This window comes from Symsagittifera roscoffensis, chromosome 2 (assembly GCF_963678635.1).
Source record: "Symsagittifera roscoffensis chromosome 2, txSymRosc1.1, whole genome shotgun sequence".
Classification (NCBI taxonomy): domain Eukaryota; kingdom Metazoa; phylum Xenacoelomorpha; order Acoela; family Convolutidae; genus Symsagittifera; species Symsagittifera roscoffensis.
The window spans coordinates 67415914-67488002 of record NC_087063.1 but is presented as its reverse complement, the minus strand read 5'-3'; the positions used below and the strand labels follow the sequence as shown (position 1 = coordinate 67488002).

The following is a 72089-nucleotide window of genomic DNA, read 5'->3' as shown; positions in this document are numbered from 1 at the left end:
AGCAGGTGAAGCACTTCGAGAGGGAGGCAGTCAAACATGGCAGAATGCACCATAGGATGAAGACACAGCTGAACAAAATGGCCACAGCGTCTTCTCACGCACAGAACGAGGTATGTTGTCGACGATAACCTACGTCTGCTATGTTTTTCAGTTATGCTACTAAAGTTCAGTTGTATTGCTTGGCATTCTATGATTTATTTAGGCGCCAAAATAAGAAAATTTAGGCGCCCGAAAAATGTAGATAGTATTAGGGTAGCCATTCTAGAAGCTTGCAAACTCCCCCGCCGTTTTGCATTTAGCAATTTAAGCTGCTTACCTTTGGAAAAATAACTCTGAATTAGGTTGAAATAAACTAAAGCGATCCTATTGGTATCTAAAAACGATCAAAATTGGTAGCCTTCTAAGTTTCAGTAATTCTAAATAACCTGTATTTCTAATTCAAGTTATCTGTTGCAGGTTGCACATTTGGCAGTGAAGCACAATAATCTTTTACGAGAACGAGATGTCATGGCCCAAGAGCTGACCTTCTTCAAGTCGGAAACCCTGGGGATGGTGAACCCGGAACTGCAGTCGCATCTGGCAGCTTTGAAGCAACATCATTACTCGCCCTCTCACGAACTGCTGATGGAATACCCCGAATTGTTTCAGACACAAAACCCAGTAGAGAGCAAACTCATTGGCAAATACGTGAGTGGATTATTGATCACATTGCGTGAAAATTTAAAATTTCTGTCGCCTAGTAACTTTACTTATGGGTAAGATAGCTCAGTCGGCGTAGCGATTGGGAAACAGAAATTGGCTCGTCGACTTAAAGCTTATTTTGATGATACATTTCTTTTAAGGCGTTGTTCTTTTTAGTTTGGAGTCATGTAGTAGTTCGATACTGTCAAAAATGATAACATTAAATTTAATCATTTAACTTTGGTTATGTTTAGAATAATATTTAGTTAGCGTTCTGGATGTTCTTATAATTTCGAAGATCATTCAAAATTTATTCAACTTAAGTAGAAGTTTTGATTCACTTTGACGATGTTTATTTTTCTCCATTTCAGACTGAAGAAATGTTGGCAGAAACAGAAAGGCAAATTGCGGAAAATGTGTTCACGACTCACAATGAAGAAAAATCTCAAACTTAGCTTAAATCCTAAATTTTATTTACATCAAGCTGGAAGCTATTGTATAGTGTAAATTTGTACAGTATTTCACATGTGTCTTGTATATTTGAATTAAGTAACCTCCTTCGATTTGTTAGTTTTGTTCTCGAATACGCTGTGGAGAAAATTTTGATCAGCGTAGTGAAGATACATGATTAGGTCGTTATGATTTTTTACCAGGAAAAAAACTTTAAATTTGATCACTCCAAATTTGATCTTTGGCATTTTGGTTTTTAAATTCAGTTCATGTTTTTTTGTTAAAAGGAAGGAATACTCCACTATTGAACATTCTCTGAGCTACTGAAATTTGTATAGTTCAAAATTGTAAGTTGACTTCTAAAGTGGATTTTATTTTTCTGAAATCCCCGAGAAATTAATGATATATTTTCTAATTAGGCTAGTGAAACAACTATATATCATAAAATATTCTTGAATTTTGAAGAGCTTCAACGTGATATAAGTTTTTCTGATTTTCCTTGGTTTAAAAAAATAATTGGTTCTGATTTTTTTCATTATTTCGGTTGTTGTGGATTTAATAATGTCATTCGGGAAATATTTGTTTTCAATCCTTTTGGGAATTTGGTAAGCTATATATTTGAGATGAGCTGTTTTTAAATTCAGGGAACGTTTAATGTAGTTTTTTCAGGAAAGTTCATAAAGATTACACTCAGATATGGGTTTTTTCTGGTTTAAAATATTATATTTTGCCCTTGCGATTATCAAAGGTATTGCTATCGGGTACTAGACTTTTTTTTTACCGTACACAACTTTGTTGACAGATTGCAGTATGCATGCAGTACGCGAAAAGCATGCAGTATGTGTGTCTATTTGCGCTCATTGGTCTATTACTTCCACTGTGCATCCTTTCGTTATAACTGTTTTTCCAATTTCAAAATTTTTTTAAATGATGTTTCTTTGGGTTTTTTTAAGTTTCGCTTTCGCTTTATTTTTGTCGGCTTAGTTTCCGTTTTGTTTTGACTATCCAACTAGGTCGCTCATTTGAATATTAATTTTTCTGCACTATAGTTGCTTATAGTGTTCTGACTTACCCCTGCAATTTGTTTTTAATTTTTTTAACCTTGACATCGTACATATTTCTTTAATAGTTTTTTTTTCACTAAAAAATTTTATTTTGCCCAAATGTTTTCGGCTTTATTTGCATCGGCTTCGTGATCGCATTTCGAGTTGTGTCGATAGAAGCATTTTTTTCTGCCCACAGCTTAATGGATTGCACTAAATGCTAAGCATCTTAATAGAATTTAGTTCAAGTTTTTCATGACAACAATTTTTTTTTCAGCTTGATAGATTTCGGCTTATATTATATCGGCTTATCAGTCCCATATTGCGTCTTTTCACCAGCGAAAAAAGTGTGTAGGGTTAAGGTTTATTATATCTGCCTAGTTGTCTCATATTGTTTCATTTATGTGTTTTTGAGGATGAGGGGGACTTGTTAACTTTGCATAAAACTTAAGTGTTGTTGATTTTTTACAGGGTTTATGCCAAAGTATTTTCGGCTTCGTTACCGCTTGATAAATTATCTTCCGGTCCTAATATCACATAATAATAGTTTTTGCTTGAAAACTAGCCTTATAATTATAGATCTGGTTTTTTCGACATATCCGATTTTTTTTCTTGTTCTGTATTGCAATTGGTGCGAAGCTCAGCCTCTGGGTTTAAACTTTCATTCAAATTCATTTGCTAAGATTAAAGAAAAAAACGCTCTTAAATTTGTAATTAGGAATGGTACAAAAACTGCGAATGTTGATTTTTACAGTTGATTGCCAAGACATCTTTTATAGCGTTTTGTCTTGCGAAGTGCATCTTCGCACTAAATTAGACGTCGCAAATTTTGTGACATGGATTTTTACAAGGCTATTTTTTTCTGCTTGCTTACGAAATGTGCGTTGTCTCTGTGCTGATTGCTGAGGCAAGATCGTGAGTGTTCGTATATATTGCAGTTCGGTTGTTCGCTTAATGGTGGCTTAGGTTTTTTTAATGAGGCTGCTTAAATTCTGGCTATGCTGCCTACTTAAGACCTTGTGATCAAAGCGAATCTTGGAGAATTCTAACACCACCAAAACGCCTTATAATATGATATATAACTCGACCCCATTGGACGTTTCCTTTTGGTGCTGTTTATTTTTTGTCAAACATTTCAGAAAACTCCCAAGTTCAATTTTTTTCTGAAAATTTATCTGATCATAGTCTACTTAATGCAAATGACTTTTATGAAACTGAATTCTTATATCAGAAAATCAAATTTTTCTGTATGATCCTAAGAGCTGAAAAAGTTTCACTGGAATAAAACAAGACTGCTAGTCTTAGGGAGTAGTCCTGACAGTCCGATGATGCTTCAAAATCCAAAGAAACAGTCATGTTTATAAGAGATTTCAGGTTTTCCTTAAGAGATTTCAGAAGGTTTGGTCTAACTGAGGCCTTTCAGGAGCAGTACTCACATCGGTTGATTTGAATAAATCAATTTTTGTTTATTTTTGATCGTGCAAGCCAAGTGCGTTTTCTACCCTGTGAACAGTTTTCATAATTTAACTAATATTTGTGTTATATCTTTTGAAGTTTCTTAAAACTATACCGCCCAATCTCTTGTTGGTTAACTTATACAGCCTATTTAAAGTTGAATTGTTACGATGCTTATGTTAGCTAGCGGAGGTTAATGCAAAACTCATTAACTTTTTTTTAAATTTTTTTTTGCGTGAGCTCATTTTTTAGTTCGAACCGCCTCCTATTGTAGCAAAAATCTAATTATGACACAAAATGTATCTTCTTTGAATGATGTCAAGTAATTACTTCAGCAACATTATCTATTGCTGAGCAATCATGAATCAGCAATCTTGGGCTATAACTCATGTGTATAAGGGTATTATTGGAGAACTATTTAACCAACAAAACAATTCAGTTGAAGTTTTCTTCTACCATAAACGAAAGCCGTTGTTTGAGAGCCATGCAAAACGAAACTACTGGTAATGATTTCAACAAATGAAGGTGAAGAGTTTTTTTGGAGTGTTTTTTTTCACGTCTGATGGGGTTGATTATTTTTCATTTTCAATCTTTTTTTTTCGAAGTTTGAGCTGCAATGCATTGTTTTGAGAAACTTTCTTGCTATCGCGTTTAATGATATTTTGAAATGATTTCGCTTTTAAAACTATTTTGCGGCAACAATGAGTCATTGTGAATGGTATACAAATTTCGGTCAGTGAAAATACTTTTTCAATCTGTCATGGATTAAAACCATTTTTTGAATTAGAACTAGGGAACGCTTTTTGAGGCTTCCCGTGCTCTGTACTTGTTGCCTGAGGATAAGGCAACATTACACTTCCCAGAAAGCTTACCAAAAAGTGCATGTATTTATCACTTACGTAAAGAACGTGATAAATCGGCCGCACAATTTTGATCCAGCATCCAGCAGTTTATTTGCTTGCACTGGTTGAACAAATGTTTTTATCTATGGTATAATTATTTATGAGTTAATTGAGAGAATATTTTTAAAAATGAGAAAAGTAACGGTATCCAGATTCACAAGGCTAAATTTGCTGATTATTGCTTCTCGTCAGAAAAATTTAGCGAATCGATTGAGTAACAGTTTCATCACAGATGATTGCCGAATAATTTCCCAGAAAAATACTCTCATGTGTGTATGCAGAGGCGGATCTAAGATTTTCTTTTCAAGTTTTAAATCGAACAAATCGATTCTCCAAGCTCTGTCAAAACACTAAAAAGACCTCATTAAGACCGCTGACGAATTTTAAAAAAAAAATAACAACAATTCGTGTTTTTGCGGCTAGCGCCTCCAACTCAAATTTATTACCTATCATGGGCGCCAAAGGGGCATTTAGAAAACAGACTGCGTCGATTAAAAATGGACGTCGTCAAATTCTACCAAAGGGTCGAATCCCTGAGGAAGACTTCAGTTTTTTTAAACTCAATTTACGATATGGTTTCATTTCAGGGGCATTATTTTATACACCTCAACAAGAAAGTTTTTTTTGTAGTAGATCTAAAGCCATCTTCACAGATTAGATGAAAGCTTCCGCCTCATTTCTGTGGCCGAGCTGACACTGGTCTTCAGATGTCGGGTTTCTGGGCTGTAACTCAGCATGTGTTGCGCATATTTCCTTGTCACTATTGGTTCGCTATACTTTTTCATTCGTTTTTCTTTCGTATCTGCTTGTTCATTACAGTTCGTAGTCGAGTCCTGGCTATACTTGGAGTTTCGTGCCGACGATGTTCTAAATATGCCTCTTTGGAGCCGCACTCTTACTTCTGACAAAGTCCTTGGGACGTTGCTAGCATTGGTCAGCACAACAGCTTGTGTGACTGCTTTTTCAAATAGCGCAGTAATTTTCCAATTACATCTAGCTGAGGTAAGAATTTGATCATGTTTTGTAAATTTGTTTCCATATGATTTAATTGATCGCAACACCCCGTCGTGTGAGTGGAACTTCGGGACTACTTTGTCAGAGCTCGTCCTCGAGCTTGGTGGGAGGAGATCGGCTTTGTTGCCGACTATGAAGATGAAGAGCTCAAAACTGTTAGTCCTTGCAATTTCGAGAAGCACCGATCTAAAACAAAGCTTGACTAGCAGTAAATATTTTTATAGCAAATTGCATCGAATAGCATACAAAAGCAAACAAATAGCAAAGACACGCCGTAATTGACAAGAAGGGAACGCCTGCTCCGTTCCGCGTGCAGACCACACAAAAAGTCAAGATTTTCTGCTAGTCGAGCAGTCGACGTTGAGAGCATTAATAAGTTTCCAGATCGAAAGGCGCCAAGTTACAAAAGGAACAAAAGCAAGTAAGTCCGGGTGCTCAAAAAGATTTTCATGTTATCGGTTATCAAAAGTCGCCCGCAGTGTCTAAATAGTATTTGATGATGTTTTTGAGAGATAGCGAAACTGTAAATCAAATTAGTTCTCCGAATTCTTAGGCAAGATAAATATCATTTAAAAAAATTGTTTTACTGTTGTTAATTTCGAAATTTGAAAACTTGCAAAACTTTAATATTAAGCCGATATCCTTTCACTTCAAATTGTTTCTATCGCACGCAAAATTGCAGCATTAATCTATTTATCAATCAATAATCAATCGATAATCTAACTTACCGAAAAAACTGAATATATAGAAATGTGACTGGTTTGGATGCATCGTAGACGAGCATGAAGGACTTTGTGTTCACGTGTGTCCTGGCGATGACCCTGGAGGCCCACTTGTACAGGTCAGAAGCACTCAAGTCATCCTGGGCTGAGTTGGGCTCGAATACTCGCAGTTCGTACAGTTGGCATTTGAACAGCACGTTGGAGACGTACCATGTTCTTAACATCAATTAAACTTTCTCTGGTAGAATTTTAAACATATTCCAGAGCATTAAACACACTTTTTTTGAAAAAAATATCGATAATAACCCTGGAAATTGATTTAAAATCTTACCCAGACAAAAAGCCGATAATCTGACAAAAAAAAATTTTTTGATATAAAGTCGATAATACCTTTGAAAAAAAGCCACCAAGAATAAAAGTTTTGATTATAAAGCAAAATAAGAGTGCTTGCATCAGGGACAAATCATGACTGCTACGAATGTTTCGACTGTCCTTTAAGGTCGATAGAATAGTTTTGATTTTGAAAAATGATAAAAATTTTCAAAAAATATGGGGAAAAATGATATTTTATCATACTTTTTGGTTATCCTCCAAGACGCTATGCAAGAAGTACATAATGTTCCAGTCTGTTTGCAAAAAAATTTTATAGAAAAGCGTGAAAAATAATCATGAAGTGTTTGTGGGTGGGCACTTTCCCTCTGCTAAAAAGATTGGTAGACTGATTTGAAAAAAAAACTGAAAACTTTTGTGATAAATTTTTTCTACATGATAAATTTTACAAGATAAACTTTGCATGATAAGTCTAGTGAAGTTTTGAATATTGTGAGCTTTGCTGTGATAGAAGAAGTTTTGTTCATGTTTGAAAACTTACCGCAACGCGTTTCTCTCAATTGGGCGATTGAAGCTGGGCTCATCAAATGCTCTGATAATACTTGACTTTCCACAGCGGGGTGCTCCAACTATCGCTATGTCCAAGACCGGAGGCGCCATCCAGTCAATAAAAGACAAGTAAAAAGCATTAGCTGCGAGATTCGCCTCTTTTTGCAGGAATTGTTCAATCCATTAAAAAGAGTGAACGGACGTGTAGGCAATAACAACGCAGATAAATAATAAAAGTTTGTTTAAAAAAATCAGTAAATGTCAAAACAAAGGTAGGCGAAGGCCGTGCTTTTTGAAGTTAAGCAATCTAACCATTTAGTTTTGCGTCAATGGTAAGTTTGTGCGGCAATTAAACACCTAATTTTCCATTCCAATATTTTTCCTCAAGGAAGCTAGCTCAATCAAAAAGATTCAAATGCGGAATTAAAGACTAAAATGCAGACTAAAAATTGGGGCAATTATCCGAAGTTATTACTCCCAGTATTAGCAGAATTAACTAAGTCTATCCTTAGAGGAAACTGATTGTTCTCGGATTATTTTTGATTTTATTGTTTGAATATTTCCTTCAAAGGAGCTCAACATTTTTCTTTATAAAAACGTAGATCTATATTACCATTAGTCTGCTTTTACCTTGCCTATTATTCCAACGTGATTAAATATAAAAATCGGCCTAATGGGATTTGCCTTGATATATTTTAAAAAAAGATTTACTAGGAATTACGGTTAAAAGCGTCTTCAAAGTGAAAAGGTAACAGAATACAGTACTTAGGGTATTTTAGTGCTCACTATCTGTTGGTGGATTCATTTCTTGGTGGAATAATTACCGAAAACTGGTTTGACTTGTTTCCGTTTAAAGGTCAAGATAGTTGAGTATTTATGAATTCAACAATTATCGAGCTCTTGTCTCTTTGCTTCTCTCTCCTCAAGCACAGGATACAAAACAAACCTAAAACAGGGAAATAAGAATGTCAGTTTTTTCCAAGTGTTAATTAGTGAAAACGAAAGTGTTTGTAAGGAGCTCGTTTGAGTTGGATGGAAATGGAAGATAACCAGCTAAAATGTTTCCAATGAGCATGTTAAAAGAATGATTGGAAAGCTGAAATTAATCCTCTAGTTCTAAGTTATGGTTCTCAAACACCTAACTTTTTTCAAGACCAGAATTTTTCCAGGATAAAATTAAATTTTGATGGACACAAGATGAACTTAGCTAGTAATTTTTTAAGCTCCACTAAACAGAGCATAAAGAGGGAAAAGGAAGTCCTCGCTAATCTTATTCCAATTTATCACAAACGCTTTGTTAGAAGGTACCAGACAGATAACAATCAAAATTGCAGTGTTACGTCCGCGCTATAATGATAATGGTAATTGAATTGGCATGAATCAGTCAGTACAAGAAGAAAGAATTTACAAAAATTTAGGCAAAATGTTGGAAGCCGATGCAACTTTGAGAGGTCTCCGAAAACGAAACCTGTCAAGTGGAACCTCTATGGGCAAACAGTTTATCATTGTTTATCTTTATTATCATCTATCAGCAAGACAAAGTTAATTATTTCTAACCCAACTAGATATCTTCTTTCCTTATGGATGGTTGTTTTTGTATGTCGACTTCGTAGTCTTTTTCTTAATTACAATCCAAAATTGTGTCATTTGACTCTCCTTTAATTATAAAGCTATTGGATTCCTCAGAAAGAAAATTTCTCCATTTTAACGACATAACCAACAATTTAAGAATTTTTTTTGTATTTAATTTTCTTATGAAGCATAAGTGAGTGCTGATCTCTCAAGTTTTTATTTAAGAAAATAAATGAACATGAGTATCAATGGTGCTGTGCTGTTTTTAGCCAAAACGGCTTAGTTTTCAATCAGAAACTTTCCAGCAGTCAGGAGCTCTCTATTTGTGCGCGCGTTCTTTAGGATGACAGATTAAGTTTCAAAAATAAGTGATCTATCAGTAAACTGCTTCGAAAACAAGCACTCATTACGAGGCCAAACTATGCGCTGGATAGGCGCAAAATTCAATGTCTGTATACTCCTGGATTCCAGAGACAAGTCTTTAATATGTTTCAATTTCTGAAAGAAAAACTCTCACTGGGATTAATTTTTGCATTGAATTTTAAACAATACAAGTGCGCTTTAAAGGTAAAAGATGACCACTTTTAAGAGATTGAATTCTTTTGAGGTAAGTATATCGTTAAAAAGAGTAGGTGGTTTCTGTCCATCTAGCATACAAAGTTACGACCAAATAGTTGTCAATTATAAAAAAAATAATAATAAAAAAAATCAAATTGTTCCTGATTCCCAAAATGGCGCTAAAAACTCCAAAGGCTAATTATACTTGAGGAATACTAATTTTTACAAACTATTGTAAATTTCACTGCATAAATAAGCTTTGCTCGCTCGATTTTCTCGCTTGAAATTAGACAAAAAAAATTAAATCCTTTTTATCTCAACAGTGAGAAAATTATCAAAAATTTTTCAAAGTCCTTCAAATCTTGACTGAAAAGGCTTCAGTATGGTATATCACTCAACCCAGTCCAATGATTGATTTCAGCCAATCGGCAACACTTATTAAATTTATCTTTTATTAGAGTTCTTTTGTGAACAATATTTGCAAACTTTTTAAAACTAAATTAAAAACCAGCCTTTATATTTGTATTACGGCCAATTATTAGATGCCATTTGTTTTCATTTCTGAGAGAAGGTGAGTTTGAAACAGAGAATTATTTCAAACTCATCTGCCATTTTGACCAATCCATAAAACAGTTTTTCTGACAAATCTACAAAAATTGTGACTTTGCTTCCTAATGAAGCCTTAATAACTCCAACCTTTTTTGGCAATTTGGTTGAGTGATTACACAAGCAAAGCTTGTGTTATAGTATGAAATGTTTTTTTTTTCAATCTAAGTCGCAAATATTGTTGCGACTCAATTATTGTTGCGATAAAATGTGTTCATTTTGAAAGTGTTCATTTTGACCAATAACCAACTATTAAGTACAGCCAATGCTAAGTATTGTAACACAGACTATTATTATGTCCACTTTCGTAACAAAAGTAACGGAAAAATTGAGCTCGGGTGTTTTTTTCAGACAAATTTCGACCTTTAACTAGCCATTTTAGACGGAAATTTTTTTATATCATTCAAAATGTATTGTTGTTCTGAGCTTAAATTTGGAAAGATATTTCACCTGTGACCATTTTTTTGTTAAGTTATAGGGGTCTGAAAACTACCGTTTTGGCCAATTTGGGACAATTAACGCGTGATATATTTCGCGCTATTAACCCGTAAGCGAAGATTTTATCCGTCATAGAAATCGCTCCAAATTGGTTGAAGGAAGCTTATTTGCAATAATTAATTGTTACTAGGAGCGGCAAAATTTATCACTTTGAACTTAATATGGCGTGTGGATGGATGTTTTTCACAAAAAAACTCAAATTAAAAAAAACTCATTTTATTTTTATTACATTTAGATTTTTCATGTTATTGATGCTATATAGACTGCTCTATTGAGGCATATAAGTTGATGAATTTCTTTTTTTTTTCAAATTGACTGGGATTAATGCATCATGATTGGCTTGCGTCACTTAAGAGTTTTTGTAGACTCAAACTTTTGATCATTCAGTTTTTCCCAGTAGCGTTATTGGTCAAACTTTTGCTTGTGTATGCGAATTCCAACTTCGCCTGTGTGTAAAACCTTGGGATCCTCATGTATTGGTTTCAATTACCGGCGAGATTTTGTTTTTTACCTAAAAAATCTGAAATTCAAATTTTTACTTGATGAAAAACATTTTGTTCGACTAAAGTTTGTCTGCGTTTTTTCCGCCTTTTTTCCAAATTTTCCAATTTCTGAGTTTAAGAATTTTGATTAAGTATGATTTCTTTTTTTATTTCTTAAATAGATTCGATTTATGCAAGAAACAATGAATTCGTCGATTGAAGGGCAAATTTTGCATGTTTCAAAACCGGTAAGGTACAAAAAATTTATAGCTCACATTTTTTGCAACCAATTTGCTTTTTATTCGTTGGGCGTCTTCTCCGGTGTTTTGGCTTAATTGCTTGTCAGTTGCTTGCTGACTTTGAATGCTTTTTCAACATTGGTGATTGTGTTGTTGACATATTTTCCTCAAATTGAACAATAATCCAACAAATGATTTTAAAAATGAATTGTTATTCTCGGGAATTGTTACACATTTTTTCTTATATATGGTTGCCGTCTCTCGTTTTCTATTCACCAGCTTACAGAAGTATGTTTTTGTTATTTTGCAAGTGTTCAAACGGAGCTTTGCATTACTTGCGGTTTAACGCAAAAATAAAAAACACAAGAAGTCGGAACAGTAATGAAAAAAAAATTGAAACAACTAGACCTACCAAAATTATTTTTCGTATATCTTGATAGAAGTCCATTGTAGGCAAAAAAGCTTGAAGTTTGAAATTGAAAAATAAATCAGCAACGGAACAAAGCCGACAATCTTTGAGCAGACACAAAATGAGCAAAAAAAAAAGATTTTATAGTTTTTTTTATTTTCAAGTCTCTCTAGATACTACATTGAACAACACTTGCACTTGCAACTTCATGAAAGTTGATTACAGAAATAACAAAACCCGTGCTGCGGCAACTAAGCAGACAAACAAAAATCCGACAGTTCAACAATTACCCGAAAAAATTGAATTGCACACCTACTGAACAAAAGTACGGGCATGACTTGAACCTCTGGTCTTAGGGTGCAAAGTCAACGGCTTTACCTCTTAGCCAAGTGAGAATGAATGTGGAACTTGTTAGACAGCAAGTAAGAAAAACTATTAAGTTTTGTAGGAAAAGTTGTTTACGTGGGAAAATGTCTAGTTACCGATTACCAGACAATTTCTCTCGCAAGTGTAATAAAGCAAAAAAATACCACTTCAGAAGCCGAAATCATTATTTGTGGGAGGCAAAAAAAAAACATTATAACATTGTTGAATTTTTTCCAAGCAATTTCAAGGGCGCAAATAAAAAGCTCTCAAAAATGCTCCCAGCTTAACGCAAGAAAGTGGAGAATAGATTCCGTTAAACAAACTATTTGTGTTTTTTGTTACTGTTGTTTAAAACTGTGAGCTTTCATTGTCCAAATCAATTTCTATAGAATTCTGTTATTCAAAAATGGTCGAAAGTTTGGGGTAAAGAAACACTCAGTTTCTTTTTTAGTTTGTAAATGTCACTTTTGATGTTGGGATACCGTGAGCTACTTTTGTACTCGTATCTGATGGCTCCAGCCAATAATAATGCAGAGAAACGTTGCGGTTTTTGCGCTAGTTTTTTGACCTAGAACTATTGACCTTGTACAACTACCTTGTACAACTTTTGTCAAAAGTCTGTGACAGTACTTATTTGACTTTTTGAACAGTTATTAAACCCTAATTGTGTTAAATTATCGCTATTTTTTTCTCGTTATAGAGCAAAATTCATCGGTTAATTTTTTTCAGGAGCCGCTTAATAAATCAATTATTTACAGTCGTTCGTTACCCTTGTAAACATTTACATATATCTGTCTGAAAGAAATAACGTCTCAAAGGCGACCACTTGTCAAAGCTTGAGCACTAAGAAAAAGAGTACTCGAGTACTTCGAGACTAATGAACAAAATTTTAGACGCATCTTTAAACCCTTTTTGATTTTCATTTGTTATAGTTACACTTAAGTTTTTATTGAATTCGGCAATTTATGCAAAAAAAGTCCAATTCACTTCGACGTGTTGTCAAGTGTCTGGTTTAAAGAGTAAGTGAATCTACCTAAAAATGTTTGCTATTCAAAACTATTTCTGCTGCAAAAAAGCTATAAATTTTTTGAAAACTGTTTCAGGAATCTTAAATAAAGCTTGAGAAACAGCGTCAATTTATACAAAAAATAGTGCTCATGGATGTTCATTTGTCAAAAAAGACTATTTAATTTTTGAAAGCTTTTTCAGGAATCACACAAAAGGGTCGCGAAAATTCATTTATCAAATTACTTTAAACAGTAAAAATTATTTGAGCATCTGTACTCTGAACAGTCTGTGTAATTGTTTCCTGTTTTGCTCAAAAATTTAATTTTCCTTCGCTCAAATTATTTTCAACACTAGCCTTTAAATCAAAAAGATTGAAGTAAATAACAGACCCCATTTTGAAAATAAGAACCGAAAATGTTTCTGCTATTTTTTGTGACGTCGGATGTCCACTTATATGTAATGTAAATTTTGGCTACATTTATCAAATTGGGCTTAAATTTTGTTTCGGGGGTGTCTAAGGAATATTTTGCTACTCCTGCGTTACGCCACTAATTGCCTGGTTAGTCCTAAGCATTTTAGAAAAGAACATTAATCAGCTGTGTAGACAAAGAATTTTGTGAAAGGGCTGCCCTTAACTTCAAAAATTAAATGAAACTGGAAAAAAAAGTATCGTTTTGTGCGTATTATTTTCTTGAAAAAATTTGCTAACAAAAACAAACTTGGCAAAATGAGGTCAACGCAAACAAAATGAGAAATTTTAAGTGTGACATTTTTTCAGGACAAGTTTTCATTTAGGGCTGATAATTTTTGATGAATGACTTATTATCCAATTGATTAAAAAAAACAATTGCTTAGAACTTTTGTAGAAACTTTCAAGCCATCAATTCATGTGCAATGTGCACACCACATTTTTATTGCTAGCATTCGTTTTAGGGCTATTTCAGTTTTTACAATGTTTTAACGTAATACTATCTACATATTTTGGCTCTTTTTCAGTCCCCCCTTTGACTTTTTCTGAAATTCATTAAAGGTAAGTCAATCAAGAAATACTTTTCATGTTAAAAACTGCATTAAAATGTGTCAACGTGAACAGGTGAACAAAGTTTCACAATATTAATAACATGCAAAATGCCGTTTGAACAATTTTTGAAAAGTTATATTTAGCTATTTTACGAGGGGAAAAAGAAAACTGGAAAAGAGCCCATATTTTTAAATCTCTCTTGTGTCTTGAATAGAATTGGGTCCTTAAACGAGACAACTATGCTTTGCGCAAGAAAAAATTTGAAAAAATACCAAAATTTGTGGAATAAAAACAAGCAATTACATGAGGGAAAGATTGCCGCCGATGGATGCATTCATAAAAAAGGTTGCAGAAAACAAGGGATATGTAACAGCTACTCAAAGTCGTGTAGTTTATGTGATGTGTTAAGGCACTGGCGAAAAACCATTTTATCACAAAGAAACAAGTTTGATGATCTAGAGCAAGTGACTAAACCGAAACCAAAAATAGGCAGCGATGAAAGAAACCTAGTGAAACCATTTTATCTGGGAACAGGAAAAAAAGATTTTGATGTAGGAGATGATGATCGAGTAATTCGTCTATATGAATCTTTGTTACCAATGCAAAAAAAACAGTTGCTGAAAAAATGTTGAAAACGACCCACAATGGGGGACAAAAGGACAAGAATTAGAAAGAAAAAGAGTTTTCAGTTGAAAAACTGAGAAAGAGTTGAGTTAAAAACTCTTTAAAAGCTTTATTATCTCAGAAACTGAAAAATTGATGGATATTTGAGTAACAATGAAAACAGACCTTTCTTACTGAACACAAAAAATCATTCTTCCTTTTGTTCTGCTACGCGTAACTGTTCTTCACTGAATGGGAACCAAAACTTGGAAACAGCATCAAGACAAAAACATGGTGGAAGATTGAAAATTTTTGTTCGTGAGCGCGTAAAGCTTAAAATAATTGTAGAAACAGTTGATAATCCCGTCAAAAATCTTACAGTAATTATGGAGCTTCATAAAGAACAATTAGTACTTACCGTTTTTTAAAAAAAAGTTTAGTAAAACTACAGAATTATGATATTAAGTAAAGAGCTTTCTCAAGTATTAAAATATTTAATTTGCGGAGATTTAAAATTAGATATGTCAAAAACAATCAATATTCCTCAAAAACTGCTGAAGGTTTTAACAGTTACAACAATTAACTTGATTTCACCAAAACAATCTACAAGAAATTCACAAAACAACCAAATGGATATAGAACTTTTCTCAAGAAATTTTTCTGGTCAAATTGAAGTGGAAAAAAAAACAGGTTAAACCGGTCACGTTTCGATTGAAATCTATTCAGATGCTCTTTTGCTGTACGAAAAAAAGTAATGGTACAAGAAAGCCTCAAACTGTTCGATCATAACTACAAAGCGGTGCTGTGGTGCGGTGCTGTTTAAATGTGTTATTCTATGACGTCACTCTAATCTAGGCCGTTGTTCTTCTAGTGGTTCTCAAGGTCGCTATCGACCTGTCAACCCACGGTCTAATTTTATATATGCTTAAACGATCACTCTTATTCAATTTATGAAAGATTTAAGTTGAAGTATCTAATTGTCATGACATTGTTTACAACTTATCTATTATATAAAACAAGATGAATTAAGTCTTTTACAGATCTCTTATTCCTTAAGAAATCACATGGCGCAGCCAGCAGTTCCGGTCTCAGACGACCGGAATGACCTGTTAGGTGTTTCTGTATTCTGGCACAAACCAACAGCGGATCCACCCACTAGCTGGGATTCCTGGATAGGCCAGTTCAACTTGGCAATCACCTTGAGAGAAAGGTGTGATTCTCGTGAGTTATTAAAAACACCAGGTGTGGTACACGATAATTCTATTCCGAAACCAGAGGCGGTGGGGATAGATGAAGATGCAGTGGCAATAGCGAATCGTATTTCAAGAAATGCTGCAGCTGCCCGCAGAGTGGCTGAGATGAATGAGGAACGCCGGGCGAAAGGCCCCAGAGTAGCACCAGGTGTGTATTTTTACGAAGTCGAGCAACGAATTAAATCTCGTTTATTCTTTTCTCTTGGCTCAGAAGGAAGGAAAAGATTCCTCCAGAATTATCCGCATGCGGACCTCAGTGCAATATCGTTCCAAGAATTTCATGAATTTTCTGTTCTTCTCTTCAGAAAGGAGAAAAACTACATAATCGAACGGCTGCAAAATTATAATTCCGTGCATACTGACCGAAAAAATTTGGAAGCTTTCTATTTGCGACTTACGGGCCAAGCTGCCCTGTGCGGTTGGACGATTGATCAGGAGAAAGAAGTCGTGAGGGATATTTTTATTGCCAAAATGAGGTATAAGGATATTCATAGAGAACTCTGTATTCGTCTGGGGGCCACTCCTGAAGAAACATTGAAATCAGCGTTATTGCAAGAGAAATGAGCCCAAACTGCCACTGATCTACAAAAGCAATTCGGAAGTTCGTCTACGATGGGTAGTTTTTCCCATTCAGGATCCAGTTTGGGTCAGAATACAAGTATCAAACAGGAACCGACATTTTCCGTTCAAGGGAAGAAATTGTCGGATAGAATCAACCGAGCTCAAAATCATAAATCGGAAGGTAATGCTACCACGAAGAAAGCAAAATCATGTTTTTTCTGTGGAAATAGGTTTTCAGCAAATCATAAACAAAGCTGTTCGGCCAGAAATGTAGCTTGTCGGAATTTTAGTAAGAAGGGACATTATGCTGCAATTCCAAAAATGTAGCGAATGTAGATGTCGAATCAGATGAAACTGTAGAGGAAAATTGTAATTTCATCACGTCCGATAGTGAATCCGACTTTGCAGTTTTGTCGGTTGCGGTAGAAGAGTCGAAAATTTCTGTTGAGTAAAAGAAGAAATTGGAAGTGGTTAACGCTGCTATGGGCAAATTACGTTGTATCCAGATAACACTTCGTTGTGGAAAAACGTTCTTCAAAGCTAAGGTTGATACCGGAAGTCCTGCTTCCTTTGTAAATAAGAGGACAGCAGATTATATTGTGAAGTCAGTACCTTCAGCCAAAGTTTTTAGTAAACAGGAATCTCCAATAGACACGGTATATGTGGACTATAATAGGAAAAGAATTGAACTGATGGGAACACCGATAGTCGATGTATCGTCATTGGGTTGGCATGTGAAGTCTGCAAAACTCCTCATTTCGGAAAATCGTACGCGTTGTCTACTAGGTTTAGATTTGCAGTCCCAGTTGGGGTTGAGAACTATGCAAGTCAGACCGGAAAGGCCTTCGGTGGGAGAAATATCCCAGTCAAACACAAATGAGACGTCGGAATCTTGGAAATCACATTTTCAACAGAAGTATCAACACGTATTTTCTCGAATTGGTAGAGCCAAAAATCATCAAGTTTTCTCTACATTCAAGTCACCACTCGTTCCGATTCAAAAACAAGGAAGACGGGTTCCAGTGCACATTCAAGATAAAGTTGGCGTCGAAACTCAGAAGCTGATTTATGAAGGTCACATTGTCAAACTTAACAAATTTACAAGTGAAATTTTTACTTCTCTGGTAGTGATTACGGCTAAGAAGGATGGTTCTGTTAAATTAGCTATGGATGCAAAGCCCATGAATGATCAGATCCATAAAAACCAATATCAGATGCCGAATTTATTGAACTTGTTGGACTCAGCAGCACAGATCATCACGTCAGATAAAGTCGGCGATGTTTAGCTTACGTCATTGGATTTGAAATATGCATTTAGTCAGATCCCGCTTAGTGATGAAGTCAGTCGTCAGTGCAACTTTATTATAGTTTGTGGGGAACAAACCGGCACGTACCGGTTTAAAACTGGTTTCTACGGGCTAACAGATATGCCTTAAGAGTTCCAAAACGCTATGGATAGTACTCTTCAGGGTTTATCGGGAGTTTTCTGTTTCTTGGACGATATTCTTGTAGTTTCCAAAGGATCAGTCGTGGATCACAATTTTCTTGTGGATGAAGTTTTCGCCCGATTGGATGAAGAAGGTTTTGCCCTGAAGCTATCGAAAAGCGACTTCTCAATGAGTCAGCTGTCTTGGTTAGGTTATGAAGTCGATTCCGAAAGCCATAGGCCAAAACGTTCCAAAATTGATGCGGTATTAGCTCTTGAGCCTCCTAAGTAGTTAAAACAACTTCGGTCCTTTAGGGGCATTCTCAACCATTTACAACGATTTCTGCCAAATCTTCAGGTCTTTTCGGACCAACTCCGCCCTTCGTTGAAAGCGAGTAACAAAAGCAAGTTTGTGTGGGTGGAGGATCAACAATCGGCTTTCGTGAATATTTTGCAACTGATCGCGAATATCACATAGATGTTTCATTATGACCAAAATGGGAATACTCGAGTGAAATGTGATGCTAGTCATAGTGGCCTGGGAGCGGCCTTAGAGCAGGAAGTAGAAGGGGATGTTTGGGTTCCCGTTGCATTAGCCTCGCGTTTTCTCAATGACCAGGAAAAGAAGTATAGTACGAACGAATATGAGCTTCTTGCTATTGTGTGGTCATGTGAGCGTTTTCGCAATTATCTATTGGGTAATCATTTTGTTGTCCTCACTAATCACAAAGCTATTATTTCTGCTCTTAAGACCAATAGGGGTAACAAAACCCACCAATTACGTTTAACTAGATGGGCTGATAGATTATTGCATTTTGACTTCGATATTTTTAATATTTCCGGTTGTAAACTGGGAATAGTGGATTATTTATCACGTTTTCCAACTTTTGAGGCACCACGGCCGAGTATTTTCGACGAACAATATGTGGTTAAGTGTATTAGTCGATTTTTTGATGCCTGCGATTTCTTGGATGGTTGGGTTCGGGATTGTTCTCTATCAGACGGACTATCTGCTAGGTCGGGGGACAACCAAGTACCTACTTTATCTGCTTCAGTCAATTCAATCGAGTCAATTAGTTATTGTCAGCCTCGGGCTTTTTGTCCCGTTCAGGATAACATATTGGATTTAGCACCGTTTTCATACAACGATATTGGCATTCAGTCGGTTGAGGGCGTCAATAATTTGGACATCCAAGTTACTTCTCAGCGAACAAAATAGCTAGAGGACGACAGTTCTTTCAATTTTGGATATATCGATTTAATCAATTCAACTCAGTTGTTACTTCTCCGCTAGAGGGCGTCAAATTTAATTGTCAAAACTCTGTCCAATCAGCTTCGAGCTGGTTTAATTCCGTAATTGTCACAATCTCAGCATGTGTCCCAAATTATCTGCCAATCTGAACTTTAGTTTGGATATTCAGTACGGTAATTTGTGATTGGGGGATATTTTCTAATTTCATTGATCTCTTTGAGATTACTTCCTATTCCTGGATTTACTGGTGTATGTTCGTGTTATTTCGTGCTTTTCCTTTTCAGACTGTTGTGATGGACACTAATGCGATTGACAGCTTCGAACAATTGCTCAATCAAATTATTCCGTTAAGCCAACACTGGTTTTCTTCAGATCGTGCTCGGCCGCGGTTTTGCGCGGGGGCAATGCGCACAAAAAGACCGACTCCTCTGCAGCGTGGGGTGGCGTTGAAGGGCCAGTACGCCCGAATTCTTGCAAATTTCCGATCAAAGAGGCTCAGAAAGGCTGGAACAGTGGGTCGTACAATACAGCCACTTCACAGCTTGGAAATTTTGAAATCATCAGTTGTCGCCCCAGATCAAAAATCACTGTCAGGATTGGTGGGTATTCTGGACTCTGACGTTCTTTCGGAACTTACTGATGAAGACCCTAGTCTCCGACTGATGAAACGGGCGCTGATTAATCGCGACTATGAAGGATTTTGTCGTATTTATTCATACTTAAAATCTTTTTGGCATTGTGCAGCGGTATTTGATCGCTGTGTTGTCGTAGATATTAGGATTGCTATTCCCATTTGTCTTCGTAAACCTCTACTTGCTCATCTACACAGGTCGCATGCGGGTCAGCTTGCCATGGTGGATGCAGCTCAGTATATATGGTGGCCATGTATGCATCGAGATATTGTTCAACTGTACAAAGACTGTCTTCAGTGCACGAAATTTGGTAAGAACCTGAAAGCTAACGCTTCGTTTAATTCTACCAAACCTTTACCCCTTCTATCTGGTCCTAATGAAGAGCTCCAGCTCGACTATGTGGGTCCTCTACTCGATTCTGATGGTAACAATATTTATATCTTGGTCGCGATCGACAGGTATTCTAACTATCCGTCGGCTATGATTACACGTTCTACGGGGTTAAGGAAGATAATTAAGTTAGTATACCAAAATCAATCAAAACTGACCAGTATTCGGGTTTTGAAAACAAACTAGTTCAATCCTTTTGTGAAGATAAACATATTGCCCAATATTTTTGCCCGGCTGGTGATCATCGGGGCTGTGGTCTGGTGGAACGTTCCATCCAAACCATTAAGCGTCGTTTGTAGGCTTCTCGTTTGAGTCCTGATTTTGCAAATACACAAGATAGGCTTACGTCTAAAGTTGAGGATATTCGGGTCACTAAAAATTCTGTCACTGGGGTTTCACCTTTTGAACTACATTTTGGTCGTCCCCCAAATACGGAGTTATCTCTTGCGGCAGAACGATCCCTATGCGCGTTAATTTAGATAACCAACATTTGGAGCGCGATTTACTAACCACGGAGCAGCGTCGGGAGCAGTGCGATAGCCGACCTCGAATCAAGCTGGTTAAGAAAAGGCAGTCTAGCCCGGCAGTGTCACCTTACTTTGGGAGAACGACAGAGTCAGTTGCTAACACACCTCATTATCGTGCGCTGGAGAGTTTGGCCCATTCTGCGAATCAATGGTTGACATTGAAGAAATCTCTCTCGCACCAAGAGGGGGTCAAAGCCCTTAGGACACTGACAGAGCGGAATCAAGTACTTGCAGCTACACTTCGCTCTAATTTATCCGCGGGGACGCTCAGATTTTGGAACCAGATGCCGGCTGAACAAATTCGTCCGTCCCAACCAAAACGTAACTTGAATTATTTAGTTTTGAATGAACGAAGTAATAGTGAAATTTTTCGTAAGTTTCTTTATAGGAAATCTGGTCGGGAACTTTTTAAACCTTTTAAGGGTAAAATTGTGAGTTTTACTGGGTCTTCTTATATTACTGACAAAAGTAAAGTGATAAGAAGAAATCATCTTGCTGTACGCCTTAAGTCAACGCATCTAAGTTTTTCAGGCAAACAAGCAACGCCTATCAAGAAGGGGCAAAAGCGCCGCATTGTGTCTTCGTCGTCATTCACGTCGCCGGAAGATAATCGACCCTTGAAGCTCCAGGTCTAGGATTACAGCCAAAACTGTTTCTGTGCCCGCTCGTCCTCAACTTCCGACTATTTTATCTTCTTCGACGCCGACGCGTCACAAATCGTCATTGCCCAAATCGGGGAATAAATCAGTCTCGGAGGCCCCAGGAATTCAGGATATCCCTATCACTCAGGATTCTACACCGGTGATAGATTTGACGGCTTCTTCGTCTACCTCAGGAAATCAAGTAGCGGAGGTATCCATTAGTATTAAAGCAAGGACACCTTCTCCAACTAACGATAAACTTCTCCCATGCCCGGATCTGATACCAATCCCCTCCGATGATGAGTCGTCGGTTCCGAAATTGCAAGAGTGATCTTCATCCAGTTTGGCAACATCGGGCTTTAGTATGATACAGCATCGTGATGTATCGGGCTTTAGTTCGGATCCAGATGGGAATATATCTTCAGCTTCAAATTCATCTCGTGTATCATCTCGTCGCAAAAAGCAGACAACACTCTATGGCAGCCCGATCAGACATTCTGTGAATGTAGTTCACACTTCATTGTCGTCTCCGTCTACTCCAGTATCTCCGGATAGGAAAGTCCGCTTTGCCTTGGCTAGTCAGGAATCAAATTTTCAAGTGGGGCATTCCATGGTTGATTCTCCCAATGAGGCCGGGGGTTTTAGTAGAAAATTTACCCGATTTCCCAGTATCAACTCATCAGATAACCCTTTCCGACGTACCAAAAAATAAACTCTCTAGTCATTTAATTACTTTCGTCATTTAATCTTTCGTCATTTAAAACTCTCTAGTCATTTAATTTCTTTCGTCATTTAATCTCTCTCGTCATTTAAACTCATTTATCAGTACATTTATTTAACCTCATTTCAGTAAATTTATCAAAACTCCTATTAGTGCTATACTTGTTTCTATGGAGTTTTCTTTATCTGCAGTTCAGTTTACTGTTATAGTTGTTCTTTTGCAAAGAAAAAATCAAATATTCCAATTGAATTTTTTTCCCTAGAGGGGGAAATGTGGTGCGGTGCTGTTTAAATGTGTTATTCTATGTCGTCACTCTATTCCAGGCCGTTAATCTTCTAGTGGTTCTCAAGGTCGCTATCGACCTGTCAATCCACGGTCTAATTTTAAACAAGCTTAACGATCACTCTTGCTCAATTTATGAAAGATGTAAGTTGAAGTATCTTATTGTCATGACATTGTTTACAACTTATCTATTATATAAAACAAAATGAACTAAGTCTTGTACAGATCTCTTATTCCTTAAGAAATCACAGCGGTACGAAAAAAAGTAATGAAGCAGGAAAGCCTCAAACTGTTTGATCATAACTACGGAGTAATCAAGGAAATAGACAGAAATAGAGATCTTTAAGATAACGCCTCCCAGAAAATTTTTAAACAGCCAACAAAAAACAAAAGGTTCCACAGAAAGATTGAGTAACAAAAAAAATCAAACGTTTAAAAATTTAAAAAATCAATTGTACAAATTTTTTTTAATTTTCGAAATACACCAAAAAACGGAAAACAATCTCAGAAAATGAAAAGCGAAATAAAACTTGAAGCCATAAAATCCTCAGTATGAAATTGATGCTGAAGTCTTCAATAGTTCATTCGTAAACATTGGTAAAAATTTAGCATCCAAGTGTTCCAGGCCAATGCATCTCACTCATATATCAAGCAGGTGTAGGCGACAAAAAATCTCAGTGAAACAAATAGTGTAGAAGTGCATGAGATGCTCTAATCTTTAAAAAGGAGAATTTCGACTGATTATGAGGGCTTGAGTATTAATTTAACTAATAGAGCAATTCCGTCAATTTCAGAGATACTGGCTCATTTGAAGAATAATTGTTTCAGAGAACAAGTTTTTCCTTTGTCTGAAAAAAGTCAAAAAAGTTTTAAAAAGTTTCACAAGGGGGTTCAGAAAAAGATGGTACAAAAATTTAGACCCATCTCATAGCTTCCAGTTATTCAAAAATCTTTGAAAAAAATGAAAAAAAAATTGGTTTTTACAAAATTATTCTACTAAACCAGTTTGGTTATCAGAGCAAAAGGTCAAAAGAGCAAGAGGCCACAGCAGAATATACTAAAACATTTTTCACTGCTTTCAAAGGGCAGTCGGAACAAACAAGGCTTCACCCTGATACGATACGATACGACACTCCTGTTAATTTATTAATTTACTACTTCGTTTTGTTGTTCCGAATTGGGCGAAAAGCCTAGACTGTATATTTAGGATTAAAAAAGATGTGTAAATTGCTCAAATCTGTTTCTTGTTGCTTTGCAGCAGTTAATGAGCAAAGCAACAAGTTCAAGTTCTCTCTAATGGTTTTGTGGTACTGTGTAGTACTGTTGCCACAGTAACCTTGGAGAATTATTATTATTGATAATCTGTTATGTATTGTTATTATTTATTCAGGCCAATCTTGCACGCCTAATGCAACAGTCATTTGGACGGTTGCAAACTAAATGAAAGATCGATCAACATGATCTCTGAAACAAAACATCATTGACTAATAGTTCAAATTAAAGATATAACTCTTCTGTTTTCATTATCAAACTAAGAACGAAGCAGTAGATTATCACAAGGCGCAGCCAGCAGGATTTATGTCCCAAGATAATAGAACGGATATGGGAATCCCTGTATTTTAGACAACAGCGAATTCGGATCCTCCCTGGAATTTCAAAATATGGTTGGATCAATTCCTACTGGCAGTTACAGTTAAGGAGAGCGTGAATCCTGAATTATTGTTAGAAGAACCGAGGGAAATTTTGTTTGAGCCGTTATCACGGCCGGAGACACCACGAGAACAAGAAAATGCACAAGCGATTGCAGAAAGAGAAGCCAGAGACAAACTGGCACGGGACAAAATTTTTTTGGAAAATGAAGAAAGAAGAGCTAGAGGATTTTATAAAGAGGTACAGAAAAGAGTGGCCTATAGATTATTCTTAGCGTTGGGAACAAAAGAAAAAAAGAAATTTGTACAACAGAATCCGCGTGTGGAAGTTTCAAAGTTAGAATTTCGGGAAATGGTTGCCTCAGCAAAAGTATCATTTGATAAAACACATACTGTTACGTATGAACGTTATAAATTGTTTAATCGAGCGCAGCAAACAAGTGAAACATTAGAGGCATTTCATGAAGCATTAACTGCGCAGGCAGCCAAAGCGGAGTTAGGAACACTTGAAGATGAACTGGTTCGTGATTTATTCATATCGAAAATGACGAATGCGGTACTGCAGGATACATTAACGTTTGATACATTTTCACCAGGGGAAGTAGTGAAGAGATCATTGAAATTTGAACAAAGCAAACAGACAACTCAGGTATTTCAAAAATCAAACACAGCGACTGCAGGTGCAGGTCAGGTTCATGGAACAATGAAGATAAAACAAGAACCGATCATGAAAGTTGGTAACAAGAACGCAAATAGTAGGAGACAATTGAGCAATACGTACAAAAGAAGACCAACCCCTGACAGAAGAGAGGGGAGAAACTCTACGGATACAAAAACGTGTACTCGATGTGGTCGTTTATTAGGAGAAGGTCATTTAAAGAAATGTCCGGCCATGGGCAAAACATGTAAAACTTGTTCTAAACCAAATCATTTTGCAAAAATGTGTAGGTCACAACAAGTAAATGAAATTGCTGAAAAAACGTCTAGCTCAGATGAGGAGTGTAATTTGATTCAGTCTTTTGACTCATGCGATGAGTTCGAAGTAATGGAAACAGAATCGGAAATTTCGTCGATGGAGCAAATAGATGAATATATAAAACAGCAATCGAATCGAAAATTGAAAATTGGGGATAGCAGTAAAAACAAACAAAAGGTTGATATTCGCAGGAATCCTCGATCACAACAAATAAAGTCAATATATATCTTTGGTCAGAATTGATCATTAAAATTTATCAATATGACTATTGACACAGGTAGTCCAGTATCGTTCTTATTTGGGCGACAGCAAAACAAATTTTAGAGTCTTCTAAAAATACGAAGTTTATTCTACGGGAGAATCTAAATTTGAGCGCTCAATTTGTAGACTACAATAAACAGCCAATAAATGTCTTAGGAGCAATCGCCACAACCATCCGCTCGGCAGGGTGGGAAGTAATGGAGGCATCGTTTCTGATTACAGAACGACGCACAAGATGTATAATGGGGCTAGACTTACAGAGCAAAGTGGGGATACACACAACACAGAAGCTGGTACCAAAAGACAAGACGAGGTTTGATGTGCTACTGTGCGAACAGCCAGAAGGTTGGAAGGACAAATTTTGTAGTAAATTTAAAAACCTTTTTGTTCGTCACGGTTGCTCGAAAAATCATGTCGTCAGTACCAAGTTCAAATATCCACTTTGTCTTTTACAAGAAAAGGGGAGAAGGATTCCAATACACATACAGGAAAAGGTGCATGAGGAAATGGAAAAACAGTTAAAAGAAGGGCTTATAAAACGTCTGGACAAATGTACTAGCTATTGTTTTATAGCACCTATTCTAATCACAGTAAAAAAAGATCATTCCATAAAATTGGCTCTAGATGCAAAACCTAACAACCGGCAGTTGTTTAAAAACAAATATCAAATGCCTATTGTTGATGAGTTATTGGATGAGGTCAGTCAAATAGTAACAGCAAATATAAACGGTCTAATTTCTCAAAATTAGACTTGAAGTATGCGTACAGCCAATTAAAGTTGACTGCAGAGACAGCTAAGCAATGCAACTTTAACATCATAGGCGCGCAAGCCACTGGAACGTACAGGTTTCTTACTGGATTCTATGGCCTTGCGAACATGCCAGCAGAGTTTGAAAAGGCTATGGAGAGAACTCTAAATCGTGCAAAAAATACGTTCTGTTTCCTTGATGACATACTCATTGTATCTAAAGGGAGTGAACAAGAACACGAAAAATTGATTATGAACGTGTTGGAAAAACTAGACAGAGAAAATTCGGCATTAAAGCTGTCGAAATGCGAATTCTTTCAAAATGAGGTAAACTGGCTGGGGCACAAGTTATCGTTAGACGGTATTTCACCAAAAATAACAAAAACGGAAGCGATATTGAAGCTCAGGCCGCCAAAATTATTGAAACAACTGAGGTCATTTATAGGTAGTATAAACCATTTGCTAAAATCATTCCAAACGCGGCTAATTTAACTGAAAAACTTAGACCTTTTTTTGCGAGAAGAGAACGAGAAAAAGAAACCTAAAAGTGTCAAAATTCAGGTTAAAACATTCGAATGGGGGGAAGAACATTCGGAAATATTCGAATTGATAAAATTAGCGGTTGCGAAGATAACCAAAATCCACTATTACGACCCTAAGATGGCTAGTAGAGTAAAATGTGACGCTAGCCATAGTGGGTTAGGCGCAACGTTGGAACAACAAAAAGCCGAGGGGGAGTGGGTACCAATCGCATTTGCGTCGAGATATTTGAACATTCAAGAAAAGAAATACTCAACGAATGAGCTGGAACTGCTAGCAGTAGTATGATCTGTTGATCGACTTAACACTATTTGTTAGGGAAGGAATTCGTGATAGCCGCAGACCATGAAGCGTTGGTTTCCACTTTAGATGAAAATAGGTCAAACAAAACCTATCAATCTAAGCTGACTAGATGGGTAGACACATTATTACCCTATCAATTTAAGGTTGTTCAGATACCAGGAAAAGATATGGGCATAGTAGTTTATTTGTCTAGAGACGTTAACGGCAAACCGTGGCCAGAGTCCGTGTTGGATGAAAAATTTGTAGTCACATCGATAGAAAGCTTTCCTAAAGCTCTCCACTGTTTACACAGTCGATTGAGTGATCACGATGGGCTCGACCGGAACAAAAAATGTGTCAGAACAGAACACGTCATCTAACAGTTGCTATAGCAACCAAAATGGACAAAAACGAACAGAGCACGACCGGAACGAAAGCGAAACAAGTTCGCAATTGTTTAATCGAGAAAGTTGTGAAAAACCAGAAATCAGTTCATCTCAAAGTTGTCAGTCAATACAGTCGGTGAAAAAGTTAAAATAATTCAAGGAAATTTACCATATCGAGAGCGTTTGAAGAAGAATAAAGAAAGGAAAACAGACGAAGCATCGAACAGCGGAAAGGGGAGAAAAATGGTCAGAATACAGGAACGAAATAGCATTAATACGTTGAGGAATGAAGTCACGGAAACAACATTCCAAAGGACTAGAACGATACCGCGTACTCCAGCTAAATCAGATTCAGACAATTCGGACTCAGACAAAAAGCCACAGGTGGAATGGAAAGCAATGAACAGGCAACTACTTCTGGCGAACACCGGAAACAGCGGTCAATCAACGTCAACTGTTGCAACAGCACAACCAGCATTAGTTTCGCGGAGAGAGATGATAAACCCAGATCAATGACGGAGTTAGAAGCAACCTCTTCAATGCAGAGTCCAAGAACGCTATTGCAGAACACATCAAGGGATGAAGCATGAATAGGGCAAGTAGTTGAAGTGGATCTAACCGGAGATAGCATCGAGGACAGTGAATACAGTCCGGAAGTTAGTGTCGTCACACCTAAAAAAACCAAGAGGGTGTGACACAGATCCCAAAAAAAACGAACATCAACTGACGGAGCAGCTAAATGAGGAGAATGGCCCACTATCTCTCACGAATTTTTTCGACAAAAGTCTGCTTGCGGAACTTGTAACAGAAGATACTTGGATGGATCGACTAAGAAGAGTGGTGGAGCGTAATGACAGGCAAGGATTTGAATTAATGTGGCCCTACACTAACCCTCTGCAGCACCAGATGTCCGTGGTGGACGACTGTCTTCTGGTGGACAACCGATTAGCCGTACCGGACAAGCTGACACAAGCTGTGCTTCGTCGACTTCATCAATGTCATCCCGGCCAGGAGGCAATGTTAGAGGTGTCCAGCTATTTATGGTGGCAACACATGCACAAAGACATAGTCATCCTGGCCGAAGAGTGTAGAAGTTGCACTCGCTATGGTAAGAACGCTAATTATATAATTCCAAAAAATTCGGCTAAACCACTTCCACTGCTCGCGCAGCCGGGGCAAGAATTGCAGTTAGACTATGCGGGCCCACTTGAAGATCATAAGGGGAAGAAGATATATTTATTAGTTGCTTTTGATAGATACTTTAAGTTTCCGTCAGTTAAAGTCACGAAATCTACTGGGGGAAAATCAACAATAAAATTTCGTCGTACCTATATTGACCCACATGGGATACCGGATTCGATAAAAACGGATCAGTTTTCCGGGTTTTAAGAAAAGACGATGAAGAAATTTTGCACAGAAAAAAATATTACATAAAAATTCTGTCCGGTCGGTGATAATCGAGGATGCGGTTTGGTAGAGCGAATATTACAGACCATTAAACGAAGATTTGGTGTTATGCTGCTCGATGAAAACGTACAATCGATTAAACTTTGCTTAAGTACAATCATTAGGGATTTAAGATGGAATAAACAGAAAACAATAAAATTGTCACCATTTGAGGCACACTTCGGTCGATTGCCCAAAATTGAATTTAAAAATTTGAGAAAAAATTTCCTTAATGAGTCTGGTCGTTTAGATAAAGAACATCTGGAAAGATCTGCATTAACAACTTCCCAATTAAAAAGACGCATAGACCAGTCGAGGGATAACGTGAAGATCATTCGGAAAGGAGAGAATAGTCGTGATATCAGTCCATTGTTTCTAAGAAATAAGGCAGCAGCAAAAGAACGAGCAAGAGCTAAGGAGTTGAAGCAATTATTGGAGGCAAATGCGAGATGGAACGCCACTCGGAGAGACATATCGGGTAGTGAGCTGAGACGAGTCGTAGATGAGACCAGCACGATAAACCCTGAACTCAGAAAAGAATTGTTATGTTCATGGGAACGAGGGTTTATCGAAGATCAACAGAATGCAGAGACTGTCAATTGGTCAGAAATTTCCTTCGTAAACACGAGCAACGAAAAAGTGGAAAGGCTTTAACGATACCATTTAAAGGAAAAAATGTGGCTGAGACACCCTCGAATGTAAAGACAGCTGCTGGTGCATTTTATCGAAAAAGAGATATTGCGAAATCCAAAGTACCTGTGCAGTCTACTCTGAGCGGATCCGAGAAGAAAAAAAGTCCAACGGGGGAGGAGCCAAGAAGCAAACAGCAGAAGACAGTAGCTCAGACACTGACAGTGAATCAGCTGAGAAAAAAAGATATAAACGATCAGGGGCAGAGCGATAAAGTACCAAACGAAGATAGTAGAGCTTTGGATAAATTCCAAAATTCTCCGATTATAGTAACGTCGAAGGCGACGGAGACGGGCGGTGGTCTGAACTTAGGTGGGAAACGGAATAAGCCGAACAGAGCAGGACCATTGGTGCAGAATCAAAAGAGTAGTATGAGAAAATCTACATCACAAGAAAATCGTAAATTAAAAGCTGTCAAAACAGCAGCGAAGGAGCCTAAAGCTCGAGACACTGTCAACGCTGAGTTCACAGCCTCATCCACTCCAAAGAAAGTATCAGAGAGTAAACGCATTAATCGTCAGACGAGAGAAAAAGAAATTCTGGATACATTCCAGAACAAGGATATGACGCCAGAGGAATGGGATGACCTCGCAGAGCAGGTATTGACCAGAGGTGTTCAATACGAAGCTGAACGAATGCTCACTCAACAAGCGGGCTCAACCGCTATTTGTCCTCCTCCAGGTATCTCCGATGAGTCGGACAAGGAAGAAGAACAGACAACAGTGAGGCAGAGCAATAGACAGACGAAGAATCAGGGGTCAAAGAGATATGGCAGCCCAGTGTCTCATTCTTTAAAACTGATTACTTGCGAGGACGACATTACGGGTTTAAATCTGCCAGCCGTCGAGGCTTATAGGACAAGATTAGCGACGATTAAAACTGTTAACAGTGAAACAACGCCAGTAAACAAGACAATTGGTCTATTGGAGCGACATTTGTTCAAACGAAGATTTGGGGCCACATCGTTGGACATTTCTAAATCATGGAAAGCTGCGAGGAAAAATTGGGAGCCGGAAAAGATAACCAAGAAGCAGAAATAGAAGTTAAACAAAATCAAACATTGATATTAAACTGAGACTAAAACTCATATTGTTTTTTTTAAATTTTTATATGGTCGTATATAAAGTTTTGTTGTCCTCAGGGGATTGTGGTACTGTGTAGTACTGTTGCCCCAGTAACCTTGGAGAAATATTATTATTAATAATCTGTTATGTATTGTTATTATTTATTCAAGGCCAATCTTGCAGGCCTAATGCAACAGTCATTTGGACGGTTGCGAACTAAGTGAAAGATCGATCAACATGATCTATGAAAACAAAACATCATTGACTAAGAGTTCAAATTAAAGATATAACTCTTCTGTTTTCATTATCAAACTAAGAAAGAAGCAATAGATTATCACAGGCTTGAAAAAAGCCGCGTCCCACATCCTTGTCATTTGGCCAACTTCCCGTGTTTCCAATTTTTAGTTTTGGAAATCCGATTTTCGTGTATTTTAGAAATTAATTTTGGCACAATTATTGGATATTGGAATCTGTTGATAATGCCTGTGGGTTGATTTTCCGAACCGGCCAAGTTTACGTACCATTTGAATTATCGGCCAAATAATCGATCGCATTATTTAGCAGTGTTATAAAAAGCTTTTTATATTTTTAGACCTATACAGAAGTTTCTCGAGATCCTTTTTGATAAGAGCAACTGTAAGCGTCATTTTCATTAATTTGACATCTGACAAACTATAAAAAAGCGAATTACCTCGTTTTGAAATTAACGTTGTTGAGAAGTTAATGATTTAACTCATTTTTTCTGCCTTAACTAATCAAGGATTAATTTTTGGGACCTCGTTAACTACCCTGACTCCCAATTTCAGTACCCTGCCTCCCAATCGCCCTAACTACCACATTGAAGATCTTTTAAACTACCCCGCCTCCCAAATTGTTCTCAAAAAGTTCCCCCTCCTTAGGCAAAAGAAAGAACTCATTACAGGTATCATTTCTGCAAATGTTTATCCTTTGTTTTAGTTCATAATAAATTAGGTTGCTTCTCACTAGTTATCACAAGGGGTAAATACAGGGGCGCATCTAGGATTTTCTTGAAGGGGGGGGGCGGATTTTCGAAAAATTTTCGAAAATTTTACTCGAACTTTTATTAGATTTTTTTTTTCAAATTGATTTTCCAAGCTTTCTTATAACACTATAAAAATCCTATTTTGACCAAAAATTTTGCACAGCACGCAAACATTTGAAAAAAAAGCAGGTCAAAAAAGCCGTTTTAGCCACTTTTTTTGGAACTTTTTGACCAAAAAATTGAGTGGGCAAATAATTAAACAGACTCAATAATGAAGCTGATTATTGAGGACAAAGTAGGTAAAGATTCGAAACGGTCTGGAGACGTTTTGCTTTAAATGGTCTGCCTTTTCAAGGTCTCAAAAACCCTTGAGAGCAATCGATATAGCTTTAGATAGTAATAAACATCTATTTTAAATGCTTTTTAGTGTTAAGGTAACGGATTATTGAGCAAAAACTGCAAACTGTTCAGGCTTCAGCGGAATAAGTGCAAATCAAAAGTACAAGCAAGGCAAAACCACCGATACATAATTTTTTTTAATTTTCTGTTTCTATCGGAAAGGTTTGAGAAGAAATTATAGAAGCAGCTAATAATTTATTGCTAAAAGAGTACTTTGCTAGTTTTCTCTATGTGATTATTTCAAATGATGGAGCTTTTATCGGTAATCAATCAAGCGCAATATAAAAAGGTTCTAAAAACGGCAATATTAAAAAAGGAATCTGAATAATTTGCGTGTAGGTTGATTCACCGAATAGACCAACTTTACTTACCATTTGTGTGGCATGGAACTCCGATTAGCGAGCCATACAGTTGACCAAATAATTGAACAGTGTTATAAGGCCTTTTTCAATCCAAAATTACGTCCAGAATGTTTTTGATAAGAGTGAACTAAGACTGTTAGAGTCCAGTTTTATTAAATATATCGTCTGACAAATTATATAGAAACAAGAATAAAATTTTTTGAGGCGATAACTCTTTTTATGCCCTAAGCAAGAAAAAATTATGGACGTATTTGGACTTGGAAAACTTCTGCAAAAAAAAGATTGGGATGTAAAGTGGATTTGAGTACCGAAGTGAACAATTTGGGGAAAAAAATCGACAAAAGATCTCGGAGGAATTTTTTAAATTGTTTTCTAATTTTTTTCAAGGTTTCAATAACTGTTGAGAGCTATCTTGTTTTAAATTGTTTTCTAATGCTTTTAATTTACCTAAGTAAAGGGTTGCTGAGAAAAAAACCACAAATTGTTCTGGCTACAGTTTAAATAGTCAAAATAAAAAGCAAAAGAAAGAAAAAACAATATAGTTTTTTTCCTTGTCTTCAGTCGATGGTTTAAAAATAATCAAGAAGCAGCAAATATTTGCTCGCCTAAAAAGGCTAATATTATTATTTTTCTCTCCTTGATTGTTTCAAACGATGTTACTTCTATAGGTAATCATTCAAGCGCTTTAAAAGGAGGGTGTAATCACTATAAAAATAAATTGCTGGGTCGGGTCATCTAATAAAAAAATGGTTCTCAAGAAAGGTTGCAACAATAATTATGAAGATAGCTTATCAAAATGTTTCCTTTGTTTTTGTTTCATTTTCTAATTGTCACAGACAATTCATTTTACGAAACAACTTTTCAGCAAAACACAATTGCTCGTAACTGCTCCAAGCTCTAAGTTTTCCTGTAGTAATTTCAGGTGTTTCAAGAACGTTTTGTTCAATTTATTGACAAAATTTTCAAAAAAAAATTGATATAAAGTAAAATAGTATGCCTCAGTTCAATTAGAATAATTTTTGGGGCCAATTAAATTGTGTATGTTGCTACTAACAAACAGAACTGCTGTATTGCTCCTATCACTAATCCCAAATTTGAAATTCTCAAACCTTATGACTCTCAGAAAAAAAATAGCCGGTGACATATATAATGATTTGATATTTTCGAATGGTATGAAAAAATCCCCAAAAAAAATTTGATAATTCAATATTCAAAAATGGTCTGGTTGAAAAAACCCAATCTAATCATTAAAGTTTCTCTTTTTGAAAGTCTGAAAGTAAATTTAATCACCAGGAAAATTAACCAAAAAATTGTAATCATTTTGTGTAATCAAAAATTAAAACGAAAATCAAATACCAAACAAGGATAGCCGGTTGTTGTGCAAGTAGCACAAAATGATCCGACCATTTTCTAAGAATGATCCTACCATTTTTTTTCAAGTTTTTTTTCTTCTTCAAATTAGTGTTGTTTTTGTGCGTGGTGTGATGGAAGGATCACACCGCGCAGGTTTTTTGGTCAATTTTTTCAATGTTTTTTATTGAAACGCGATAGCTTGTATAACAAACAGTCCTTTCACAAGTTTCTCTCCCGCTTCCCAGTGCTTCTAAATTAATTAAGAATATTGGCGAACAGATCAAAATTGACAATTAGGTAACAAGCTGCTACATAACAATTCCAGTGCAGTTACATTTACACTAACCATAACTAAAAGTTTAACTGTATAACAGATAGGACAGTCGCCACGGTTAGTCATAATTTTTGCAATTTGGATGCTGCAAGGTTTTCCGTGCGAGGCCAAACTGTGTAGTTTGTGACTTGTAAGCTGATTCGGCAACAAGGACGCTCTGTTTGTTCTTCTTTTCTTTTTCAGTTTTCTTTGATTGTTCTGAGAGAGTTGAAGAAGACTGAAGACTTTCTCCGATGTTTGAAGACTTTCTCCGAATTCCAGAAGTCCACAGACATCAAACAGTGAGCCTATTTACAGCACAAAAAAGCCTCGTAATGTTTATGAATATAAAAAGCCACTGCGTTCCGAATTCTGGTTCTGAATTTTTGTTTTCTGATTATATTTCATGCTAGGTCCAAAAGCTCTTCATTACTCAAATATGTTCAACAAACGGTTGCGTGTCACAGAGCCCCATTCCCGGATAGCCAGAAAAGTAAGTCGGAAAAGTATGGTCAATCTTTTGTTAGAGATCTTTCTCAACCTAATTCATATCTTTTTGCCTGTTGCTTTACGTTTTTACTGGGTTTGTCATTTTTTCTTCATTATTTTTTTTGAGATTTAATAGTTATCAATTGAGAACAAAAAATGAATGTCTCTGGTGTGCTTAGATTTTAGATTTTGGACTAATCTAATTCATGTGTTGCAATTTTTTTTTTAATTTTTCAGAAATATATTGATTATGCGCAAATTTAGAGTTTTTCGTCTGAATACAAAATGACAAAAAGTATAACTTCAACTGAGTCTTTATTGAACGTAACGTTCTACTTTTAATCTGACCATTTGAAAAAAAGTAGGAACTTTGTATTCGGGTGTGTTTTAATTTTTTTCTTTTTGTTTTCCGCTCAAAATCAGGTACCACAAATTTTTATTGGAATGGTTCGAGTGATATATCATATTGTAGCCCTTTCAATCGTTATTCCAACAACGTTAAAAAATTTTTAAATTTTTCTCACAGTGTCGAGAAAAACCGGTTTGAAATTTTTGATTTTGGTCTAATTTTGAACTAAAATGGTGTGAGTGTGTAGGCTTAAAATAGCTTATTTAAGCCTGCTTTAGGCTGTGAAACTCTAGTTTTACTCAAATAATAGTAGTTTTTAGAGTTTTTAGCGCCATTTTGTAAACAGTGTTTTGAAATTTATTCGAAAAGATTTCACAATTTTTTTTTCGTTTTTAAGTCAATTTTCTTCGAAAACTATTTATCAAATGGCCTTTTTGCTATGACTATCAAATATGCTAAAGTCCTTTTCTTCATTCAGATCTACATAATCTATATATATAATCTATATTTTTTAAGCTCATTTTAGCCGTTAGTTTTTCGGAAACAAAGTTGGGTAATGTCAAGAAACAGGATCAATGAATCCACCCAGCTGAATCGATACGATACGTGCCTTTCAATAAGGCTAAAATACGCCACTCCAAGAAACTCTGTGCGGTGTCGAGGACACCTAAATCTCGAGACACTTTGGCCCAACTCTTGGACAAAGGCCGCAGTCAGCGTTTGAAGAGAAAAACCCGAGAACAGGCGGTGGTTCAGGTTGGGGTCCACGCAATCAACTGGTGCAAGCCTCTCATCACTCGGACAGGAGGAGAGTGTTTGACCTCCGTGGCTTATTTGTTATCGATCTGCTCGCCAAACGCACGGGCGCATACCCGTTCTCTCGATAACGGAACAACTTCGCAGTGCGATACTTATTTGAAACGTAGTGAGTACTTGCGAGAAATTCTCAGAGTGCACATGTTTATTTTGAATTCATCCTAGAAAAAATGAGCATTTTTCTGATCCATTGCATACGCGTTTTGCAGGAACAACCAAACACAAATCAACATCGATTTACAAATTGTTCAAAAACATTCAACCTACACCTCCTGTATTTAAACAAAAGAAAACATTTTAAAATTCGCCCCATGATATGGCATCTAATGAAGAATATCCACCCTTTTAAACAACGCATCACAACAAGGCCGTTTTGAGCCCTGAAGAACTTTTTAATCGAAAACTTTACAAAAAATATCTGTGAGGTACAATTATAGCAATTCGATATAAGAAAACTGTGTTTTGCTCACACTTTTGACACATATATGTTCATAGTAGTACAGTATTTCACCGGTGCTCAAATAACGGGTACTAAAGCAAAATGCGGTACCGTAGGAAACCTATAACTGCAAACAATGATACCGTGCACATCTCAATTGTGGCTTCAAATCCTGACCATATTTTTTGAAATTTTATACGCCTGTGATGCACTATTGGTAATTAAATTAGTTCGTTGGAAAACACCAATTATTTTGTAAAAGTTGAAGCAAGAGCTAACTTGAGCTTTCCAACTGTTTGGTTTTTTTAAGTTGTATATCTGAGTCAATGAAACGAATGTTTGCAACTGAATGTTCTGTCAACAAACCAATCTGAAGAAAATGAAGCAAATTGGATAAACAATAGAAGTCTTTGAAAAATTTCGGAACCAGTTGTAGAAAGTATGGAAAGCGTTTTCAGTAAATTGTAGCCACGGAAAAAGTTAGTTCGAGATGACTTGGGTTAAAATAAACTTTGGGATCTAAAAACCAGCTTGTAATTCTGAATCAAATTTTTGAGACAAAACATAAGTTAGATTGAAACACAGCAAGATGATTTGGAACATAGATTGAAGCATTTGCAGTGCTTAAAAGCAACAAACCGATTGGTAAAAAAAACAGATACTGGTTTGTTGGATAATTGAAAACCAAAATCTGATTGAAAAAGATTGTTTGCGCAAAATCATCTTTTAAAAACGATTCCAAGCAAACTCCATGTCTCAGCCCCTATCATCATACTTTCAGTCGTTCACGTATTATTAAAGCGCTCTTAGGATAAGCGTTTTGTCCTTGAAAGAAGTTTTTTTTCTGCACGGCACCAACTCTTCGGAGCTGTAAACCTTTTAGAAGCGTTCTTGATCAGGTATTTCAAAATGAATTTTGTCAAACTTGAAATTCTTTAATAAGCTATTATTAAAGCTATCATTCTTTAATAAGCTATCATTCTCACAAAGAAGCATGCTTTGAAACGATCAAATTGTATTCCTTGTGATTTTTTTGGCCAATATTTTTTGTGCATTTCTTATAAATCCATACATAACACCATAGGAAACCACTCGCTTATCAGGCAGATTTAAAAGATATTGAATAGGAGTAAAAACAACCAGGTTGAGTTTTTGGGCAAAAAAAATTCCCCAATTAATTTTACACCCATGTCATACATCAATTTCAGGACTACTTTGCTTTTCTGTGCTGTACAGGTGATAATTGAAGGGATAGTTAGAGACATCTAAATCTTTAATGATCATTTGGAATCTTGATAAATGTCTTTTCACAGCATACAAGAAGCTAGTCAAATGGCTATAGAGCTGTTCGAACTCTTGTTTAGATTTCCCTTTTTAGATAATGGAAATCGAACTTGAACATTTTTTTATTTAAATGAAAAAATTTTGCACCAAGAATTTTAAGCGAGTCCAACTTCATTCTGTTAACAGTAGAAAGGACCATGGTTTTACTTTTTCGATCAATTCAAACAAAATTCAAATCATGAAATTTTCTAATAACTTTAGATTCAGTTTGAAAATTTTAAATCTTTTTGCTGATAAATTTTCATAATTCATCTTTTTTTATCCAAAGGCTGCATTGACAATGAATCTAAATTTTTTTGTTGTCTTTTATCTTTGGTTTTCTGCAGAATAGTTTTCATCTCATCAGAACGTGCTATCGACTTAGCTTGATTTAAAAAAAGCAAAGTCGATAGGTAAAAAAAGCTTTTATTTCTAGTTAAACGAAAAGTTTCATTGCAACAAAGATTATCACGTTCTTATTGTTCCGACTTTCTTACTTTTTAACGAGCTATTTTTGACGGAATTTTTACATCATTCGAAAGGTATTGTTGCCTTGAGCTTAAATTTGAAAGTATATTTCACATGTCATCAATTTCTGTTAAATTATGGGGGTTTAAGGATTGCCATTTTGGCCAATTTGGGACAAATAACGCGCGATATTTTTGGCGCGATATTTAACGCGTGAGCGCAGATTTAGTCCGTCTTAGAAATCGTTTCAAATTGGTTAAAGGAAGCTTATTTGCCAAATTAATTTGTAAATGGGAGCTAAATCTATCACGTTGTACTTTATACGGCGTGTGGGGGTATGATTTTCACAAAAATCTCAGTTTTTTCAAACAAAAATTAATTTCATTTTTTTTACATAGTTTGTTCCAGATTATTTCTGCTCAATAGACCTTAAACGAAAGTCAGAACATTCAATGCTTCGCCCTGATACGAGCAGTCTTGTATTTCTTTTTTTTTGTTAAATTGAGTTTGGGAAATATTTAGAAGCGTTTTTATAGTCGTTCGCAAGAGCAGTTCAATTTAATTCTCACTCAATTGTTCCATTTTAAGAAATTTATGTTTACATCTTTCTACACCATTAAGTTCGCTTCATCCAAGAAATGCTATATTGCCCGCGCAGCTTGAAGCATACAACCTTTGTCAAATATTGACCCGCAAGAAAACACTGCCTAGACAAACGTTGTTGTAATATTGGCGATCGAAATGCTATGCATGTTTTGCCGCTTTCGCAACAAAAACCGGCCTGCAGTTTTGCATAGATTTTCATCTATACAGAGATTTTCATCAGGAAAAACAAAATATTATGTAAAGTTGGATTGAAAGTTAAGTTGAGTTCTCCAACTTTTTAGTTGACTAGTTGTAAATCTAGTGTACAAACCAAACTGATAAAAACATTTTGAAGCAAAAATTATTACAAACACTACAAAGTGTTATTATCAAAAAACCTTGAAAATGTAGTGACCAATGGTAAATTGCATGAAATGTGGTTTTAGTAATTTTACGCCAAAGAAAAAAGTGTTTTGAGATCTCGTTTGAATTGTTATAAAATTCGCCAATAAGAAAGCTGCTTGTAAATTTAGGCCAAAATTTTGGGACAAATTTTGCAAAACAATCGAATGAGTTTCGAATACAGCAAGGTGATAAAGATTATAAATGAAGTTTTCACATTCTTATAGCATCAAATTGATAGAAAAAAAAAACAAATAAAAAAGTTTGCAAGAAACTTAAAAACCAAAATCTAGTTGAAAAAAAGTGCCCAGTTTTGTAAAGAATTTTTTTATTTGACAATTAATTTCATAGAGCAAACAACAATTTTCAGTCTGTACTGTTATGCTCTAATTCACTTAGTCCGATAGTCCAACACTACCTAGACAAACGTTGTTGTAATATTAGCGATGGAAATGCTATGCAAGCGTTGCCGCTTCGCAACAATAACCGGCTTGCAGTTTTGCATAGATTTTCATCTATACAGAGATTTTCATCAGGAAAAACAAAATATTATGTAAAGTTGGATTGAAAGTTAAGTTGAGTTCTCCAACTTTTTAGTTGACTAGTTGTAAATCTAGTGTACAAACCAAACTGATAAAAACATTTTGAAGCAAAAATTATTACAAACACTACAAAGTGTTATTATCAAAAAACCTTGAAAATGTAGTGACCAATGGTAAATTGCATGAAATGTGGTTTTAGTAATTTTACGCCAAAGAAAAAAGTGTTTTGAGATCTCGTTTGAATTGTTATAAAATTCGCCAATAAGAAAGCTGCTTGTAAATTTAGGCCAAAATTTTGGGACAAATTTTGCAAAACAATCGAATGAGTTTCGAATACAGCAAGGTGATAAAGATTATAAATGAAGTTTTCACATTCTTATAGCATCAAATTGATAGAAAAAAAAACAAATAAAAAAGTTTGCAAGAAACTTAAAAACCAAAATCTAGTTGAAAAAAAGTGCCCAGTTTTGTAAAGAATTTTTTTATTTGACAATTAATTTCATAGAGCAAACAACAATTTTCAGTCTGTACTGTTATGCTCTAATTCACTTAGTCCGATAGTCCAATACTACCTAGACAAACGTTGTTGTAATATTAGCGATGGAAATGCTATGCAAGCGTTGCCGCTTCGCAACAATAACCGGCTTGCAGTTTTGCATAGATTTTCATCTATACAGAGATTTTCATCAGGAAAAACAAAATATTATGTAAAGTTGGATTGAAAGTTAAGTTGAGTTCTCCAACTTTTTAGTTGACTAGTTGTAAATCTAGTGTACAAACCAAACTGATAAAACATTTTGAAGCAAAAATTATTACAAACACTACAAAGTGTTATTATCAAAAAACCTTGAAAATGTAGTGACCGATGGTAAATTGCATGAAAAGTGGTTTTAGTAATTTTACGCCAAAGAAAAAAGTGTTTTGAGATCTCGTTTGAATTGTTATAAAATTCGCCAATAAGAAAGCTGCTTGTAAATTTAGGCCAAAGTTTTGGGACAAGTTTTGCAAATCAATCGAATGAGTTTCGAATACAGCAAGGTGATATAGATTATAAATGAAGTTTTCAATTTCTTATAGCATCAAATTGATAGAAAAAAAACAAATAAAAAAGTTTGCAAGAAACTTTAAAACCAAAATCTAGTTGAAAAAAAAGTGCCCAATTTTGTAAAGGATTTTTTTATTTGACAATTAATTTCATAGAGCAAACAACAATTTTCAGTCTGTACTGTTATGCTCTAATTCACTTAGTCCGATAGTCCAACACTACCTAGACAAACGTTGTTGTAATATTAGCGATGGAAACGGTATGCAAGCGTTGCCGATTCGCAACAATAACCGCCTCACAGTGTCGAATAGATTTTTGCATTTATTTGGCAAGCTCGAAAAACTCTTTCGAGTGAAGCGTTTGTCGTGGTCACTTTTTTGCTCCTTAGATTGTTAAATTTTGTGCTGCTCGAAAACTTATTGTGCTTTTCTTTTGTAGAGGCGTCTTTGAAGTGTTCAAGGAGTTCTCCGCACTCATTGAGGTCATACTCTAGGCTTTAGCTTAAATCTGGATCTTCAGTAATAGAAAAATTTGACAAAATTTGGCATTGTTACTCTGTAAAGATAATATCATCAAAACGAATTTTAAAACTCGACTCAATATATGGGTTGCACATTCGAACAAAATTTTTGCTGTTTTTAAAGATGATTTTTCGCTTATATTTTTTTGCTTGAGTTAGGTTTGAATGAGGTTTAATATGACTTCTCCAAACATATAGTTAGTTGTTGTATACGTGGGTCAACTACATGAGTGTTTGCTACTGAATTTTTGTTGTATAGACCAATACAAAACTTTAAAAAAACAAGTAGGGACCGATGGAAAAAGGAATGGAAATTGTTTCTAGTAGTCTTAACCCACGGAAAACTATCTTTGAGGTCTCGTTTACTTTGAATTTTTCTGGACATAAAAAAACATGCAAAATTGAGAAAAAGTTTTGTAACAATACTTGGAAAAAAAAATGAGTTTGAATTACAGCAAGTTGATGAAGAACATCTTGAAAACAGGAAATCAATTAAACAGTTTCATTGATTGCAACAGATGAATAGATGGATAAAACATATAACAATGGGCCTTAGGAACTTAGTAAAATTTGGGCTTTTAGGCCATAAAATCCTCCAACATTTTTTCCACTCAGATCTTATTTCTTTTTCAGTTAATGCACAGTTGACGATTGCGTGAGTAGTTTAATGATTGCGTGGGATATAATGCAAATTAAAAAAATACTTGGAATCCTGACAACAGTTTTTTGTTTTTGCAGAATTTATCATACTATCCAACGGCTGCAGAATATTTTCAGCTCAAATTTCTGTTTTATTTCTTAGATAATTGAAATCAAATTTGAATATTTTAGTTTAGTTTCAATTTACTGTACCAACACTTGTTGTAGCATTGTGTTTTTTTGTTAAAATTTGAAGAGATCACGGCATTTTTTCGTCGCTATTTTACAAACCCTCATATAATAAAACTTTTTGAAGAAGCTCAGTTTTTTTTTGTGGTTTCATCGAAGGCTTAAAGCTATTTTGCCAGGACACTTTTTTCGCTGCTTTTTGCAGACCTTTGTTCAGCTTAACAAAAAGTGCAGCGTACTTTGCTTGTCGAAATTGTTGAACGCGGCCAATAAAGCATAAAGTCGTTCCCAAATGAACACAAAGTTTCAAGGTCAAAGAGTGCTATACGTACTAATATTTGTTTGTTATAGTCAGCATGAGTTTGGGATTCTGAAAAGTGTTGTTATTTCATCCGCGTAGGCAGTTCATTCTGACAACTTACTCGATAGGGTAGGGTCTTCTATAGGGAGGAAAATCTTGAAACTATTGAAGTTCTTTGAGCACCTCGTTGTCACATTGCACGATGTAAATTAACCTGTTTTTTAGTTGTTAGAAAAATTTGAATCAATAGTTTCCCAACAAAACAAGTTCTTTTCGGGGAAGAATGAACTTTTGCATGATTCTTCAGTCAATTGCTATTTTCAAAAGTATTTAAAAAACTTTTACCATCATTCGGCCTTTTTGCTTTTTTTCCGATGCTTTTTTTCAAATGTGTTGCTTTTTTTCCGATGCTTCATCGCATATTTCGATTACACTCCACCTGGAGTCAGTTTTTTGATCTCAGTAAGGGTTACTTGCGGTGTAGTTGAAACAACAATTATGTCCGTAAAAGTCGTATGAGAAGGATTTCAACTTTTCAAAGATACATGTTGAATGTTGAAAGTCGGTCGATACAAAGATATCGTGGCAATCACCTGCAGTATGACACATCTTCCGATGACTTTTTCAATTGCATAATTACACTCTTTTTTGTCTACCCTACTTCGCCACTTTTCAAGCTATTTGTCTAACAACTTCGAGCAGAGTCTTTTTTTGTCTTGAAAAAATATTACATAAGAATAAGGATAGAATTCGTTATTTAAGCGATTTCATCTACGCTAGTGAATAACCAGTCGAAGCAAAATTATTTTCGGTCGTCTCTAATATGATCGATGGCTTGTTTTCTACTAGATTTCAAAGCGATGAGAGCATGAACTTTTACGGGTGGATAAATCTCAGCTTTTAGGGCACGTTTTTTTTCACATTTTTGTCCTAAAGTATTCTTATCTAGACTGACAAAGCCAGTGAAAATTTGTTCTCAATGTACAGCCAAAAAACTATTCTGCGAACCTTGCAGTTGGACCGCAGTATGGAGTTATTATCATTGTTTGACAATGTGTGGGCACCAATAGGAGTGAAGATGCTGCTCCGTCTATCCAAATTGCGTTTCCAGTGAGCCCAATCGTTCTTTTTATTGGAAAAACGGCAGTAATTAAACAGCAAAAGATCATGACAAATTCAGATCATTTGCCCTGAGAGTCAGGTTTTCAAAATTAAAACAGTTTTTTCAGCGTATCCGGTCTTCTGTTGTTTTTGTATTAAATGAGCGCACCAAAGCCATACTTTACGACAGCCAGACGAAAACTCAAGGACTGATGTATTCCGTTATTTGGTTAAATGATACTGCAGGTCCAGAAACTGGATCAAAATCGGATGCCAGGTCAAAACAAACGCCAACTGGACTAATCCCTCAAGCAGTAAAAAAATTTTCAATGCATTCGAGCAGAAGCACTGTTCAGAACTTCAACGGTTTTTCTTGCACTTCTTAAAACTTCACGTGAACTATACATGTCAAAAAGCTTACGACATAAGTCACTTCTCTCACGTTGGCGTAATTCTAGCAAAACTCAAACGCTGGAACAAATCTTCGATTATAACTCAGTGGTAGTTTTAAATACTTTTTGTCGACAAAATCAGATCCGCAGCTACCTATGATTGTAAAACTTTGACGAATGAATTGACAGCAAGACATCATCATCATCATATCTACATAGTAAGGTTAGCTTCAGAAGAAAAATGTTACAGAAAATTTTTCAACCTCAACAGTGTGTTCGATAGCCATGGGTTTGGGCAATTGAAACTATAATTTTGCAAAGCTCAGAGAAGACTCACCTGTTAAATCCCATGGACTCAGTTTTTGGAAATTAACTTGGTTCCAAATTTTTAACAAATGACGGGCAGCTCTTTAAAAAAAGTCGTTCCCCCACGTTGGCGTTATATCGAATACAACCCAAAAGCTGGAACAAATCTTCAATTAGAATTTAAAGGTAGTTTTCAAAACATTTTATCGCCAAAATGAGGTCCACTTAGGCAACTTTAGGCTGTAACATTTTAAGAGGAATGAAAAGACAGCAATACATAATCTTCATATCTACACAAAAAGGTTAGCTTCTTTCGTTTAATGCGAAAATGCCTGCACAGTCAGCAGCATACAACCCTCTGCAATTGTTGGCACAGTAGAAAACACTATCTAGACTAATATTATTGAAAAAAATGGCAATGGAAGCTCTATACAAGCATGGTTGCTTCGCATCTACGTTCCTCTTGAATGTTTGCAAAGATTTTCAACCTTAGATGGCAAGCTGGAAACAAGAGGGGGAGCCACTGCCGTGGTCAACATTTTGCTGTTTAGATTGTTAACTTTTGTGCTGCACCAACCTTAGTAAACCAGTTGTATGCTATCGGTCACCCGTGTTCTGTTAAAAGAATGATTGTTCACCGCAAACTTTTTCTGTCATTGTAGTACAATGTTGTCTGAACTATATTCACTGTCTAGAACTTTGTAAAAATTTAATTTAAAAACTTTCATTTTTTGTTAGAGACAATGGTTTCAAAGTTAATGAGGCACTCAAAAAATTCAACACCAGAAAACAAAACGAAATTTGATGTTTTACCTCACTTTCAACAAGATCTGGTTGCTTTCCTCAGTCATATGTGCTGACTTGGCTTCCCTTTTGGCTTTTTTGTTAGCAAAACTAAGATTTTTTGGTAGTTAGTGGTAGGTAGCTTAAAAAAAATAATAAGAATAGCAGCCAGTGTTAGTTTTCACCATGTTTCATTTTTTATTAATTGAGACAATTGAATGAATGATCATGATAGAGACAAAATTCTTTTTTTTTGTGTTTAATATTTCCTCAGTAGTTATCTATCAGCTCTTTTGTGAAGCGATTGTGTTAATTTTTTCAATTTTTTGGCTCCATGATGTTAATATTCACAAGATATGCTTCGAAAGGAAACAAGGTACATAAACAGAAAAACTTAGTGGCGTGGAGTGAAACCATTCTTTATGAAACCATTTTTTTCTTGTAGTTGAATTTTGTAAGCTCCACTTAAGACATGATTAGCCATTAAATAATCAATGACTTTTTCCCCTGTTTCAGTGCGCAGTTTGACTTTTTACGATTTCTTGAAATAAAATTTCTGTGATCTTCTGGCAATGATTGGCAATGAGTGTTTCCTGCCTGTTTAGAAATGCTAAAGTTTTTTGCTTGATATAGATTTGATTAAAAAAAGAGGTTGGTAGGAAAAAAAATTATTGTGTAAATTTTGAAGTGAAATTTATCTTGAGCACTCCAACTAATTATGTACTAGTTTTACATGTGAGTCAGCTAATCGGCTGTTAGCTATTGCATTTTTGGTGTACAAACCAAAAATAAAAAAAAATGAAGAATTAAATTTGCAGAAAAAAACAAGTAGTTATCAAAGGAAATTTCTATGGAAATTGTTTTTAGTAACATAAAACTACCGATAAAGTTGTTTGATGTCTCGTTCAGTTTAACTTTTTTTTTGAACATCAAAAAACACTTGCAAGCTGAGACAAAATGTTGAACAAACGATTGAAAAAAATTGAATGAGTTTGGATTACAGCAAGATGATTCAGAACATACATGGTAACAGGGAAACAGTGAAACCGTTCTTAAAACAACAAAATGAAAATCAATTTACAATAGTTCTAAGAAACTTAAAAACCAAAATATATTTGGAAAAACAAACAATATGGCCAATTTTTAAAAGTTTTTTGTGTTAAAGTTGTCCTCAAAAGTGTTAATAGCATGTCATTCTCCAAAGTTAGAGGGCTTTATCTATCATAGGGAAAGTATCGTTTGCTGTCTAAAGGAAAAATTGGAACTTTGTTGCTGAAGTTTGTATTTTAAGCTTTTTTGCTATGCTCGTAACAATTTTCACTCGAATAATTTTAATCGAATTGATCATTTATTGGTTAATTTTGACCGTGCTTTTTTACACTTTTTGCCTGCACTTTATAGTGCATATCTAAAAAAAGCCATATATAGAAACCTAAAAAACAATCAAATCCTCGAACCAATTTAGGAGATACTTGTAGGGATTAAAAATAACCAACAACATCTAAATTGTAGTGAGTACAATTTAAGTTTTGAGGCCAAAAACTCCTCCAACAGTTTTCCATTCATATCTTATTTCAATTTCAGGACTACTTTTTTTCTGTGACGCACAGGTGATGATTGCGTGAGTAGTTGATGACACCTTGAAATTAGAAAAAATTGGAATCCTGATAAAATTTGATACTATCTAATGGCTGCAGAACAGTTTCAACTCAAATTTCGCTTTCAAACATGAACATTTTAGTTAAGCTTTGATTAACTGCACCAATAATTGTAGGAGTATCCTATTTTTTCTGTTAAAAGTTGAAGAGATCATGGCATTTTGTTCGTCATTATGAGAAAACCTCATATATCAAAACTGTTTGATGAAACTTAGATCGAAGGCTGAACTGGCAAAATTTTTAATTGAATTATCTTTTTTGATCTTTTTGGACCTTTTTTGCTGTCTTTTGCGGAAGTGTATTCAGCTCAATAAAAAGTGCGATGTGTTTTGCTGGCTTAAATTTTTTAATGCGTTCACTAAAGCATAACTTCTTTACCAATTGATCAAGTGTAACATACGTGTATTTGTTTGTTACAGTCAGCATGAGTTTGGGATTTTAGAAGTGTCATAGGCAGGTCAATCTCATCCTCACTCAACTGTTCCATTTGCACAAATAATTCTATAGAGTCAATAGGAAAGTCTTGAAAGCGTTCAAGGAGTTCCTTGAGCACCTGGTTGTCACATGGCACGATGTAACCTAAACCTGATTTTTTAGTAGTTAGAAGAATTTGGATCACTGTTCGCTCAGTAAAATCGAAAGTTCCTTACAAAAGTCTGATAATTTGGATGACTCTTCAGTGAAAGTTGCAATTTTTAAAGTTTTTTAAAAGCTTTTCTCATCATTCGGGCCTTTTATTGAAAAAACATATTGTTTTCTTTCAAATGCTTTTTTGCATAAATCGATTATTCCACTTCGAATCAGTTTTTGATCTCAGATTTAAAAACAGCAACTTCTGCGAGGTTACTTGCGGTATAGTTGAAAAAACAATCATTTCCGTAAAAGTCGAAGTAGACGGATCTAAACTTTTCAAAGGTACATATTGAGGGTTGGAAGTCGATACAGAGATATCGTGGCAATCTTCCGTAGTATGACAGCTCTTCTGATGATTTTTTTTAATTGCAAAATTACACTCTTTTTGTCTACCCTGCTTCGCCACCCTTCAATTTTTTCGTCTACAAACTTCGAGCAGAGTCTTTTTTCGTCTTGACAAATTTTTTACGTAAGAATAAGGATAGAATTCGTTATTTAAGCAATTTCATCTACGCTAGTGAATAACCAGTCGAAGCAAAGTTATTTATGGTCGCCTCTAATATGATCGATGGCATGTTTTCTACTAAATTTCAAAGTGATGAGAGCATGAAAATTTACGAGTGGATAAATCTCAGCTTTTAGGGCAAGTTTTTTTCACATTTTTGTCATAGAGTTTTTTATCTAGACTGACAAAGTCAGTGAAAATCTTTTCTGCTGGGGTGAACCTTGGAAGTGCGGCAAAAAAACTTTTCTGCTGGGGTGAACCTTGGAGTAGGACCGCAGCATGGAGCGAGTATCATAATTTGACAATGTGTGGGCACCCACAGAAGTGAAGGCGTTGCTCGTCTATCCAGATTTCGTTTCCAGTGAGCACAATCATTCTTTTTGAGAGAAAAAGGCAGTAGTTAAGCAAAAAAAGGTAGCGCAGTTCGGCAAGTGCTCATGACAAATCCAAAACATGTGCGCTGTTTTTCTGAGAGAGTCAGGTTTTCAAATATTTAATAGTTTTTTCATCGCATCCGGTCTTCTGTTAATTTTATTTTATACCTTGATAATCAATACCTTAATTCATGAAGACCAGACTAAACCTCCACTGCTGATGTTTTCAGTTGTTTGGTTGATTGATACTGCAGGTCCAGAAACGGCAATAATCTTGGACTCCAAGTCAAAACAAACTCGAAATTGGCTATTCCTTCAAGCAGCAAAACTTTGAACAAGGCTTCTACTTGAAGGCATTGAAAACTTTTTCAAGAGTTTCAACTGCTTTTGTTGCGTTTTTTAAAGCTTCAAGTGAACTATACGTGTTAATAAACTTACGATATAAGTTGTTTTGCTCACAATGGCGTTTTTTAGAACAAAACGTAGTAGCTGGAACAAATATTTGATTGGATTTTATGGTAATTTTCAAAACTTTATATCAACAAAATCAGATCCGCAGCTATCTTAGATTGTAACCGTTTGATGAATGAATAGACAGCAAGACATCGCCTTGATTTCTACACAACAAGGTTAGCTTCATTTGCTTAATGCTAAATTGTCTGCAGAGCCAACCGCACACAACCTGCGTCAAAAGTAATTGCTACCCAGACTAAAAGTATTTAAGAAAATGGGAAGCGGAAGGTCTACGCAAGCATGGTTGTTTCGCACCTACATTCGTTACGAATGAGTGGTGGGCAGCTTAGAAGAAAAATTCAATCATAGCATTGAGTGGTAATTTTCACCAAGTTTCATTGTTTTTAGTAAGCAAGTAATTGAAAGAAGGATCTTAAATTTATCGAGAATAATAGAGACAGAAAACATTATTGGTATTTAATATTTCCTCAGTTATCTATCAGCTTTTTTTGAAGAAAATGCGTTAGTTTTTTTTTCAGTTTTTTTTTGTCTTTCTTTTGCCAATAATGTCACTTGATATGCTTTCAAAGGAAACAAGGTACATAAACAGAAAAGTTTAATAGAGATGAGTTTTTGCCACAAGAGTTTTTATGAATCCTTTTTTTCTTGTAATTGAATTTTTGAGCTCCTCTATGGAATTGATTAGCCATTCGTTGATTGATTGATTCCTTCTTCACCTTCAGTGCAAAGTTTAGTTTTTTACGATTGCTTCAAGTAAACTTTCTGTGAGCTTCTGTCATACAATGGTATTTCTACAAATGTTTGGAAATGCTGAAAATGTTCAAAAAATGTGTTACAGAAGGCTTTTCAACATCAACAGTGTGTTCATTGGCAATAAGTCTGAGCAATGGAAGCAAGAATTTTGCGTTACTTAGAGAAAACTCACCGGTTGAATCACATGGAATCAGTTTTTTTGACATTAATTGTGTTTCAAATTTTTGACAAACGACAGGCAGCTCTTGAAAAAGTTTTGATTTTTATCTCATTTACTTGAAAACTGATCAAAAGTTTTTTTCTTCTTTTTTCGAAGTTCAAGCTAGCGCTTTGAGAAGGATAAAAAAGGCTTCATGAAAGTAAGTTTTTTTTTCATTGAATTATGTTTATCAATTTTTGAAAAAAAAGCAATCCTGTGATTCAACTTTTGTGGAATTATGAGTTCTCAGTTTTCAATAGTTATCTTTAATTTCTAAAAATCTAAATAAACTGCTTCGGAAACAATACAATTCTCACACTTTACTAGTGGTTACCCCAGAGTGCTCAAATTAAAGTTCTACCTCTCCAACTAAACAGTTCACGTTAAAATCGTATTCAACAGGTGGACAGCTTCTCAACATTTTGAAAAATGTAAAAACAAAAACACAATATGTTGATAAAATTGAAAAATTGTGTGTACTACGGTACGGAATAATGTACGGAAACGCGCAGATCAAAAAAATTCCAAAAATTCCACAAGTTAACCTTTCTAATTCGAAATCATGATAAGACTAATGATAATAAATTAGCATAACTCTTAAGTAAATTGTATAAATTATTCTAAAAACGATTGTTCAAATTCAGACAGGCAGTCACAATGAGAAGCAGTGAGCTTAAAAAACTGGCAAACAGCTACTCAAGGTTCAAGAAAAATACATCAAATTGATTTTGTTTAGGGATAATTGCTTGAGAAGGAGAGATTCCCACTCTTTTTTTTAATTGAAAACTTCATCTCAGATTTGTGCATTTAGTTTTTGAGTCAATCAAAAGTTTCAAAAAATAGCTTTAAAAGTTCCACTACTGAAACTTTCGAATGCCGTAGAAGGTGGAGTATAAGGAAAAGATACAAGAAAATTGTTGATAAGACATATAGTTGAAAACAAAAAAGTGAAATGGATTAGGATTTGATCTCTCACAAAGACGAATAGTCGGAATTTGGACAATTTTTTCTGTGAAAAAAAACTGTAGCTTTTGCTGAACAATCTGTACTCTACCGCAAATTTGTTTTCCATTTGGTCATTGAAATTATTTTCTTTCTTTGGTGCCATCCAAATGCGAAAAATTGAATTTAGAGACAGGTATATCTCAATTCGAGATAGTCCTCTGTGCTCATTTTTAACTAATCGTTAATGGCCTGCTTATGAGAAATTTGGTTTTTGTCAAACTATAAAGCTATAAGTGATTAGTACTGATTGTCTTGTGCTTGCAATGAGTTTTTTTTAAATCAAGGACAGCCTCTATTTTCCAATTTCTCTAAATTCTTGTCTGGATAATCTGAAACCGATTTGGTGTTTTCTCTACTCTTGGCCTAGAAGTTTGAGTTTTGCTTTCACAGCACTGAACTCTGAAGTATTTGGTTCAAATAATTGCATGGTTTAACCCCATCCTTCCATGCAGTACGGTTTAAATAAACGGTTGACAACTGCAAACTTTGTTTTAATTATGTTATTAGTGAAAAAATGATGCGGTAAAAATGATGCGGATTTTTTATTCTGAACTTGTTTTTGTTGTTACGGAAGTTATCAAAATAAAGCAAGACAGATCTTTTAATCACTATTCTGGTAAAGATAGAAATTTTTTTGCAAGTTTTAATGTACATGCAGAACACTATTGTTGACAAAAATTCAATCAAGTTTTATCTTACTTCCAAATAACATGTATGAATAGGAAAGTATTTTGTGATATATCTCTTTATAAAAACCCATTGCTTCTTGCAGAATTGAAGGATTTGATCAACACTTATCAACTCAACGTAAAGTCTAAACTGAAATTATTATCATTGTTTCTTACATTTGAGTTGTGAAATAGGGAACAAGCAGCCAGAACAGAATGTTTGCTAACAGTGTTCTCAGGGCAACATTTTTGAAGGTCAAGATAAGTTTGGTTGTTCTCAATTTTGCTGTCAGAATCCCTGGTGTTTAGTTTAAATCCGGGATGGTCGTCACGCCATCTTATTTTTTGGCCGGATAGGTTTCTTCTTAATATGCAACTTCTTAATAGATCTACTATATACTGGTATTGTTGCTAGGGTAGAATAAAGAAAGAGCACCTGTTTGCTCAGTTAAATTAATTTTTCTCTGGCTGAAACTATAAATAGTTTCAGCCTTACAATTTATTGTAACTTTTAGTCATGGATCATGATTGGTTATTTCTAAGTATTTTACAGAGGTATTTATTTAGAATATAATTGGATATAAAAATACTTGTTTTGAACTGGTTCCAGTGTTTGAAATTGTGTCACCTTTATCAAAAAAAATCTCGATTTTCCAGAATCCCCAGAATCCAATTTTTGTAAGAACCAAACCAAACCTCAAAACACTGCCTTTCGATGTTTAAAAATTACTAGGAAAAAAATACTTCCCGATCGGTCTTGCCACTTTCCTATTTTTCTATTTTTTTTATAATTTCTGCTTCAATTTTACCCTAACATTTACATAATCTTTTGGATTTCACGAACAACTACTTAGTACTACTCGCTAAAAAATCTTATCCGCCACGTAGGACTAAAGTTGTTTTTCTCTTGTGAACACAGCAATTTATCGAAGCATACTTCTTCCCCTGTTAAAATCCTTAGGAACCGGTACTTGGAGCCTCAATTGGTTTTCCCTCGATGCCCTTATTTGCGGGTACCACTCTGCTCTTTTACACCCCTCATGTTGGAGTTTTGGCGGATAAATGTACTTCTAAAATTAATTCGGTTTAGAATCAGAGAAATATCGAGTACATGCCTGCTAGAACTATGGTGTTAAAAACTATTTTTTGGTACTTCCAATTAAATCCTCAAGTAACAATTTAACAGTATCCAAGATTATAAGATGAAGTTTAAGCGGTCAACCGATGGTGTCAGACACTCCAAAGGCCAGTGCCTGTCAATGATGGCTAGCACCGAAGATAACAGAAATGATTGACAGCAGAATAACAACATGAACTAAATTAAGACTGAAATGGCTGATGTAGCACAATGAGATTCCCTGTTAATGAACTGAAAAGAAATGAATTTTAGTGAGAAATGCAATGAAACTTAAGTATTGGATTTAAGGTTTTGAAGCAAATAAGAAACAGCAATCTTAGATCAGAAACAGAAAAAAAAATGAAGGATGACAAATAGATAGTGCACGTTTAAAGACTGAAATTGAGTGTTTTGCACAACTAATAGGCACCAATTTTTTGAACAAACTAAAATGTTTGAGTTTTCCGATTATCAGTGAAAATTGCAAATTTCAAAGATTTTCTCATCATTTGGGCCTTTTGTTGAAAAAACGTGTTGTTTTCTTTCAAATGCTTTTTTGCATGAATCGATTATTCCATTTTGAAACAGTTTTGGATCTCAGACTTTAAAAACAGCGTTTTCTGCGATGCTAATTGCGGTGTAGTTGAAAAACAATCATGTCCGTAAAAGTTGTAGCAGACGGATCTAAACATTTCAAAGGTACATGTTGAAGATTGGAAGTCAGTCGATGCAAAGATATCGTGGCAATCATCTGTAGTATGACACCTCTTCTGCTGATCTATTTGGATTGCAAAATTAAACACTTTTTTGTCTACCCTGCTTCGCCACCTTTCAATCTAATTGTCCACAAACTTTGAGCAGAGTATTTTTCGTCTACACAAAATTTGTTTATAAAAATCAGGGTAGAATTCGTTATTTAAGCAATTCCATCTACGCCAGTGAATAACCAGTCGAAGCAAAGTTATTTATGGTCGCCTCTAAAATTATCGATGGCTTATTTTCTACTAGATATCAAAGTGATGAGAGCATGAACTTTTACGAGTGGATAAATTTCAGCTTTTAGGATTTTTTTTCACATTTTTGTCATAAAGCTTTTTTATCTAGACTGACAAAGTCAGTAGAAATCTTTTCTTAATGTACGGCAAAAATTTTTTTCTGACGTGAACCTTGGAGTAGGACCGCAGTATGAGGCGAATATCATAAATTGACAATGTGTTGGCACCAACATTAGTGAAGATGCTGCTCGTCTATCCAGATTGCGTTTCCAGTGAGCCCAATCATTCATTTTGATAGAAAAAGTCAAGAAAAGCACAAAAAAAGGCGACGCATTTCGGCAAGTGCTCATGACATGACAAATCTAAAACATTTGCGCTGTTTTTTTTTGAGAGAGAGTCAAATTTTCAATAGTTTTTTTGATCGCATCCGGTCTTCTGTTAGTTTCGTTTTGAATGAGTGCACCAATACCAGAATTCATGACAACCAGACTAAACCTCCACTGCTGATGTTTTCAATTGTTTGGTTGATTGATACTGCAGATCCAGAAACGGGAACAATTTTGGACTCCAAGTCAAAACAACTCGAAGTGGGTTTTTCCTTCAAGCAGCAAAACTTTTGAAAAATTTTTCAATACCTTCAAGTAGAAGCCTTGTTCGAGTTTCAACTGCTTCTCTTGCATTTTTAAAGCTTCAAGTGAACTATACATGTCAAAAACTTACAATATAAATTGTTTCGCTGACAATGGCGTTTTTTAGAAAACAACTTAAAAGCTGGAACAAATATTCAATTAGATTTTAGTGGTATTTTTCAAAACTTTATAACAACAAAATCAGATCCGCAGCTATCTTATATTGTAAGATAGCTGCGGATCAGATAGAATGAACAGACAGCAAGACATCGCCTTGATTTCTGCACAACAAAGTTAGCTTCATTTGTCTAATGCTAAATTGCCTGCAGAGCCAGCAGCACACAACCAGTGTCAAAAGATGGCTCACCAGAAATTACTACCCACACTAATTTTACTTTAAAAAATGGGAAACGGAAGCTCTACGCAAGCATGGTTGCCACATCTACATTCGTCACGATTGTTTGCATAGATTTTCAACCTTAGTTGACAAGCTGGAACATAAAGGAGCCACTGCCGTGGTCAGCATTTTGCTGTTTAGATTCCTAATTTTTGTGCTGCTCCAAACTTAGTAAACCAGTTGTATGAAACCGGAACACCCGTATTCTGATTTAAAAAACGATTGTTCACCGCAAATTTGTTCTGTTTTTGTAGCCAGTACCATTTTTTAGACATCTGAATCATTTTCACTGTCTCGCTTTTGTAAAAAATTAATTTTAAAAACTTCAAAATTTTGTTAATTACAATGATTTCAACGTTATCGAGTCACTCAAAGTGTTCAAAAAAACAACGAATTTTGATGTTTTACCTCGTTTCCAACAGGAGCTAGTTGCTTTCCTTGCTCAAATGTGCTGACTTGCATTTCCTCATGCTTTTTTTAATTTCAAAACTAAATTTTTTTGGTAGTGAGTGATGGGTAGCTTAGAAGAAAAATTAAATCATAGCATTGAGTGGTAATTTTCACCAAGTTTCATTGTTTTTAGTAAGCAAGTAATTGAAAGAAGGATCTTAAATTTATCGAAAACAATATTGGTGTTTATTATTTCCTCAGCTATCTATCAGCGTTTTTTGAAGAGAATGCGTTAGTTTTTTTCAGTTTTTTGTCTTCCTTTTTGCCAATAATGTCACATGATATGCTTTCAAAGGAAACAAAGTACATAAACAGAAAAGTTTAATAGGGTTGAATTTTTGCCGCAAGAATCCTTATGAATCCTATTTTTCTTGTAGTTGATTTTTTCGAGCTCCACTATGGATATGATTAACTTTTCGTTGATTCATTGTTTCCTTCTTCTCCTTCAGTGCAAGGTTTGGTTTTTTACGACTGCTTCAAATCAATTTTCCGTGAGCTTCTGGCATACAATGGTATTTCTACAAAATGTTTGAAAATGCTAAAAATGGTCAAAAAATGTGCTACAGAAGGCTTTTCAACGTCAACAGTGTGTTCAGTGGCAATGGGTCTGAGCAATTGAATCAAAAATTTTGCATTAGTTAGTGAAAACTCACCGGTTGAATCACATTTACTCAGTTTTTTTGACATTAATTGGGTTTCAAATTTTTAACAAACGACAGGCAGCTCTTTAAAAAATTTTGATTTTTATCTCTTTTACTTGAAAACTGATCATAACATTTTTTTCTTCTTTTTTCAAAGTTAGAGCTAGCGGTTTGAGAAGGTTCAAAAAGGCTTTCATGAAAAATTTTTTTCATTGAATTGTGTTTCTCAATTATTTGAAAAAAAGCAATCCAGTGATTCAAAATTTTTTTGGAATTATGAGTTCTCAGTATTCAATAGCTATCTTTCATTTCCAATAAACGAAGTAAACTGCTTCGGAAACAATCCAGTTCTCATTTTTTACTAGTGGTTACCCCAGAGTGCTCAAATTTAAGTTCTACCTCTCCAACTAAACAGAAACAAAAACAAAATATGTTGATAAAATGGAAAAATTGTGTGTACTACGGCGCGGATTAATGTATCCAACGTGTAGGTCAAAAAAATTCCACAAGATAACTTTTCTTATTCGAATTCATGATAAGACTAATGATAATAAATTAGCATAAATCACAAGTAAATTGTATATATTAATCTAAAAACGATTGTTCAAATTCAGTCAGGCAGTCACAGTGAGAAGCAGTGAGCCTATGAAATTGATAAACAGCTACTCAATGTTCAAGAAAATGTCAAGGTTGATATTGTTTAGAGAATAATTGCTTGAAAAGGAGAGATTCCCACAATTTGTTTTTTTTAAATTGACACCTTCATCTCAGAATTGTGCATTTAGTTTTTGAGTAAATCAAAAGTTTCAAAAAATAGCTTTAAAAGTTCCACTACTGAAACTTTCGAAGGCGCGGTTGAAAGTGGGGTATAATGAAAAGATACAAGAAAATTGTTGATATTACATATTGTTGAAAATAAAAAAGTGAAATGGATCAGGATTTGATCTCTCACAAGGACGAATAGTCGGAGTTTGGACAATTTTTCTGTAAAAAAAACTGTAGCTTTTGCTGAACAATCTGTACTCTAGCGCAAATTTGCTTTACCATTCTGGTCATTGAAACTATTTTCTTTCTACGGTGACATCCAAATGCGAAAAATTGAATTTATGAGACAGGTATGTCTAATTTCGAGATAGTCCTCTGTGCTCATTATTTAACTAATCTTTAATGGCCTACTTATGAGAAAATTGGTTTTTGTCAAACTATAAAGCTTTAAGTGATTGCAATGAGTTTGAATTGTTTTATGCTGGCAATTAGTTTTTTTTAATCAAGGACAGCCTCTATTTTCCGTGTCTGCACAAAACAGTCCCATACAAAACAGTCCAAAACAAAACATTCCAATACAAAACAGTCTGGAAAAAAATGAAAATGAACAAAAAAACAGTCCGATACAAAACAGTCCGAAAAATAGTCCCAAGTATAAATTGTTTAAACAAGCCGGCAGGCCGAGAATTCTCCTTTGCTCAACAAAGATAATGAACAAAATAGTGACCGCCGCAGTCGCGCCAACGTGTTGCGAGCTTGCCAACAGAGGGTAGGACTTAATGCAAAATTTAGAACCGGATATCGCCGCGACCTATGGCCGGTTATTGCGCGCCCAACAGCGATCTAAAACCGGACTGTTTGTATGGGACTGTTTTGAAACCATTACTCTTATATCTCCTAGTCTCAATAGATCTAGTTTACACTGGTATTTTTGCGAGGTTTCGAATCAAGAAAGAGCACCTGTTTGCGAAGTTAAATTTATTCTTCACTGGCTGAAACTAAAAACAGTTTATTGTAGGTTTTAGTCATGGATCATGATTGATTAGTTCTAAGTATTCTACAGAGGTAGTTATCAAGAATATATTTGGATATAGTAAATACTTGTTTTGAACTGGTTCCAGTGTTTTAAAGCGTGTCACATTTACCAAAAAAATCTCGAGCTTCAAGAGTGCAATTTTTGTTAAAAAAACTAAACCAGACCTCAAAACACTGCCTTTTGGTGGTTAAAAATCGCTAGGAAAAAACACATCCCCATTGGTTTTGCCATTTTCCTACTTTTCTCATTTTTTATAACTTCTGCTTCAATTTAAAAAAAAAATTTACATAATCTTTACTTTTCTCTGCTGAAACACTAAACGTGAGGGTCTTATCTCTGTGCTTGGCCCATGGAGCCCGGTTGCCGTCGGCTCATCTGCCTGACTTTTAGCCTGTTTGTCGGACAGCCTCAGGGGGTAGTTTCTCATCTTTCCCCCATATTCGGATTCGGATTGAACGCCCCAGTTCGTATCAGCTGGGTTGGACATTTTCTGTGCCTCTGGGTCTTGTTCATTTAAACAGGCAGATTTGAATTTTAGTAGTTAAGACCAGTTTAACTTATTGAGGGAATGTATTTTCGTTAAGTTTTGTGTTACCGTATTTGCTTCTCTTCCGTGGTGTGCCTCGAATGGCGTTACTTTTTAGCGTAGCGTTTGGTGAGAACCGAAGTGCGCTGAGGGCCCTTTCCACCATTTTCTCCCAGGGCTCCTAGTTTTCTTCACCAGCAAATGTTAGTATCGAGTTCATCAAACTTCCTATTGTTCATTCGATGCATCCGGTAGCCGGAGGTTGTATGATTTCGATTACTTCATTATTGCAAAAATTTTCTACATTTTTTGCTATGAAGTTCGTCCCCTAGTCTACATGAAATTTTCTAGGCACCCCGTTATTATTTATGTAGGATTTTACAAAATTGATAGTTTTGTCTGTGCGATTTGTATTGCATACCATTGCCGATGGCTATCGTGAAAACTGATCCACTGCTACTATTAGATTGCTTTTTGACTCTTTGAGGTAATTAATAGGCCCTAAAATATATTTGAACTGCCTCATTGGGCTCCCTTGGTTCTGGTGTTTTCCCTATGTCACCCTTGGTGCTGTTTTCCCTATGTCACCCTTGGTGCATATTGTTTTAATGGTTCTTACCAGCAAGTACCCAATCCCGGCAGTTTTCTGCTAAAGATGCAAAATTTCTATGGATATATCGGGTACTATATGATCTTTGCCCCGCAAACATGTTGCTTTTTCCATGGTGGTAATGGTGTAGTCGGTTGTAAAGTGCCTTGTGTAGTGTGTTGGCTATCAATCATTTGTCATCTGACCATAAACAGTTGTCCCGCACGTCAAAGTTGTTGACAAACTTCGCATAGTATCTGTTCATTGTGCGCCTTTCTGAGGCTGTAGCTGGGTCTTTTGTTTCGATTATTCTGTATTTTGCTTCAAGTTGAGGATTAGATAATTAGAACACGATGAAGTGGAGGTTGAAAATTTCGGTAAACTACGCGTTTTTTGGCACAGTTTTGCAATTTTGGGGAACTATTGACATGAGAATGTTCGAGGAGTCGATTGTGGGAAAATGTTTCGCCTACAAACGCTGAAGGAATTGCTCTTGGAATTGAGTCTTGCTCTTGGAATTGAGTCTTGCTCTTTGTACTGGTTGTCTTCGCTGCAAAAAGCTTTCAATTGTCCTTCTTCTTGTAATTCTTCCACTTCGTTATCATTACTGCTATCTATACTCAGGAGTGGCTCTAAAAACTTTTGTAGTTTTCTGAATGCTTTCTCCATGTTGATTGACTGATGATTTAAAATTTCATTCTGCCTATGTTTACAATAAGTAAAATATCGATTTTGTTGCGCGACCGTAGGCGGGATGCCTCTCGTGACCATCGACATGTGCAATTTGCCGTTCTCTGATTGGCTGGTTGATCGTTGTATGATGAGTAGCCCTCCATCCGCCGTTTAACTTTGCCAAGTTTGCTAACTACATTTTGATTGGTTAATTTCAGCTCGCTCAGTTTGGTTTCTGATCTATGTTTTATTATGGCGCCTGGATATTCTCCCATTTTTGAATCTGACAGCGCTTCGAACAGAAAAAAAACATACTATATTTGTGGCAATTAACATACTATCTTGGGCTGACACCGGTTTTGCTTCAGTATTCGGATTGCGGGAAGGACAGTCCGCCAGACCGATTCTTGCTCGCGGCACATGTTCGACTTCGAAATCGAACGGAATTATTCGGTCTAACCAACTTGTTAAACGACTGAACATCATTTTAATTTTTTATTCCGGTTTAACAGCGATACAAGTGATTCATGGTCGGTAATAACTTAGAGTTTTCTATCCAAGACAAAATACGGATATATTCAGCCCCCAGACCACTGCGAGCATTTCCATCTCAATTGTTGAGTACTTTTTTTCCGCAACGTTTGAGTAGCGGGATGCGAACGATATCGGTGCTAGCCCTCGGAACCAAGTTGTTCTAATACGGCACACAACCAATTATCGCTTGCGTCGCACACTATTCTGATATCCTTATAGACGTCAAAATGCCTAAGTTGCACTTCTATGGCCACTTGGCTTTTTAACTTTTCAAATGCAGCTTGGCACTCTGGTGTCCAAGTATATTCGTTTTTCCGGTTATAATTTATAGGTTTATCCATTTATATTCGCCTAAGAGCACTCTCGATTCTGCCAATGCAGGTAAGTACTTTTGCAAAGCTATAAAACGACCCCATCAATGGTTTGAACTGCGACAGTGTGCGGGGCGGTTTTAATGCTTCGATTGGCTCCATTTTCTGAATAAATGGCAATACTCCAGTGGACGTGATTTTGTGTGAAATTACATTTCGTTAATTTTAGCGCCATGTTTTCAAATTTTCTCAAAACTTTCTCAATAAATGCATGTGCCTGTGGGTATTTAGCTGGTATAGAATCCATTACCCGTTGAAACTCCGCCGGCATTGTTGTTAGAGCGTAAAATCTGGTCTCGAATCGTTATGTACCGGTCGATTTACCTCCAACTAAGAAAAAATTCACTGTAAGCTAGTTTCTTGTTTCAGCAGCAATTGCCCGTATGCATATGTTAGATCTATTGTTGAGAAAAATTTTTCGCCTGATTTCTTTTCATTTATCGTTTGCCCGACGGCGGCCAGATCTTTAATATTCGGCATTTGGTACTTGTTCTTGTGTACTTGTTTATGTACACGATTGCGAATTTTACCGAACCGTTATCACGATTGGCGATACAAAAAACTTGTCCGAACAGTCTTCTTTTTTTTCTTGTTGCCCTCGCTCCATCAGATTATCTATTTCGCCGTCAACTTTATCTTTCAACATTATCAGCACTTTTCTTCCTTTTTGTTGAGTAACTGTTAAATTTGTTCGTCCATCAGGTCGCGTCCTATGATTGATGGTCGGTTTCCGCCAATGACCTTGATGGATGCTGAAGTCTCCAATCCGTTGGACAGAAGTTCTAGCTTCATATTCCCAAGTAAGTTTTTTGGATTGTTACCGCAATCGCCAATTTTTTTTATCCTTCGGCGTTACTTCCTGCAACTGGATGCCTGTGGCGCCTAGCGTTTTTTGGAGCTCCCAAATAAGGAATTTTGAAATTGGTGGTCCATTATCCATCCACACAATTGCTTTGCATCCATTGATTTTGATTGGTAATTTTTCGCCCGCCATCTTAACTTCTGTAATTTTCTTCGATCGTATCGGCATAACAAGGTAGTCCGCTGAGCTGTCCGAGTCCCATGACCGGGTGCTCCTCAGGGGTATATTGACCCATCCCACTGAGCTCTCATGTGGGGATGTTTTTTCACCCATGACTTCGGACTCGAATTGCTCATGATTTTCGTGTTCTTGTATCATTCCCAGCGATGAGCTTCTTCTGTTACTTTTCTTCGCCCTACATGTTCGTTCAAATTGCCCCACTCGTTTTTCGCCGCACATCACTCATATGCGCTCTCGTGAAACCCGGCTTATCGCAAATGTAGCATCTTCGATTCCCCTTGTTCGTTCTCTCTCTGAATTGTCCTCGCCCTTGGATTTGACCACGTCCTCTCCCCGGCCAGTTCGAAGTTCGGAAATTACATATCGCCGCGAGCCTGCTTAATACTGAGTGGAATTGCCTCAGTGATTCTCTCCAATCCGTTTTTTTCCCGATAGCTGTTGGAAAACCTTGTACGTTTCGTTGCGTTCCTTTTTGAGCTCCCCTTCGATTGCGTCCAGCACCCTCGGTTAGAGCGTCGCCCCAAGATTTAAGTGTGGTTTCTTTTTATGCAGCTCATCTTGTCCTTTCTCTCCGAGGCACATGTTTAAGTTTAAAATCAGTATTTGATCGGATTCTAACCAATTTTTCGCATCCACATCTATCAGCGAGGCTGCTATTTTCGCGTTTGTCAAGCTACTAGCGCAATAAAAGTTCGAATGGTTGATCGAATGTTTCGCAACTAATCCTCAATGGAAACAGTTTACCCAGAATTCCATCAACATGGGCGGCTCTGCGTGTCTGAGCGGTCAAAAAAATGTAATCCTGAAGTGGGTTTTTCTCCCACTTTGTCCTGCTGTCTGTGCCATGTTAAAAACGTATTTTGGTACTTTGAACCAAATCCCCAAGTTGATCGAATGTTTCGCAGCTAATCCTCAATGGAAACAGTTTACCCAGAATTCCAACAACATGGGCGGCTCTGCGTGTCTGAGCGGTCAAAAAAATGTAATCCTGAAGTGGGTTTTTCTCCCACTTTGTCCTGCTGTCTGTGCCATGTTAAAAACGTATTTTGGTACTTTGAACCAAATCCCCAAGTAACAACCCACGGTGTCAGACACTCCAAACGCCAGTACCTATCAATGATGGCTACCATCGAACAGAACAGAAATTATTGACAGAAGAATAACATAAATTAAATAGACTCAAATGACCGATTTAGCACTATGACAATGGATATGGCCTAGCATGCCTCATTTCTCATTGCAGACAGTGGAGGTCAATTTATGTCATTTTTAGAAAAAGGACGTTTAAATAGTTTCAAACGTTTATAACGTCATTAATGTTTAAAATGTCAAAATTAAAAACTAAGCAAAAACGTTTTTTACTGAGACTCAATCATTAAGAGCACGCCTACAAATGAAAGTTTTGCCGCTTTTGCACTGTCCAAGTTGTTTCTTTTACCGTCTTCAACCATTCCCATGGTCGAGAAAACTCTTTCGAGGCCGGCCGAGGTGCGAACAAGTGCAAGTAATCTCAAGCACATATCGGAGGCTGGCTTGTTATGACGTCATTTATGACACGAGAAAATAACACGCAATTTCTGACAGGCGTTTTAAAGTGCTTAAGACATGTTTAAAACGTACTGTGTTATTAACGGACAAACACTGAATACAGATACTTATACCTCGAAGGAATTCAATTTTTTTGATAGTAGGCCCATAATACATCATCTCAAAAACAATTGCTGAAAAAAATGAAACCTCTGCTCTCCAGATCAGATTGGGTTGAGATTTCGTTGCCTTGCATCCAAATCGCACGAGTCGATAGAATCAACAAATGGGTACTTCAATGAAGGGGTAAAGGTTGGATAATTCAATAATCTGTTCCTTTTTGACATCAGTTTCCATTGTTAAAGAAAAAACTTTCCATTTTGAGCTTTCGAGTTTCCTGATTGTTCGTTCTCAAATTCAACCTATTCTGGTGAAATATCTCCTTATAAATCGCCTCTCCTTTCTTGAAGTTTTTAATTAGACCCACAACATTTTGTTTCTATGGTAACGCAATACAAAATTGGAAGGAAATCGAATATACAGACAATCAAACTTGATGTTTTCAGCGCCAAGCGCGCTGACTTCTGTGTCTGTCACACTCATTACCTGGAAATTTTTTTAGTCAATTTGGAATCTAATTTCGGCACCATTGTCCTCATAGAATTAGTTAGTCCCTACATAAATACCCTGTCATGAAAAATATTGCTAGTTTAGCCCACTGGAGACTCTTAATCAATGCTTTGACGTTGACATGGGATCGTGAAGTTGCTAGCGCCTTCATCTCTTAGTTGAACTGAAGTATCTATGCTTCGAGCTACGCCACGAGCAGTTCCAGTTGCTTTGTAAAAGATACACTGAATCTCAAAAACAAACTATTTTACACAAATCATGCTGGGTTTCAAAAGCACGACCTTTCGACTGAGATGCGGAGAGTTTAGCCATTCTTCTCAAAAATCACCACCGCACTCCAAGTGGTAATTATTATTTGCAAAATAATTGAATTCTGGTCATTGAAACATGTAGAGAATCTATGGACAAATTTCATGCCAGTGCATGTTTAGCATGAAAATTGTTTCACAAAGGTATAATACAATTCAAATGTTTACAATTTGTCAGATATTCTGCATGAAAAAATGAGAGATTTACTTAGTGCAAGCCGATTTTAAAATGCGCCGAGGAAATCTAGTTCAATTCAACAATCTGACGTAAAACTAGAATATGTGCACTTAATTCGCTATCCAGTTAACATTAAAAAACTGAACTTATTTATAATCAACGTTAAAATGAGTTCGCGGTGGAATGATTCAGCTTCCGATATTTTCCAAGAAAGGTTTTAAACGGCCGAAATATACTGAGGTGGCTTGCATTGTACAAGGGGCGGGATATCGTCTTGGCCGTGTAAATCGATTGCAGGGAAGCTGTCGGATATTGCCGAGATCTCTCGTTGGATGACTTCATAAGGTTGTTCGGACCCGGGATGAATCTGGTGCTCCCGAAGCACTGCTCGTTTGACGTCGGCGATATTGTTGCGGTGCCGACAAATCTGTACGATTGCAGTAAGCGGAATCGCGCCGACAGTGAAAATAACAATAGTCCACCCTAGAAACGCACTCCAAAGCGGGTACGTGTAGTTATGATAACTTAGAGGCTCTAGCTTAATCCAATACATAACGCCAATGGAGATACAGGTAAAAGGTGTGAAAAAATACCAACAGAATAGAAAATATTTGGGGATTCGAATCTTCATCATAGCTTCGAGGTCTTTGACGTAGCGTTTGCCTCCGTAGCAGTAGGCGATAGCAATCGCCTCACCTAGACCTACAAACAGTAAAACGAATCCACTAGCTGAATAGAAGTCCATAATTTGGAAGTAATACATTCCGCTGTTAGTCGCAAAAACGATTCCGATGACGAACCAAAGGGCACAGATAATTGTGATAAGGATTGATCTGGCGTGTTTGTGTCTGAAATATCTGTTGGGAAAAGCATCCATAAATTGAGAAACCAGACCTTCCACGCCTACGAATTGGCTGTCTAATCCGAGGAATAAAATCATAAGAAAGAAAGCACCAGTTAGTAATTTTGCACCGAAGGGCATCAGCGACAGTGCCTTGGGGTAAGCAATGAAAGTTAGCCCGGGACCCCCTTCGGCCACCTCGGAAATGGGTATATTTCGTTCATACGCCATGTAGCCCAGAACTGAGAAAATACAAACGCCGCCAAAAATACTGGTCAGACAGTTTATTACTGAAAATAAAATGGCATCTTTCAGACAATTGTGGGTGAATTTGTTGTAGCTTCCCAGGGTTGGCATAGTTCCAGTTCCTAGAGACATGGAAAACAGAATCTGGGTTCCAGCATCGAGCCAAACACCTCCCTCTGTAAGTTTGGAAAGATCTGGCTTTAGGTAGTAAACAATCCCGCTCATAGCTCCATTTAAGGTGATTCCACGAAGAAATAAAATCACTAGCATAACGTAGGGAAAAAGTCCAGTAAACCAAACAATTTTTCCAGTCCATTGAACCCCTCGAACTATGCAAATGTATACTATGAGCCAAGAAACTGCGAGAGAAATTACCATATGAGGCTGAACCGTCCCCCCAATTTCCATGGAATCCGAGAGCCGCAAGACATTATGCTCCCAGAAATATTCTGCCGGCTCCTGGTACGAGACATTACTGCTCGATTCTGATTGGTCGACGAGAGATTGGTAGTCTCGGCAGACAGTTCCATTCGGGTCAGCACATTTGGTCCATGGCAAGTCGCCCAGAGTAAAAGTAGAGTAGAGATAGTAAACAGTCCAAGCGATAACTACAATGTAATAGAGGCTCAGATTGCTAACTATAATCAGCGTAGCGACTCCGAGGCCTTTCGCTAAGGGAAACAGATTCCACGCTGACGTTCCACTCTTCGACATAAATTGGCCCAACGAGACCTCTAGGAATATCAGAGGAACCCCTGCTCCGAACAGAGTAATGAAGTAAGGTATCAGGAACACACCCCCTCCATTTTTGTAACACAGATAGGGGAAGCGCCACAGATTCCCGATTCCGACGCTGAAGCCAATTAATGTCATCAGGAAATCAAAACTGCCTTTCCAAGTTTCGCGACCTTGACGGTCGATGACTTTGGCGGAGTCTTCGTCCTCTTTTTTGCAGTCGACGCCATCTTTGCCGACCGTCATGTTGGCCAGCACAATCAATAATAAACAAAAATAAGACCAGATTTGATATGGTAATAAAATAAACAAAGAAAAAATATAGAAGGCCGCACCAGAATTAAATAAAAGCCAGTTAAGTCACGAAAAAACGTTATAGTCTAAACTTAAGTTCGTCACAGATTTTTTTCAAAACCAATCGTTGAAGAACTGAAGTTGAAAAACACACAATGAAAAATGATGAATTGAAAATGCTCTGACGGCCAATTTGAAAAGAACTTTTCCAGTTTTCCTCATTTTAGCATGAAATAACAAAGCAGCGAGAGATGACGTGAAATAACGGCTAAAATTCGTTCTTTGATTTACAAAGAGTTGCTTCACAGGATAGAAACAAATTAAATTTCTAGCACATGTAACATAACAAAAACGGAATATAAAACAAATTCGGTTCGCAGATTTTTGGCACAAAATTGAGAAAATACACAAACGCAGCGAAAAGCTAACTTGAAATGTTATGCAAAATATGCAATGCAGATATATAACTGTCGTGTTAATTCAAGCAAGAAGGAAGCCGCCTTTTCAATGAAAATGAAACTTACCCAAGCAGAAAAACGAATATCTAGGGTTGTTTTCTGTGCCTTGCAGCTTCGCAGCCCTTCTGACGTTTTCGTATTTACGTTTGTGCGGCTCAGTAAATATTCTACCTTGGTCCCGGTTCGGCTATGGCTATGGTGATAGATAATAAGAAACGTGAGGGAGGGAATTAAAACAAAAGCTATAAACTCGATGTTTGAATTTGTGAATTTGACTGAATTCAGTTAACAGTGCAACAACAAGAATTCAACTCAAAGTGTGCACTGAATTATGTAAGAAGCGATTCGAAAACTCAAGTTACGCGGATAGGCTGAACTGAACAATGGCTGCTTCGGCGGCGGCGGAATTTCCCCTTTTTTCTCTTACCTATACCAATAACCTAACGTAACTACGCTCTACGCTGCTGTCTGTTAATACTTCCGCTGCGTACGGTTCTCTTCTGTACTGGACTTTAGTCTTATACAACAAACCGACGAGACTTCATGCCGAAATTTACACTATTTTTTCATCTGAAAAATAGTATTCCTCAAAAATGTAGACTAGTTTAGTCCATAATGAGCGTTATTCATAACAATGCACTCTTAGGAATGGCATCCACAACTTACATCAGCCGGATTTTGAAATGAAAAAATTATACACATAAAAAGTGCATCAACGAGGTTTTCATCAATTAGAGGCTGAGATTTTATGCAAAGCCAAAAACTGGCTACGAAAGATCATGATTTTGAGAAATTTCTCAAACCAGTCAAATTAATCATATTTTGTGACTTTTTGAGGAAATATTTGGCTTGAAGTCCCTCATTTTATGATCGGCTTGAAGTCCGTAGGCTTGATGTCCGGCACCCAGTAGACTTAGTGTATGCAGCGTAGCGTGCAAACAACCGATTAAGCATTTCGTCGAAAACAGAACAAAAATGCAACTGCATCTGAAATGAGGGACATTACTTAATAAGGGCAAACATTCGAAACTGCGATAAATAATGCGAAAACTCGGATGCCAAAAGAGTTCGTCTACAACAGCTTCGTCTGGAATGTTTTTTTTTTGTGCTGGTATAGTGAATCTTAAATGCTTCGTTACTATTCTTCTGTTTTGGAAGTTAGAGCTATCGGGTCTTAGCTTTTTACCACCGGTTACCTCGGTTTATAGCAATTTTTCTGTTCTATCTAGCGTTTTCTAGGGGTGATGTGAAAAAGTAGACAACCTTTATTTCATACCGGTCAGAAATAGACAAATACTACATTGAGCAATCAGAAACGATAAAAAAGCAAACTCAGGATATAAATAATTAATAATTATGCATTTCCGAAATTTGCTTCTTGTTCTCGATTCTGATTGGTTAATATTGTAATTGTCTACTTAATGACGTGTCTACTTAATGATTTTCTTGTCTACTTTTTGTTACGTAACTCCCTTTCTTGCACATTGTGTGGTCCTATTTTTCGTGTACGTTAGACTGACGTATCGTATAGAATACAGCTTTTTTAGTAAACTCAATTTAAGTAAAATTTTCAGCAACCATGCGCTAATTTAATTTATGCACCACAAATCTGTTCGAATTTACGCTAAGTACTTTAACTCAAAACGTTACGTAATGGCCCGCCGAAAAAAGTATACGTTTTGAGTGGTAGGCGTAATGGCACGCAACCGTATGCTATAGGCCTCACTGAAAATGCAAAACTCAATGCAAAACTGGCGAGGGGGACTTTCAGTCGAAGGCACGTCAAGCCGAAATTAAAACTAAAGCGCAAGCTTTTAGTGACAGTTACAAATTTGGTTGTTCGTTATTTTAAATAGTCTAACATGTCCAATTTTTTTCTAAACAGCAATCCATAAGATACTGATAGCATGAAATAAGAAAGATGCATAACCTATCAAAATGACCAATTAACGAGTTTCGAGTTTTTATGTAATTTTTCGGTCTTAAAAACAAAATTTTGAAATTCGGCCTGAAATCCCATCAGCTATAGCCGCCTTGTTAGCACGTAAGCGACCACGGAAAATTCCACCGGTGTGACTAAAAGTAAGAAGAATAAACTGCTGTGTTACTCTGCTGTTACGTAACAAACTGTTACATAACGATTCCAGTACAGTTTACGCTAACCATAAATTCTAAAAGATAGACGGTATTAAGTGATTAGTCAGACGCCAAATAGGTGTGCAGATTGGATCTTGTAAAGCTTTCAAGCACATAAAACGACACCAACACAATCCGATTTCTGCGATCAAATTTTGTATTCTGATCTTGTATCATGCAAAGTCCTAAAGCTCGTCATGACTCAAATATGATGAACGAACGGTCGCGTCTCACAGAGCCGCAAACCCGGATAGCCGAAAAAAAACATTCGTTCACAGAATTAAGCTGCTTTTTCAAAAGGGACCAAGTTAACATCCTCCCATAAACACATTTAGGGGGGAGGATGTTAATTTGGTTCTAAGTTGTGAATTTTCAGCCAATCAGAATCGAGCATTTTACATGCAGCGCTTAACAAATTTAATTTAAATTAAGCGCTGGGGTGGAGGATTGGGGGGGAGGGGGGGGGGGGAGGATATTAACTTAATCCTTCAAAAGTGAGTTGATTTTTCGGCTATCGGGGGTCGAAAAAAATCTTTTCGGCTATCCGGGATGGGGCTCTGTGGGGCAAACAACGAATGAACGAACTGCTAAGCACTCATTTGGGCTCCAGAAGCAAACATCATAGAAGACAGACTGGCGAGGCGAGTAAGCAGACAGACTTACCAACTACGGGTGTATTCGGTTATATCCCCGCGAAAGCATGAAAAATCAACATGAAGTTTTAAAAAAAAACTTGGGGATCAAGTTAACACCCCCCTTCCCTGCATTAAATTTTTAAATTTGCTAAGTGCTGCATGTAAAATGCTCGATTCTGATTGGTTGAAAATTCTTAATTTAGAATCAAGTTAACATCCTTCCCAAACCTCCTTACTTTAATTGGTCCAAACTTGGATCTACTTATCAATCTATTCCCCCTTACCGGTGATTTCTGTTATACGACCCAAAGTTGATCCTTTTAGTTTTTAGAAATTGCTTTGGATCCTAATGCTTCAATCTGATTGGCTGAAATGAAATACTATGAAGGAAAGTCTGAAGTATTAATTGGGTGTTTTCAGTTATGGGACAAAATTATATGAAATTGAGTTTTCTTTTGTTTCTGGATTTTCTTTCACTGAAGGTTGGATTTCCAATGTATTCCTCATGTATTCTATGATAATAGTCCTCACATATTATATGATCACCAAAGAACAGCCCCCATGTAAAAAATTGATCTGCAATGGATTTTAAGTAATCAATGCAGTTGTCACGATGTAATATATGACTAAAGGTCATTATGTAACTAAAGGTCATTATGTAAAATAAATTAGTTGTCATTACCGTTCGACCTAATATGAGTTGCGCTCTCTGCATTCTTTCGACCTTTCCACTCCACATCCTAGCTCAGACAATGTGTTGAAGAGGAGAAATTTATGATCCTGAGAACAATTCGTCTCAAAGTAATTTGTTCCGGTCCAAACTTTAGGAACAGCTTATAGAAAGAATCCGTTTGGTTTGTTCCCAGTTCGCATTATTGCTTTTATATTTTGCTTTGATAACTTTTAACTTCTTCTGTTGGTAGCTTCTTCTTGATAGGGGTAGTTCCCAAGAGTTTTCAGCAAAGTTGAGTAATTGGCAGAAAGTACAGGGTCAGTCACGGACTTTTTTCTAACATATATGTTCGCTTCAAGAAATTGAAGCTTTTAATGCTTCGCAGAACCTTCGGTTACCATTATGAAGTCATCATGATAGACTTTATAGTAAAAGCCTAGGGTAACGCAACTCAAAAGATGCTTGTCACAGGTGAACAAAGTCAACTCCAGCAGGGCCATAAAATTAAACTTCCTTCAGTTCGCAGATAGGTTAATTTCAAAATGTGAACGCAACCATATCTATACCGACGGGGTTCAAAACGATACTGCGGACATTTGAACTACGAGTGCATGGCTTTTATGCAATTAGAAAATTCTGTTCCAATTGAAATTTTGTGAGCTTAATTAATATCGGCAGTTGAGATTTTGAGTCCTTTGACAGAGAGTGTACGGTCAGAGTAAAAAAATACAAGGAGTTGTTCATGAGGAACGGTGAAACAGAAACAGTGAGATCAGTGTTATCGTTTCTCAGATCAGATCCATTTGCTTGTTTTATTTTGCATCGCTTTCCAAGTAGATATTTTGAAAATCAACAAAATTGTTACGGTCAAGGATAATCAAAAATTTAAGCATTTTCTGATTAGGTTAAACGACTATTGCCATTTTTTTCGTCAAAAGCTGTTTGAAGAATCAACAAAGGATACTTTTAAGACAAATCCAGAAAGCTATTGCTAGCTGCAACGTGTAACAAATTAGCAATCTGCTTTATAATTAAAAATAAAACTTAGCTCGATACCTACTTGGGTCGCTTCTTCTTCGATTTTCTTTTCTTTTTTTTCCCGAACTTCTACTGACAATTCTGTTCATATTAATTTCGTTGGTTATTTATTCATCGTTCTTTAACACCAAGTTGTGTTTTTGCAGTTTTTGTAAGAGTTTTTCAATGCTTGATAGAAGACTTTTTCCTTGGCAACATCAATCACTTCAGGTGCTGCAGTCACCAAAAGATCTCTCTGCCCAACTTTTTTGCAGCCAAAAGAATAACCCATCTTGTAAACGGTATGGCAACACAACTAATACCAGCAGCCAGAGCAGCAAATCTACTGCCGCGTTGTCGGTAGTATCTGAGAAATCAGAAATTGAAGCTTTTTTTGCATAATGCTGGTCCATTTGTTTTTAATCAAAGCACTTGAATTTAAAAGTTAGCACAATTTACCCAGCTCCCACAGAGGGCAAAAAAGTTTGCGTTTGTGGAGGCATTTATGTTTTTTTTTGTACAGATGAATCCGATTTTGGAGTCTTAAGTAGTGAAGCAATGGTGCAGGCACTAACAATTTTGATGCGTATATTTGAGTATTGAGTCTATTGCATCTCCAACAATATGGTATTGAAAAATGTCAATGAAAACAAAAATTAGACTTGTCTCACTTAAAAAATCAAGCGCCGAATTACATTTGTTTATTTAGTTTTTCTCATTGGAAGCATCGAAGAAATGTATCATTTTGAAACCATTGTGATATTCATCGTTCTCGCCAAGTTTAGTGTTGTACCTAAGTTCTTTTAGTTGCGTTTATCCAAATGCTGAAACAATCAGTAACTTACTAAGGACTTGCATCACAATATATTCTGTTTTTGAGTTTTGTTCTTATCTCATTGATCATTTGTTCAATATAAATTCATTACACTGCTTTGATTGAAACTTACTCTTCAAATTATGGCTGAGAAATTTCACTTCGATCATCAGCACTGGATTTGGTGGCTTTTACTGCGAATACTCTTCTTCACAAAGTTTTCTATATCTGGACCAACTTTGGTTTGAAAAAAAAATTATTTGAAGAGCTCAAACCAAGTGTACAGTAAAATTATCATTCCCTATCTTTGTTGTTATCTGTTTTCTTGTCAACGTAAGTTGTTTTTCATACTTGTCAAGGTAAGTTTGTTGGTTTTTTTTTCTTGTCCGCACGAAAGAGACTGTAAATTGGAAGGCTTACAGTTGGAATAGCACCTAATTCAAAACGTTTGTCTGTAAAAGACTGCTTGTAAGCTGTTCTAAATGACCTATAATATTTTGCTATTCGCATATAGTCAACAACATAAAATTCTATCTTTTAAACCAACTTTTTTGAAATGTTTGCTAATAATGAATTTAGAGCAGGCACATGCTACTTGTGACGTTCTTTGGAGCTAATTTCGTTTTTCGATCCACTCGTGTTTAATTTTGCGAACAAAATATGTAAATTCCGTTCAGCAAACGCTGATTTTTTTCTGTAATTGTTGTAGTTGATGACTTTTTTTATCAAAACACAATTTTTTGAACTCTTTTTTTAACATCTGCGCTGTTTTCCAGTCAAACTTTTTTCTTTTGCTTTTATTGATCATTTTTCTGAAAAATATGGCCGTTCTTCACCATTTTTGATTCTCAAGGGTTCCACTCACAGCGAGAAAAAAAAATTGGCAGCAATTACTAAATCCGGAAATCATTGTTGATACCTGGCTGAACTGTTTCTTGTGCCAAGTTGAGAGACCAAATCTCGTTGATATCGTTACCAACGCTTTCAGATGCGCATATGTTTCAGGAAAAAACTTTGCTGACCCTTGATTAGCTTGTGTTAGTTTTACAAAAGAAGCTAGACCTGTCAAGAAAAGTAAATTGAATTTCTCTTCTTCACTGATAGTAGAATTATTATTCTTTTTTTTACGTCGCAAACTTACTTTCACAGCTTTTTTGTTTTTTGTCATCGTTACTTGTCAGACAAAGTTCTTGTTTTGGGTTTTTAGCTC

The 72089-nt window shown here is 36.1% G+C and overlaps 3 protein-coding genes across 3 annotated transcripts in view; 1 reads left to right on the top strand and 2 right to left on the bottom strand.

Annotated features, from left to right (window-relative positions):
- Positions 1-1247, top strand: part of LOC134840249 (serologically defined colon cancer antigen 8 homolog) — a 143294-nt gene extending 142047 nt beyond the window's left edge. The window contains exons 16-18 of the mRNA XM_063855996.1: positions 1-110; positions 457-687; positions 1053-1247. The exon at positions 1-110 is cut by the window's left edge and continues 65 nt beyond it. Of these exons, the coding sequence (XP_063712066.1) occupies positions 1-110; positions 457-687; positions 1053-1136 (425 nt within the window). The 3' untranslated portion in view covers positions 1137-1247. The remainder of the gene's footprint in view (positions 111-456; positions 688-1052) is intronic.
- Positions 1248-5123: 3876 nt separating this feature from the next.
- LOC134840316 (ras-like protein family member 10A) lies at positions 5124-8009 on the bottom strand. Its single transcript, XM_063856078.1, has 3 exons — positions 7139-8009; positions 6274-6483; positions 5124-5731 (listed from the first exon to the last, which is right to left on the bottom strand). Exons 1-3 carry the CDS (start codon positions 7255-7257, stop codon positions 5179-5181), a joined length of 882 nt encoding a protein of 293 aa, XP_063712148.1. The 5' UTR covers positions 7258-8009; the 3' UTR covers positions 5124-5178.
- Positions 8010-62900: 54891 nt separating this feature from the next.
- Positions 62901-66074, bottom strand: LOC134840241 (sodium- and chloride-dependent creatine transporter 1-like). Its single transcript, XM_063855978.1, has one exon. It carries the CDS (start codon positions 65096-65098, stop codon positions 63248-63250), a length of 1851 nt encoding a protein of 616 aa, XP_063712048.1. The 5' UTR covers positions 65099-66074; the 3' UTR covers positions 62901-63247.
- Positions 66075-72089: the final 6015 nt, after the last annotated feature.

Bases quoted from the DNA above. Each gene is read 5' to 3' on its own strand.
- LOC134840316 (XM_063856078.1), bottom strand. From the start codon at position 7,257: ATGGCGCCTCCGGTCTTGGACATAGCGATAGTTGGAGCACCCCGCTGT. The intron at 6,484-7,138 runs GTAAGTTTTCAA...ATTGATGTTAAG, and splicing joins ATTGAGAGAAACGCGTTGCG to AACATGGTACGTCTCCAACG. The intron at 5,732-6,273 runs GTAAGTTAGATT...GCTTTGTTTTAG, and splicing joins CTATATATTCAGTTTTTTCG to ATCGGTGCTTCTCGAAATTG.
- LOC134840241 (XM_063855978.1), bottom strand. From the start codon at position 65,098: ATGACGGTCGGCAAAGATGGCGTCGACTGCAAAAAAGAGGACGAAGAC.